The following is a 72,089-nucleotide window of genomic DNA, read 5'->3' as shown; positions in this document are numbered from 1 at the left end:
ATAGAAATTGAATCAAAGTTTGAGTATGAGGATTACCTTGTATTAGAAAGATATCTTACTATAAATAAGAAAGATTTCTTGAGGTTGGATGATCACTCAAAGTGGATTTGCAAGATTGAAAGTAAGCTAGCAGACTTGGAAGTGTTGTTGGTGTGTTCTTGAGTAGTTGTTTTATAACTTGGTTTATGTATGGATTTATGAACTAGATTGAGCAAGATTTTGATGAATATGATGAAGAACACTTAGAACAATGGAAGAACACTTAAGAGAGATGAGTTTGATTCAAGAAAAATTGAAAATGAAAGTGTTTGTGTGTGTACACCTTCACGTGAATATGGGGTGTTCATAAAGGCTCCATTAGTTTATAATTTTGTGTAATCATTCATGCTAGTTGCTAAATGATGGTTCCCACATGGTTAGGTGACTCACATGGGCTGCTAAGAGCTGATCATTGGAGTGTATATATCAATAGTAAATACATTTAGAAACTATGTATTGTACGAGTATAAATACGAGTGCATACGAGTAGAATTGTTGATGAAAATGAATGAGGATGTAATTGTAAGCATTTTTGTTAAGTAGAAGTACTTTGATAAGTGTCTTGAAGTCTTTCAAAAGTGTATGAATACATATTAAAACACTACATGTATATACATTTTAACTGAGTCGTTAAGTCATCGTTAGTCATTACATGTAAGTGTTGTTTTGAAACCTTTAAGTTAACGATCTTGTTAAATGTTGTTAACCCATTGTTTATTATATCTAATGATATGTTAAATTATTATATTATCATAATAATATGATGAATTAATATATCTTAATATGATATATATACATTTAAATGTCGTTACAACGATAATCGTTACATATATGTCTCGTTTCGAAACCCTTAAGTTAGTCTTGTTTTTACATATGTAGTTCGTTGTTAATACACTTAATGATATGTTTACTTATCATTTATCATGTTTAAATATAGTGTAACAATATCTTAATATGATTCATATGTAATTAATAAGATGTTGTTATAACGATAATCTTATATATATCGTTTTCGAGTTTCTTAATTCAATAGTCTCATTTTTATGTATATAACTCATTGTTAAAATACCTAATGAGATACATACATATCATAATATCATGTTAACTATATATATATCCATATATATGTCATCATATAGTTTTTACAGGTTTTAACGTTCGTGAATCACCGGTCAACTTGGGTGGTCAATTGTCTATATGAAACCTATTTCAATTAATCAAGTCTTAACAAGTTTGATTGCTTAACATGTTGGAAACACTTAATCATATAAATATCAATTTCATTTAATATATATAAACATGGAAAAGTTCGGGTCACTACAATATATTCATAATTCTGAGTGGTCTCTTGTTAGCAGGGTTCTTAAGTTCAGTAACTGGCTTGGGATTCGGTTTTCCAGTACCATCTACCTTAGACTCATATACCTTTTTGTTTTCTCCTACTACCGTCTTAGGAGTCTCAGTATCCTCTACCATCTTACCCTTATCTTGTTCGGTCTCAGTAGATGGGGGTTTGAGGTAGTCCTCTCCAAATTGTTTCTCAGGTGGTGAGAAATTATAATCATGTTCAAATGGGGGTGGACACTGCTTATAGTCACCACTAGTTTCTTTACCTCCTACAGTCTGATAATACTCTAACACAAAAGCAGACCTCTTAAATATATATGCCTTATCTCTTTCCATTTCAAAACTAATCCTTAGAGACTCTTTTTCTCTCTTAAGGGCATCTATCTCAGGGATATACTTCACTATGGTTTGAGTATTAAGTATCACATTAGAATTTAGATCGGCCACCTGATCCTCTAGAGTCTTAATGATCTCCCTAAACTCTTTCTCTCTACTCCTATAGAACATGTTATCCTCATACTGTCTCTTAAGAGTCTCATTACATTTCTTAAGTAATTCAATTTCTTGTTCTAAGGCAGAACAATTATTACATTTTAGGCAAATATCAGTCAATTGTTTAACCTGCTCTTTTAGTTCAGGACACTTAACACAAACAAAAGAGGAGTCATTACATACCTGGGCCTTAGATGATGTGTCAGCCATAAATGCGCATAAAGACTTGGGTTCTGACTCGGAATCGAAACCGTCTGATCCAACCTGCAACTTCTCAGCATCATCAACTTCTTTCATTCTCTCATCCTCAGTAACATTACCAACCAGCTCTTCATCCCTTGCTAATTTTTCAATCTCAGTAGTAACATCACTATGTTTTTGTTCATTTTTCCTCAACATTGATATAACTGAACTGAGACAGTAATCTGCAAGAGAGCATTTTGATTCAAGCATCATAATAACAGGGTCCTACATCTTTGGTAGCCCATCTTTAAAACCTCTAACAATGTCCCGATTTGATAATTGAATCCCAACATTCTTCAACTCGGACAACAAATGACGATACCTAGCTATTGTATCCTCCAGACTCTCATTTGGAAAGGCAGCAAAATGTTTCCATTCTTTTCTCAAAGCCTTATCCTTATTTTCGTCCATTCTATTATCCATAACAGTGAATAAAACCTTTTAAATGCTCAAACTCTGACAAAAAGAGCGCGAAATACCGATAAAACCGATCAAAAATTGACTATCGGAGTCAATTGGATGAACGTATCAAGTTTTCCCGTGAAAACTTGACAAAACCTGAATATCTGGAATATTCGCGAAATTTTGGAAAAAGTCAAAGTTTGACTTTTTGGTCAACGAGTTGATTTTTTGGTCAAAAGTTGACTTTTTGGTCAAAGTCAAAGTCAAACAGTCAACTCTGGTCAACCCTGGTTAATATTCAGTCAAACTTTGAAAATTTGGACCACAAAAGTCAAACAGCTCAAACTTGGGTAGAAACTGTCCAAAAGTGAAACAGAGGGTGAAAAGTACAAGTTTGGAACAAGTTTCAAAGGTTGGCAGAAATACCCCCAACTATTTTGTCTTCTAGTGAAATCTGACTTCAGTTAGAGGAATTTACACAAACAGTCCCTGTGAAACAGAAGCTTTTGTACAGTCAGTCCCCAAATGTTTAACAAACAGTCCCTAAAAGTAACAGAATCTTAGCAACCAAGGTCCTTTTTCGTTAAAATTTTGACAGAGTACCTTCTTCTTCGTTAAATAATTCTGATTTTTTTCACTTATGAATCCGTACGGTTACGCAATACGGTTGCTTGTATCCGTACGGTTACGTTCTAAATCCGTACGGTTTGATTGTGCAACCGCACGATTACGTTCTTGAGGGTTTTTGGTGATTCCGGTGGTGGTTCGCGGTGGTTCGTGGTGGTGCTACGGCAGAGGTGACTTAAAAACACGAATTAACACTTGAAAAGATGCATATCTGATCGGTTTTTTATTTCTAACACAACTACGTTTTTACTTTTTCCAAAAAACACTCTAGATTTTGCAAATCGATCGGACCAAAAAGTGGACTTTTTCAAACTTAAAATCACGATTTCTGGCTGATTTCTCAACAAAAATTAGATTCGTAAATTGGAGAAGGTTTGTATGATGATAAGGAACGTTTTGCACAAAACAATTTTAACTTTTAACATACCAAAACAATTTTTGCAAATTTTGGTCAAAAACGTGATGAACACCCAAAAATAAAAAAAATTAAAGACTCAAATACGAATTCGCCGGAAAGATGATCGATCCTATAACTCAAAGCTCTGATACCACTTTGTTGTAGCTATTCAGATCTTCGGATCGAGTTTTCTAGCGAATTCGATGACTTTCGGGTGTCGATTTAGTCGAACCAATCAAGAACGATTGATTAGATCGATGCCTAGAGTCGTTAATTCTACTTGTATGGGTTTTGGATATGTGTTGATTGAGAGAAAACGATATGGAGGTGTGTGGATGATCAACCTCCAAATGAAGCTTTGGCCGTTATTTATACTCGTCTTGGGCTTCATTCGATCACGGGCCCGTCTGTCATTCCTCAGGCCCGTCCAACTTTAATCTTGCTTTAGTTGATATAACTAGGGACTTATATGCACCAACAGATTGTAAATTTAGATGTATTTTTGTTTAGATCCTTTTGTGTATCCGTGTTTAGAACTATATTTTTGTTTAGATTTATGATTTTGTGTTGTTTTAGATCTATGTTATTTGTTTCTTTAGATCTAAAAATGAATGGATGAATATACATTTTAAAGAAAGGGGAAAAGGAAAAGAAAAAAAAATGAAAAGTCAAAAATACCCTTGATACTATTCACCGTTTTTGTCTATTAGATAATATAGTAATATATAATAAGTATTAGATACGATCCGTATGGCGTTCATCAATAGACATTTCTATATTTATAAAAATATTCCTAGAAATAAAATTTTATATACAAAATAATATTAAATTTCATATATATCAATTTTATTATTCACTTTATTGTTTTCATTTGTCATCAAACAATTATTTATCTATACACAATATAACTTTTAAACTCAATTAAGTTTCCAATTTAGCTTTTCATTTATGAATCACACTTATTTTATTGATTTAGTTTAATTTCATTCAAATTTATTGTCATAAGATGAAAACTAACGTATCCAATTTATCTTGAATTTAATAAAGTTTACTAGAAAGGGACAATAAAATAGAATATGCGAACTTGAAAAACGCTCTCCTCCGAAGGCGATAAGCGGTATTCAAATTCCGATAGCAAAAAAAAAAATGCTCCAATCATGAGAGGAAGATCCTTCTATCGAAAGGAAGAAGATGAGTGGTACTACAAAGTGAAGAAATTGTAGCAAGCAAGAGTGTATGGTCGCAAATTAATTTTGACAGTGCTAGGGTTTCGAAACCTGGCACGTCAAAGTTTTCATAACAAATCTATTTGAAAGGGTTGATCAAAGGGGAATTTGGTTTCTTTGTCAACCGTACGGTAAGATTGTCGATTCATATGTGGCTTTTAAACGTTCAAAACAAGGAAAACTTTTTAGATTTGTTTCTTTTGCTGAGGTGAAAGACGACGTTACGTTTGCTAGATTGTTATCAACAATCAGGGTTGACAACATGAAGCTATATGCTTCGGTGGCTAGGTTTCAAAAGAAATTGAATCCCAAATCCAAATCCGATATGTTTAAACCTCGTCCTAGGGTTTCGTCATATCAAAATAGGGTTACCTCAAATAACATTAAACGATGGTGGGGGTAATACATCGTGTAATAAGGGAGAAAATGCTTATACATGTTTGGTGAATGGTTTAAATGTAAGTAAAAAAATGGTTCAACTGATTATTCTTCTGGATCAGGATTTGTTGCCAGTTAATAAATCTATGGAATCAGTTCTTATAAGGTTGAAAGAAGTCGCAACTATGGGTAGTATTCATTCATACTATCATTAAGGATGAGGGATTTGAGGATGTTGATATCCGTCATATTGGTGGATTATGGTTGTGGTGTTCTTTTCCTTCAATCGATGCATGTACGGCTTTGAAAATAAATGACACGATGAAGTCTCTATATACCATTATAAAACTGGTAATGAAGAATTTTGTAGTAGATGAAAGGATGGCTTGGTTTGAGATTTTCGGTATGCACACAGATTTCGTGTTGCTGCAACTGTGGGGAAGCATATGTTTTGATCATGACATTAGTTTTGCTCGAATATGTGTAACCACAAAGAATAGAGGTTTCATTGAAGAAGAAGTATCAATGTTAATAAAAGGGGTGATATTCGCGGTTAATGTAAAAGAAAAGCAAAAAGGATTTGATATATTCGAATGATGAAATGTTAACCATTCCATCTGCGTGGTCACAATTGAAGAAACCCGAACCAAGACAGTAGTAAACAAGCCATAACCGATAAAAATCAAGAAATCATGGCTCATTGGCTCAATACTGGTTTATATCTAAAAATCGGTTGGTTGACTCGGTGCCAGTACGAATGAACCTCATACGATAAACCTTGCATATATCTGGTTCAATTCCACGCCCCGGCTCATCGCCAATTTACCCCGGCTCATTGGCATACCGACTCGAACACCGAATACCTACAATTACTCAGTTCTATTTCTCATTTTAAAACAACTTTTACACCTTTTCCATTTTTATTTTATACATACAGTTTAGTAATCTTACTTTTTTGCTCTATAGAAAGTAAGCTAGATTTAGGAAGTTAGTTTCGGAAGTAGTCCGAGGTTTTGTAAGCAGGTAGAGATCTTCTTGTCAGACATTGCGAGTTTTTAAGACTTTACTGCATCTATTTAATATTTTAGTATATCTTATCTATATGTAGCTAAAACTAATATGCTTGCTATATTTTTCATGTTAGGTTGAACCTTTGTGTGTTTGTTATGATTGAAGTTTGAGCTACTATAATTAAGTAACATTTTAATTGTAAGTATGCAAGATAAATGCTTCAACTAATTAATAAATGGATCTAGAAGTTAGGTCTCAAGGTTTATCTGACTAACTTTAAGTTGTGACTAAGACCTGGCCAGATAAGGAACGTAGTTACTTCATAGGCTCGGTACACTTAGTTATTTGTGTATGAAGATACGTTGTACTCAACATAGTCGGAGTCCCAAGAACCGAGATACATTCTTTGGCACGGAACTTGAGAATAGGGGCAGATTAGATCTTGGTTCTAGAACACATACTTTGGGAGAACTTCCAGAGTATTTGCGACTTAGTCAGACATTTTCACTCTTATCTATACATTTGCATGTTCTTGTTTGATTGTTGTTTTAGGATTACAAATATCATATATCCATGTAACACTAGGTTTTCAGTTATTTTTTTTTTTTTTTTTTGAAAAGCAACACTTTAATTAAAGGAATAACCAATGTACAATTTGGCATTTGAGCACATGCCTTTGAACGAAACATAAACAGAAGCTAAAGCGAGAACATACATCTATTGCTAGAACATAAATTGCAGAAGCATTTCTTCAACCTAACCATAATCGTCTATATCTTTTGGATTTAAGAGCCAACGGTTCCAATCAATGTGAGATTTTCTCGATCGTTTTGAGATCCATTCAAAGGATTTTACTTGAACTTCATTGAGAATCGTTGGTCCATTACCGACTTTACCCCGAAAAATAAGATTGTTTCTATTTTGCCAAATGAGATAACAACCCACCCATTTTACCCCTTGCCAAATCTTTGAAGAGAGTCCCGAGTTATCCCTCTCTTGACAAACGTCTTCAATATTTGAAAGTACAGGACTACTCAAATTCCACCAACGAAAGATACGATCCCAAATCTCCTTTGCAATCGGACAATGCAGAAAAATATGTTCTACCGACTCTAAATCATTGTCACATAGAGAACATCGAAGCGAACCAAGATCAATACCCCGTTTGTCCAATTCAACTTTCACCGGAATGCGATTTTGCCTCATGTATTACTTGCATAATGCTTACGACATCTATAAAACCATTGCATGATGAAATAGTCAACCAATACTAATAGGTTATGTCAACTAGTTCTGCCAGAGTAGAATCTGCTTCATACTATTGTTTATTCAACAGTTAATGTCTTGCTTCGCGCGTCAATAAATAGTCGAGTTAAGGAAACTACACTCATACATGATCATTGGTCATACTTGGCAGATATTGACATTTTAGGATAATCCCCGAGATTGGTTGCATTTAATCATACAAACCCTACTAACATATTTATTGTTGGACAATAGTCCAAATATTTGACAAATCATTTAGTAGCCAAAATGAAATTGGCTTTTGCATAGTTGAAGACTTTTTTAGCTTATTCATGTGCAAGTTGTAATTCAAAGAAAAAAGGTTGAAATTCTCTTCTTTCTTTGCACATGTCAAGTTGGTTGTTGATGTGGTAAAGATTGATTTGTTTTCCTACAAGTCAAAGAAGGTAAGCAACAAGTGGCTAGAATTGTCCAAGTAAAGTGTATGCATGTATGTCTTCATCTATAAATAGGTGATCATGCATAAGGTGAAATCCATCCAAGTGAGGATCACAAGATCACAAATGAGAGAAAAACATAGTTGATAGGGTTTATCAACGGAGTATGTTTACTTGTGAGGTCGAGAGTTTTATTTTTGTAAGGAGTGTAAAAGGGTGTACGGGAAACTTAGATTTTATCCTAAAATCTAAAGGGCTTGGGTTTGGGTTAACTCATAGTGTACTTTTTCTTGTACCTGCATCTTTTATATTATAAGAATAAAGGAAACTCTTGGGGTGGACGTAGGCAGGGTTTTGCCGAATCACGTTAAATCGTCGTGTTATCAGTTATTTTACTTTGTTTTCTATTATTTCTCGCAAGTTTGTCTCAAACAATTATATCCTCGCTTCCGCTAGTGTGGGTGCGTCAGGAAAGTTGTCATAACAAGTGGTATCAGAGCTTCTAGGTGTTTCAGATAGTTTTTGTTTGGAGATGGCGAGAAACGGCGGTATGCAATTTAAGGTGGAGCCATTTGAGATGGCGGATGACGATCGGTATATTATTGAACACATGGATGTGATGGATGTATTTAATGGTCTGGTTAATCAACTTGAATAAGTTGAGGTTTACATGGAGGAAGAAGATAAGACTCTTATTCTTCTTGCCTCTCTTCCTAGTTCGTATGATATTATGGTTACTACTGTTCTTTAAGAAAATGCTAATGTAAAGATGGAGGAGTTAGTACCGGTAATCTTATCACAAGATAGGAGACGAAGATCCAGTGACCATTTTGAGCATGGGGTTTGCTACGGTTTGTCATGGAAGGGGAAGGCTTGCCGAGAAGAGATCTAGTGATAATAATAGGTCTAGATCAGGAGACGGCGTGAAGGGTATCCAGTGCTTCAAATGTCATGAGTGGGATCACTACAGTAACTATTGTCCACTCTGGAAGAATGATAAAGATAAATCTGGGGGTTCGTTGGTCGCAGTTGCAGTTAATGTACCGGTTAATTTGGGAGATGTTCTCACAATCTCCAAAAGTTCTACTTCTGCTCAAGATGAATGGATTTTAGATTCGGGTTGTACGGTGCATGTATGTTCCAAGAAAGATTATTTTGATAAGCTAATATTAAAGAAGGCTGGGGTGCTGACTTTAGGTGGTGGATCGACATGTGATGTTGAGGGTGTTGGCATGGTGAAAATATAATTGTTTCACAGAGCTGCTTACACGCTTGATGGTGTGGCTTACGCACCAAAGATGTGCAAGAATCTAATATCTTTAAGCCAGGTGGATTCTCAAGGATACGCCTATTCGGCTGTAGGTGGAGTTATGAAAATCACACGTGGCGTGAAGGTCCTGATGAAAGGAGAGAAGTATGCGGGTTTATATCGGTGTCTCGAAGGTTTTGAAAGCATGCACGCGGGAAATTGACCGGGAACATGTGGGGACATGTTTGATGAAGGTAGACGATGGTGAGAAGGAAAATCCTATTGTGGTGGAAGAGGTGATTCGAGACTTCTCTTCGGTTCAACTAGGTAAGTTGACAGGGTTAGCTGCACATGATTATTGGCCAATTTATTTGAATCGGGGTTCAGGATCGATGTGATTCAAGGTGTGTGCAGCGGTGATAAGGAGGCCAATGGTGAAAGTACTAGGTGTTAGTATTTTCAGTGACGAAGAAGATAAATATTTGTCAAGGTGGAGATTGTTGGACAATAGTCCAAATATTTGACAAATCATTTAGTAGCCAAAATGAAATTGGCTTTTGCATGGTTGAAGACTTTTTTAGCTTATTCATGTGCAAGTTGTAATTCAAAGAAAGAAGGTTGAAATTCTCTTCTTTCTTTTCACATGTCAAGTTGGTTGTTGATGTGGTAAAGTTTGATTTGTTTTCCTACAAGTCAAAGAAGGTAAGCAACAAGTGGCTAGAATTGTCCAAGTAAAGTGTATGCATGTATGTTCTTCATCTATAAATAGGTGATCATGCATAAGGTGAAATCCATCCAAGTGAGGATCACAAGATCACAAATGAGAGAAAAACATAGTTGATAGGGTTTATCAACGGAGTATGTTTATTTGTGAGGTCGAGAGTTTTATTCTTGTAAGGAGTGTAAAAGGGTGTACGGGAAACTTAGATTTTATCCTAAAATCTAAGGGGCTTGGGTTTGGGTTAACTCATAGTGTACTTTTTCTTGTACCGGGATCTTTTATATTATAAGAATAAAGGGAACTCTTGGGGTGGACGTAGGCAGGGTTTTGCCGAACCACGTTAAATCGTCGTGTTATCAGTTACTTTACTTTGTTTTCTATTATTTCTCACAAGTTTGTCTCAAAAAATTATATCCTCGCTTCCGCTAGTGTGGGTGCGTCAGGAAAGTTGTCATAACATTTATCTATTGATTTTAGATAACTTTAGGTTGATGATGAATATGCTTGTATAATAGCTCATACATATCTTTAACTTGTCATACATAATACCTTAACTTATATAACTACTCATGCTATCTCAAAATGGATATCTTAGTAAACACTTTCTGCCTCTGCATTTCGATTGTCACCTCCAAATCTTTAATTTTATCCACTTAGGCTTAGAATAAAGATTAACTCGACCAAATATCCCTATATTTGTTGAACAGTTAAATAACGATCAACAATTAATACTCTTTCTGACTAAAACGCTACTTCTTTAAGAACGACCATAAGTCAACTTAGTCTTACTAGCCTTCAGGATAGCAAAGTAATAGATTTATTCCCCAAGACTATAAACTCGAAAAGAGCACACCTTTGATCGTGGTTGGATAGTTGTGATAACCGGATATCCAACGACCCGGTTGTATACAAACACAACTAGCTAACCGGTGTATAAAAACACGTTGTAAGTCCAAGCGATCACATGATTTATGAAAATCATACATATCCTCTTGATAAGTTCACAGGGTTTTGCGAGATATTTCAACTCGGCATATGCACATAAATCTCCATTAAAACATTTAGATGAACAACATGATGACGAAGCTCAGTCGCATACCTACTCAAACCAAGATATGTTGATAAGGTAATATAATGAATTAATCTTTCCACCATCTTTATATATAAATCAGTTTCATTGTTTCTGCGATGGTAGTTTAGTGGTTAGGGGACATGCAACATAGAGCAATGGTCATGAGTTCAATCCCTGCCTCACGTCCCTTTAAGCATGGATTACGGGATTTTCCTTTCACATTTTGGTCGTGGGACCAGTCGGCGTGGGGCCACCAGAGGGTCGGTTTTACCCTTTTTTAAATCAGTTTCATTTGTTTTTTATCAGTTCGTTTTGTAATGTGTTTGCATGATATCTGAAGTAATGTGTTTTATTTCATAAAGTGAGCAACAAAGATATATAATGTAGTTGAAACGACCTTGACTCATTTCCGAAAAACGACAAATTTTTTTTTTTTTTTTTAAGATCCCACTATGGGATCTCAACCGTCCCACTATGGGATCCTGTTCTGACCAAAACAAGAATGGCCACATTTTTTTGCACATTGACCCATTTTCCACCCATTTCGACACCAAACCATGTTTCATTCCAAATGTAAGTAAATCACCACTTTTAACGAGCTTATATCATAATTACAATACTTGATATTAAACCGACCCGTTACAACATTAGGTGGCAAATTCAACCCATCTTTACAAAATGTGGTTATTTTGACCCAAATGACAAAACAAGTCTCGGCTACATCACATCAAGCTTAACCGCATCGCAAAGCATTAAAGGCATAATTCGACTAAGCATCTATCTTATCCTTTCTTGCTCAATCGGTAACCTATAAAAAAGGTTAAACAACAACGGAGTAAGCGAAAACGCTTAGTGAATACAATATGTGCATACATGTTAACAACATTCATAAAGATAAACAATTATCCGCATACCACAACCAATCAAGTCATTCAATTCACATATGGTTCCCGATGCTTTCCCAACGTGAACCGAGAACCCTACCATCATATCAATCATCACAATGCGCATGTGTCTACCATGGATCCCGATGCGTTCCCAACGTGAACCGAGATCCTGCCCGATGCGTTCCCAACGTGAACCGAGCCCTCATACCAATCGTAATACAAACAACCGCATACCAATACAAATCTTATTAACATGTAAACACACATTGTACTCACCTCGAATCCGAGCAATTTATGCAACAAACAACTTTCAAGCAACTATTTAACAACCATTTATCACACTTCCGGTCAAGAAGTCAACGTATCCGTCATCAAGCACAAATCCACCTAATAATAAGCATATACATACACAAATATCACAATCTACTCATACATAGTCTTTAAGACCCAAATTCACTAGGGTTTACTCTATTGGCCCATATTCATTTTGACACTATTTAGGCAAGAACACAAGTCTTACAACTTGAGTATTTCGATTTCACATTCAAAACACATATTACACCAATTTGGTCAACCAAGACCAATTAAAACTAGAGTTTATCCTTTAAACTCACAAAACCCATTTTGACATCTTCTAGACATGAACACAAGACTTACAATTAGTAAGTCTTCTTATCTCATTACCAAAACCATACAAGCCTTTAACTTGCACATAAACTTTCTTGACAAAATCAATAATTTCTTATAAAGTAAAAACTTAGATTTTGACCCAAAACAAACTTACAAGTTTACTAGCTTAATTTTTAACTAGTTCATCTTCTTAACAAAAATCCCCAATTTCATAAACCCTAACCCTACATCCGAATTAGGGTTACTAGGTAACCAAAACCTTGATTACTAACCATAATAACACCATCTATCTATAAATAATTCGAATTTAAGGGATTAATTTATCATACCTCAATCATCCCGGAATAATAGAAGAAGTCAACGAGCTTCGCGCTCGAGTAGTGGCTTTGGAAAATATGGTGTAAAACCTACGAGCACCAGCAGCAGCACCAGCAACATAACCAGCACCACCAGTACCATCAACATCACCACCAACAGCATCAGCTTCACCAACAACAACATCTGCATTTCACGCCTCAACATCACACTCAGTACCTCAAACATTAACATCATACGCCCCATAGATACCAAGGAATATTAGTAATAATGAGTTAAGATGTATTGACTCATTCTTCCTGAAGAATTATATATGTATACTTTATATATATATGGTTTGGAACAATAATAAATCTTTTCGTACTAAGCTATTACGTGTGAATCTTAACTAGTAAATACTACTCGGTTAATTCATATCACTAATATGATATGATGTACATCCTTCGTTAATGACTTAACAATCGTTAATCACTGCTTCAGCACAATAAACTCCATTTTTCATAATAAATCAAGTGTATTATTCAAATACATGTTTGATTTTACACTTCCATTTTTAATGTACTCAAAACTTTCTAGAAAACATTATTCGTGCCTTGTGAATTTCACAAGAAATCCACGAGCACCAACATCATATACCGAGATATATCAATAACAATGAACGGTGAAATATTGATTCATAACTTCATTAGCGAAATATTTCGCGACAATTATGAAATCTTTAAGGTTTGGAGATTATTAATTCTCATTTCAACCGTAAATCAAATGAGTTTAATATTATATTAACTCATTAAATCCATTATTACATCTGAAAAAAATATATATGTACGTATATTTTCATAAAGATTGTAATTAAATATTCTGTTGTACAAAATGTTGACGGTGAAAATATTTTAACGGGTAGGTAATACCCGAGAAATATTTATATCTCACATTAATATGTTACACCGTACATTCTTCAATTCTGATTCAACAGTCATTAACTATACTACTTACATCCACATATGTATCCGTTCACTAAAGAACAACCATTTTTATACAAATTCAATTATATATTCTGATTTTGACATATCGGAATTTAAGTAAAGCTTTAGCAAGTGTTATCTTCTTAAAGATCACTACATTCATGAATTATATTCATTCATATTCTATGATGAATTATCACATCAAACCACCGAACTTACCATTCCTTACTTTTGAAAATCACAACATTTCTTCGTCAACCGTTAGATCCATTGATGGATGCATCTTACACTTAAACACTTTAAATTCAAAATTCTTGAAAACACCTCGGACTGATAATCAATGATTCAGATTCGTTAACCTTGAGAATGCTGACGAAGCAGCAAAAGCTATAGATGGCCTTAATGGCCAAAAGTTTGATGATAAAGAATGACGTGTTGAAAAAGTTCAGATTTGGAACTGAAAAACAGATTGAGCAAACCATGAAGGAGACCGTGGACAAATCACAAGGACTAAACCTGTAATCAAAGAATCTAGATGATTCGATTTCTGATAAAAACCACAAAAGATCTCCTTACGCATTCTAAATCCTTATAGAAGAGTTTTCCTCGTTATCATTTGATCTTAGAAAATTCTAAGATATCATCGTATCTTTCGTTATAAATATCCCCCATATTTCTAAAGATACCTTCATAACTATTCTTGTCCGAAATTATTTATCACTTCGCACTATCTGTGTTACATAATAAAGGAAACTGTTTTAGTTTCTATATTTCTGTAACATACAAGTTTAAATTTTGAATGATTTGAAGTAGTGTTGGGAATTGAAGCATGAGTTAGTATAATATAATGACGTCAGGCCAACGTAATTATATTACAGTAAGTCATGCTAAATTTTTAATGGAAGATTATGATTCATAGATTTTATAATCATCATTTGCCATGTTACATGACTTTTACATTCTACTTAACCTCTGAACATATCAAGAACATATATTCTTGATAGTTCTATCCTTAGTAATTCTGGTAATTTGACAAATCAAATCGTACTATTACCTTTCCTTCTGCTTTGTATTTTATGATCATTCGAAACTTCGTACCTACGAATTCTGGACCATTATTCGCTTGACTTGAAGTCGGAAAGGAAAAACAAGAGCATAGAGCTCCGACATATAAGGGAAAATATAAAGCCCGATAACAACACGGAAATTACAAACCTTGTATATCAATGCGTATAGCAACATAAAGACACGGGAGAATTAAAAACACTATAACCCCAAGGTAATTGTAGAAGTAAACAGATTTCTCTGGGGGTAAATGAAAAAGAAGAATGACAGAAACGATAGTCAGAAAAATATCCAGGATAAGAACTGGATGGAGCATTTTCACAATCTTTGAAAGTATGAATCGAGAAAGAAAGTACAGAAGTGGTGAAGATAATGAAAAAGAGGAAGCTAATTTATAGCAAAATTCCAGACACAGCAATCAAGGCAATTTTAATTTTCTTAATTACCGGAGAATCAAATCTTATATAGATTATAAAGATTTTTTTTAAATCCCTTGAATTCCGAAAATCAACTTTAATTACGTCAAGAGTTAAAACAAATCTTTATTTTCCTCATTTCATTTTTTTTTACGATAGCTTCACTCATACTCTTCACGTAATCAAATTGTTTTATTACACAATAGTGATAAAACTCTATTTTACAACTCATATCCGTCATGAAAACATACTTATTATCAACCATGACGATCTCTGTCAAATTTTGGGACGAAATTTCTTTAACGGGTAGGTACTATAACAACCCTCATATTTTCATACTTGAATTGACTAATTTGCCCCTAGGGTTGTTATCCATACTTAATATATGATTAAATTCGACGTTGATTAAATATTTTTTTTCGTCGACACATTTTGTTAACTAAAGTTTATACTAATTATATAAAATAACTTTAGTTAATATTAATATTAATGTGTATTATATATAAAACTATATGTAACATAATTATTAATTAAATGATAAGTTATTTTAATCATTATTTATATTTTTAGCTTATATAAAAAAAAGAAATAAGATTTTTTTTAAAAATTAAATAATGAGCCCATGAATTTTGACTAAATATTTTCAAAAACAAAAACTTATTAAAAACATTTTTAACATGTTTTTATTATTTTGTCAAAATTGGCACCTTTATTTTATTATTTTTTTTTCTTTTCACCAACCATTTTTTACCTATAAATACATGACTCCTCATTCATTTTTTCTTGCCAAACACAAAAACTTAAGTTATTCTCTCAAAACCTTGAAGAAAATTTGAGATACTTTCTATTTTTATTAATTTTTTTCAATATTGTCATTTATATTTATATTTATTGTATATTCTTTGTAAAATTCGAAATTAATTATGTTTATATGTTATAATTAGTATTATAAGTGTTATGATGTATAAAAATAATTTTGATAATTTATGGAATATTATTTATAATTAAATACGAATTATGTAGTGTTTAATTGTAAAAACAATGTAAAATTCGTAATAAATACTTTTAACCAAAAATAAAATATATATAATTTTTTTCTGAGTTTTTAAAACTTATATAGATCTGAAAAAAATTATAAAAATAATTACTTGGGTCAAATTGGTATTTATTATATAATTAAACTCTATTATTATGTAATTCGAAGGTAAATTAAGAATAAATATAAAATAATAAAAAAAAAAAATTTTAATATTTTTCTACAGGTTATTAGACTGATAGAAACTTATAAAAATTATAAAAATAATTATTTGGGTTTATTTAGTAATTATGTAGAATTAAAATTGTTTTGTGAATACATTAAGGGTAAAAACAAAAATAAATACAAAAATATAATAAAAACGTTTTCTTAAATTTTTCTACTAATCTATATGATTAACTAAGACTATAAAAATTATGTATGTAATTTTTAGATATTTAATTTATTATTTAGACATTTTTGAATAATGTTCGATTAATAAAACACTATTATTTTTGAAGTAATTTAGGTATTTATTTAAAGGTAATTATATTTAATATATATAAGACATACTAAGGTATAATAACTAAATATTAAATAAAACTTGGGTTATATTATCACATATATAATTATTAAGTACATTAATAATTCGTTGTGTGTATACACCTAAAGTGAAGATTAATCAAAGATAATGTATAATTCATGTGAACTTCATCGCTACTCACGGTCGTAAGTGAATGATGTCTAGGTTGCCATTTATGGGTAAGCTTGTGGATCTCGAATGCCATGACTTAGATTCTGGTCAAGAATCCTGGGCCCCCGGTTACATCTGGTCATTCCTGACTTATTTGATAGCAACGAAGTTTGAGTAGAGTTGTACAACATCTTGCTAAAGATTAACCCGAACTTTCTAAAATTGGAAAATTACTATAAGTGGAAATTTTCCATAAATAGTAACCTTCTGAAAATGGAAATTCTTTAGTGAACCATTACTATCAATATAGTACTATATACTATTGTCTGTTAGGCAATGTCTGATCATACGTTCTATCTCTAGGTTGAGATCTCGGTCACGTCCTTCCGTTCAATTTTTTCGTGTGCTAATAATGTGAACTTCATAGCCCCACTTTTTACTGTTTCATAACTGTTTTATAACTTTTGGGGTGAGATACATGCTTGCTTTATAACTGTTTTACGCTTAGACACAAGTACTAAATTGTTAACTATGCTGTCATGCTTTGATTCATGCTAAATCCATACCGTAATATCGTCAATTGCTACGTTTAAATGCAAACTTAATTATTGTGATTCGGCCTATTGAGAGTAACGTCTCTAACCATTCGACCGTTGGTCTTTGGTTACATAATAATGATTCCACGACACTGACAGTACAAGGTGTCATAGGGTAAATTGTTTAGTAGCGATATTACAAACTACAGCAACACTTTTAGATTGATATATCTATATTGATCAACTTTAAACTAAATCTTGCGGTCTAAAACTTTGGATATTATTTATAAACCTATGAATTTCACTCAACCTTTTTGGTTGACACTTTAAGCGTATTTTGTCTCAGGTGATGATTGAGCTAGCTGCTACTTGCTACTAGATGATTGATGTATGCTTTGCTGCTTGCATGGAGTCCATCATTCATATTTATCATTTTGTTTAAAACATTTTCCATTTACTGTACTCTTATGATGTAAAACTTTGAATAATGCTTCCGTTGTTTATTTAATAAATAAAACGTCTCATTTAGAGTCGTTCTCGCTTATACAACTGTGTTATGATATGATTGGTCACAATTACCCCTGGTCCATATTTGGGGGTGTGACAGATTGGTATCAGAGCAGAATTGTTGTAGAGAACCAGGATTGCATTTTATGTGTGCCTTATACAATTAGGTACCTTAGCAATGTAGGACTACAACTTTCCTTGACTATAGTGCCTTTAATTGTTGCCTTTAACTGTTAAATGCTACACTATACTTTAGAAACTTTACTTATCTTAGAATGCCGAGCCAATCTAAGAACTCTGCTCATTCTCCTAAGTACTATTCAATTCCCCACCACATTTAAATGTGACACCGTTCTCGACATTCCTATGTCATCTAATATGGTTTTGTGTATTACATATGTATTACATGAAATATTATTCATGATTTTTGAAACTCCTATATTTGTTACTATTCATACTCAAACGTATATAACCTCCTTGTTATATCACGTACCTATATGCTTTATACCTTTATGCATCGGTTTACGAACCGGAAAATGTCATTGAGTTATCGAGAATCTCAAAGACATTATAATGTCATCACTACTCATATTCATTACTTTTAAATCTTTGATTTCTCGTTATTTTTTATCATTGAATTTTCTTGACGGATGGCGTCTACGAAACTCTAGAATGGAAGGGTTTGGATTACCGGTTTAAAGGATCCTATAGCTCAAGCCCCTAGACCTGAATAGGCCATTAAGAATTAAAAGTCTTTAATCGAAAGATTATTAGATTACATACTTATCATTTTATGATCTATACACGTCATACTGCTATTATTGGAGTATAGACATATCATATCTTATTATATCTTATCATATCTATCTTAATAGACTTTGTCTAACACTTTTCCTAAATTTCCTCCGTAAATTACGGAAATATTTTTGCTATATATACGTATATCAAGAAGACAAATATATCATTCAATATTCAACACTCATCTTATAACAAAAACCCTTATTCCGATCAGATAATATGGATTTCTCACTTGATTCCTCGAACTCCTCAAGCTCTAATGGCAGCGTAACCGGAATGAACCAACCAATTAGTCATCACCTTTTCTGGATGAATTGGGGGTGGGTTCGTAGTCTACTTAATCAATGGAGAAGTGAAGAAGGTGATCCTTTTCACCCACCACATTGCCCTATTGGCGAAGAACCTGAAGCACTTACCTGCGAACCCGTTCGGAACACTATTTTCACCCTCATTTCCAGGATATCCCGTCACGAATATATAATATCTAGAATTTCAGATCTTATTCATCCCCTTGTCCGAACCGCCAATCATCCCGGAATAATAGAAGAAGTCAACGAGCTTCGCGCTCGAGTAGTGGCTTTGGAAAATATGGTGTAAAACCTACGAGCACCAGCAGCAGCACCAGCAACATAACCAGTGTAGTGACCCGAACTTTTCCATGTTTATATAAATTAATTAAGATTGATATTTACATGATTAAATGTTTCCAACATGTTAAGCAATCAAACTTGTTAAGACTTGATTAATTGAAATATGTTTCATATAGACAATTGACCACCCAAGTTGACCGGTGATTCACGAACGTTAAAACTTATAAAAACTATACGATGACATATATATGGTTATATATATAGTTAACATGTTTTTATTATAAGTATGTATCTCATTAGGTATTTTAACAATGAGTTATATACATAAAAATGAGACTATTAATTTAAGAAACTCGAAAACGATATATATAACGATTATCGTTATAACAACGTCTTACTAGGTACATATGAATCATATTAAGATATTGATACACTTGGTTAATTATGTTAAATGATAAGTAAATATATTATTAAGTGTATTAACAATGAAATACATATGTAAAAATAAGGCTACTAACTTAATGATTTCGAAACGAGACATATATGTAACGATTATCGTTGTAACGACATTTAACTGTATATACATCATACTAAGATATATTATATATCATAATATCATGATAATATAATAATTTAACATCTCATTTGTTATAATAAACAATGGGTTAACAACATTCAACAAGATCGTTAACCTAAAGGTTTCAAAACAACATTTACATGTAACGACTAACGATGACTTAACGACTCAGTTAAAATGTATATACATGTAGTGTTTTAATATGTATTTATACACTTTTGAAAGACTTCAATACACTTATCAAAATACTTCTACTTAACAAAAATGCTTACAATTACATCCTCGTTCAGTTTCATCAACAATTCTACTCGTATGCACCCGTATTCGTACTCGTACAATACACAGCTTTTAGATGTATGTACTATTGGTATATACACTCCAATGATCAGCTCTTAGCAGCCCATGTGAGTCACCTAACACATGTGGGAACCATCATTTGGCAACTAGCATGAAATATCTCATAAAATTACAAAAATATGAGTAATCATTCATGACTTATTTACATGAAAACAAAATTACATATCCTTTATATCTAATCCATACACCAACGACCAAAAACACCTACAAACACTTTCATTCTTCAATTTTATTCATCTAATTGATCTCTCTCAAGTTCTATCTTCAAGTTCTAAGTGTTCTTCATAAATTCCAAAAGTTCTAGTTTCATAAAATCAAGAATACTTTCAAGTTTGCTAGCTCACTTCCAATCTTGTAAGGTGATCATCCAACCTCAAGAAATCTTTGTTTCTTACAGTAGGTTATCATTCTAATACAAGGTAATAATCATATTCAAACTTTGGTTCAATTTCTATAACTATAACAATCTTATTTTAAGTGATGATCTTACTTGAACTTGTTTTCGTGTCATGATTCTGCTTCAAGAACTTCGAGCCATCCAAGGATCCATTGAAGCTAGATCCATTTTTCTCTTTTCCAGTAGGTTTATCCAAGGAACTTAAGGTAGTAATGATGTTCATAATATCATTCGATTCATACATATAAAGCTATCTTATTCGAAGGTTTAAACTTGTAATCACTAGAACATAGTTTAGTTAATTCTAAACTTGTTCGCAAACAAAAGTTAATCCTTCTAACTTGACTTTTAAAATAAACTAAACACATGTTCTATATCTATATGATATGCTAACTTAATGATTTAAAACCTGGAAACACGAAAAACACCGTAAAACCGGATTTACGCCGTCGTAGTAACACCGCGGGCTGTTTTGGGTTAGTTAATTAAAAACTATGATAAACTTTGATTTAAAAGTTGTTATTCTGAGAAAATGATTTTTATTATGAACATGAAACTATATCCAAAAATTATGGTTAAACTCAAAGTGGAAGTATGTTTTCTAAAATGGTCATCTAGACGTCGTTCTTTCGACTGAAATGACTACCTTTACAAAAACGACTTGTAAATTATTTTTCCAACTATAAACCTATACTTTTTCTGTTTATATTCATAAAATAGAGTTCAATATGAAACCATAGCAATTTGATTCACTCAAAACGGATTTAAAATGAAGAAGTTATGGGTAAAACAAGATTGGATAATTTTTCTCATTTTAGCTACGTGAAAATTGGTAACAAATATATTCCAACCATAACTTAATCAACTTGTATTGTATATTATGTAATCTTGAGATACCATAGACACGTATACAATGTTTCGACCTATCATGTCGACACATCTATATATATTTCGGAACAACCATAGACACTCTATATGTGAATGTTGGAGTTAGCTATACAGGGTTGAGGTTGATTCCAAAATATGTATAGTTTGAGTTGTGATCAATACTGAGATACGTATACACTGGGTCGTGGATTGATTCAAGATAATATTTATCGATTTATTTCTGTATATCTAACTGTGGACAACTAGTTATAGGTTACTAACGAGGACAGCTGACTTAATAAACTTAAAACATCAAAATATATTAAAAGTGTTGTAAATATATTTTGAACATACTTTGATATATATGTATATATTGTTATAGGTTCGTGAATCAACCAGTGGCCAAGTCTTACTTCCCGACGAAGTAAAAATCTGTGAAAGTGAGTTATAGTCCCACTTTTAAAATCTAATATTTTTGGGATGAGAATACATGCAGGTTTTATAAATGATTTACAAAATAGACACAAGTACGTGAAACTACATTCTATGGTTGAATTATCGAAATCGAATATGCCCCTTTTTATTAAGTCTGGTAATCTAAGAATTAGGGAACAGACACCCTAATTGACGCGAACTCTAAAGATAGATCTATTGGGCCTAACAAACCCCATCCAAAGTACCGGATGCTTTAGTACTTCGAAATTTATATCATATCCGAAGGGTGTCCCGGAATGATGGGGATATTCTTATATATATGCATCTTGTTAATGTCGGTTACCAGGTGTTCACCATATGAATGATTTTTATCTCTATGTATGGGATGTGTATTGAAATATGAAATCTTGTGGTCTATTGTTACGATTTGATATATATAGGTTAAACCTATAACTCACCAACATTTTTGTTGACGTTTTAAGCATGTTTATTCTCAGGTGATTATTAAGAGCTTCCGCTGTCGCATACTTAAATAAGGACAAGATTTGGAGTCCATGCTTGTATGATATTGTGTAAAAACTGCATTCAAGAAACTTATTTTGTTGTAACATATTTGTATTGTAAACCATTATGTAATGGTCGTGTGTAAACAGGATATTTTAGATTATCATTATTTGATAATCTACGTAAAGCTTTTTAAACCTTTATTGATGAAATAAAGGTTATGGTTTGTTTAAAAATGAATGCAGTCTTTGAAAAACGTCTCATATAGAGGTCAAAACCTCGCAACGAAATCAATTAATATGGAACGTTTTTAATCAATAAGAACGGGACATTTAAGTTGGTATCCGAGCGTTGGTCTTAGAGAACCAGAATTTTGCATTAGTGTGTCTTATCGAGTTTGTTAGGATGCATTAGTGAGTCTGGACTTCGACCGTGTTTACTTGAAAAATGATTGCTTAACAAATTTTGTTGGAAACTATATATTTTTAACATGTGAATATTATGTGATATATTAATCTCTTAACGCGTTTGATATTATGTGATAGATGTCTACCTCTAGAACAAGTCCCATTGACTCACCTAATAATAATGAAGAGTCAAATGTAAATTGGAATGATTCGTGGACTGATTCACAAGTTCCCGAAGAGGAACCGGAAGAAGAGTCGGAACCGGAAGAAGAATCGGAACCGGAAGAAGAATCGGAACCGGATGAAGAAATAGAACCGGTGGGGGAAATAATAAAACGGTTAAGTAAAAGAAAATCCTCAACCAACCGACCAAGGTTAATTATGGTCAATGGTGTTTCCGCCAAGGAAGCAAAATATTGGGAGGATTACCAATTCTCCGATGAATCGGATTCCGACGAGAATTCCGATGATGTTATAGAAATTACCCCAACTGAATTTAAAAAGGCAAAAGAAAATAATAAGGGAAAGGGCATAAAAATAGAGAAATCTAATTCCAACCCCGATGAACTTTATATGTATCGTCAACCCCCGAAGTCCTTAAGTTGTAACAATGACCCGGGAACCTCTAAACCACCAGGTTTTTCTAAACCAATGTGGACAACGACGGCTCGTATTAGGGGAACATCATATATCCCTAGAAACTTGGCAAAATGAACCAAAACCGAAGAAGAAGAAACGAGCGAGTCGGAATAAGATAGTTGTATTCGTGTGGTGTAATATATGTAATATAGTGTTCTTATGCTTTATGATATATGTAAAAATTGCTTGTATTAATAAGTATTTTTTTATGAATCTAACTCTTGTCTATTTTACAGTTTAAAAACACAAAATGGATAGACAACCCAATATTTTAAGAGACCTACCCGGAGACATGATTGATGAAATCTTGTCTAGAGTCGGCCAGAATTCCTCGGCACAACTATTTAAGGCGAGATCAGTTTGTAAGACATTCGAAGAACGTTCCAAGAATGTCTTGGTTTATAAGAGACTTTCGTTTGAAATATGGGGGATATCACATTGGGAAACCCATAAGTTACGATGTGTTTACTTTGACGCATATATTGCGGGGAACCCAAATGCTATTTTACGCAACGGGTTAAGAAATTATTTTGACTCAATATATCCGAATATTGGACTTCGTGATTTAGAAAAAGCGGCTAACATGCAACATAAAGAAGCATGTTATGCTTACGGATTAGTAATGTTCGCTTCTCACCAAAGTGAGAACAAGAACATCGGGCTACAACTATTAAACAAAACGTTTCCACAAGTGACGGAGTCGGTAATTGGGGTAAGAAATGAGGTTTTTAGATTATTACGGGACTGTTGGACATTACGTAACCCTCGTCCCTTTGACGACGTTACAACACGCTGTCTTATCAACGGCCATAACGGTTATGTTGCACAAGACCAAGGATGGGAAGTAGTCCTAGTAAAACCAGAATGCATGACTTGTTTCTGGACGTATGAATTACGTGTCTTTATTGCCTTTGCTGAACGACTTGTGTACTAGCTAGAATTATCTTCACAACTATCTTGTATCAAAGTTATTGTGTGCTATATTTCATGCTTTATGTAAAATAAGCGGTATTGTAAGTTTGTAAAATATTGTATAAAAGTTTGAACGCGAAATATTATTATAATCAGTTTTTCATATAGAATTGTAGTAGTTGAATTGTATATTAGCTACTAAGTATGAACTTAACGGGTAGGTACTACCCGAATTTAAACTTATAAAACGCTAATATGAAGAAAAAGCTTTTATAAATGAGTTCATATTATGCTACGAAATACTATTAACTACTCTTAATATTCTGTATGATTAACTTGTTCCATTTAACTATTTTGAAGGAAATGGCACCGACTACTCGACACACCGTGAATATGAATGAAGAGGAATTCCGTACTTTTCTAGCTTCAAACATAGCCGCAGTACAGGCTGCGCTACATACCAACAATAACCTTGGATCTGGCAGTACAGGAAATCGTGTAGGATGCACCTACAAAGAATTCACTGCCTGCAAACCTTTGGAATTTGATGGAACCGAAGGACCGATCGGATTGAAACGGTGGACCGAGAAGGTCAAATAGGTGTTTGCCATAAGTAAGTGTACTGAAGAGGACAAAGTAAAGTACGCTACGCATACCTTCACAGGTTCTGCGTTAACATGGTGGAATACCTATCTAGAGCAAGTGGGACAAGACGATGCGTACGCACTACCGTGGTCAGCATTCAAGCACTTGATGAACGAGAAGTACCGTCCTAGAACCGAGGTCAATAAGCTCAAGACAGAACTTAGAGGGTTACGAACCCAAGGATTTGATATTACCACGTACGAAAGACGATTCACAGAATTGTGCCTATTGTGTCCGGGAGCATTCGAAGATGAGGAAGAGAAGATCGACGCGTTTGTGAAAGGATTACCGGAAAGAATCCAAGAAGATATAAGTTCACACGAGCCCGCCTCCATACAACAGGCATGTAGAATGGCTCACAAACTCGTGAACCAAATTGAAGAAAGAATTAAAGAACAGACTGCTGAAGAGGCCAATGTGAAGCAAGTCAAAAGAAAGTGGGAGGAAAACGGTGATAAGAATCACCAATACAACAACAACAGCAATTACAACAATAATCGCAACAATTATCCCAACAATCGCAACATCAATCGCAACTACAACAAACGGCCCAACAACAACAACAACAACAACAACAACAGCAACTACAACAATCATCCCAACAACAATAATAACCGCAACAACAACAACAATCAGAAGCAGCTATGCCAAAGGTGTGAAAAGAATCACTCGGGGTTCTGCACCAAATTTTGCAACAAGTGTAAAAGAAATGGTCATAGCGCGGCGAAGTGTGAGGTCTACGGACCAGGGGTTAATAGAACGAAAGGAACAAATGGTGTCGGAACGAGTAATGGCGGAGCAAGTAGTGTCGGAGCAAGTTATGCCAATGTAGTTTGTTATAAATGTGGAAAACCGGGCCACATTATTAGAAATTGCCCGAACCAGGAGAACACGAATGGACAAGGCCGTGGAAGAGTTTTCAATATTAATGCGGCAGAGGCACAGGAAGACCCGGAGCTTGTTACGGGTACGTTTCTTATTGACAATAAATCTGCTTACGTTTTATTTGATTCGGGTGCGGATAGAAGCTATATGAGTAGAGATTTTTGTGCTAAATTAAGTTGTCCATTGACGCCTTTGGATAGTAAATTTTTACTCGAATTAGCAAATGGTAAATTAATTTCAGCAGATAATATATGTCGGAATCGAGAAATTAAACTGGTTAGCGAAACATTTAAGATTGATTTGATACCAGTAGAGTTAGGGAGTTTTGATGTGATAATCGGTATGGACTGGTTGAAAGAAGTGAAAGCGGAGATCGTTTGTTACAAAAATGCAATTCGCATTATACGAGAAAAAGGAAAACCCTTAATGGTGTACGGAGAAAAGGGCAACACGAAGCTACATCTTATTAGTAATTTGAAGGCACAAAAACTAATAAGAAAAGGTTGCTATGCTGTTCTAGCACACGTCGAGAAAGTACAAACTGAAGAAAAGAGCATCAATGATGTTCCCGTCGCAAAAGAATTTCCCGATGTATTTCCGAAAGAATTACCGGGATTACCCCCACATCGATCCGTTGAATTTCAAATAGATCTTGTACCAGGAGCTGCACCAATAGCTCGTGCTCCTTACAGACTCGCACCCAGCGATATGAAAGAACTGCAAAGCCAATTACAAGAACTTTTAGAGCGTGGTTTCATTCGACCAAGCACATCACCGTGGGGAGCTCCTGTTTTGTTTGTCAAGAAGAAAGATGGTACATTCAGGTTGTGTATCGACTACCGAGAGTTGAACAAACTTACCATCAAGAACCGCTACCCACTACCGAGAATCGACGACTTATTTGATCAACTACAAGGCTCATCTGTTTAATCAAAGATTGACTTACGTTCCGGGTATCATCAAATGCGGGTGAAAGAAAATGATATTCCAAAGACTGCTTTCAGAACACGTTATGGTCATTACGAGTTTATGGTCATGCCGTTTGGTTTAACAAATGCACCAGCTGTGTTCATGGACCTTATGAACCGAGTGTGTGGACCATACCTTGACAAGTTTGTCATTGTTTTCATTGATGACATACTTATTTACTCAAAGAATGACCAAGAACACGGTGAACATTTGAGAAAGGTGTTAGAAGTATTGAGAAAGGAAGAATTGTACGCTAAGTTTTCAAAGTGTGCATTTTGGTTGGAAGAAGTTCAATTCCTCGGTCACATAGTGAACAAAGAAGGTATTAAGGTGGATCCGGCAAAGATAGAAACTGTTGAAAAGTGGGAAACCCCGAAAACTCCGAAACACATACGCCAGTTTTTAGGACTAGCTGGTTACTATAGAAGGTTCATCCAAGACTTTTCCAGAATAGCAAAACCCTTGACTGCATTAACGCATAAAGGGAAGAAATTTGAATGGAATGATGAACAAGAGAAAGCGTTTCAGTTATTGAAGAAAAAGCTAACTACAGCACCTATATTGTCATTGCCTGAAGGGAATGATGATTTTGTGATTTATTGTGATGCATCAAAGCAAGGTCTCGGTTGTGTATTAATGCAACGAACGAAGGTGATTGCTTATGCGTCTAGACAATTGAAGATTCACGAACAAAATTATACGACGCATGATTTGGAATTAGGCGCGGTTGTTTTTGCATTAAAGACTTGGAGGCACTACTTATATGGGGTCAAAAGTATTATATATACCGACCACAAAAGTCTTCAACACATATTTAATCAGAAACAACTGAATATGAGGCAGCGTAGGTGGATTGAATTGTTGAATGATTACGACTTTGAGATTCGTTACCACCCGGGGAAGGCAAATGTGGTAGCCGATGCCTTGAGCAGGAAGGACAGAGAACCCATTCGAGTAAAATCTATGAATATAATGATTCATAATAACCTTACTACTCAAATAAAGGAGGCGCAACAAGGAGTTTTAAAAGAGGGAAATTTAAAGGATGAAATACCCAAAGGATCGGAGAAGCATCTTAATATTCGGGAAGACGGAACCCGGTATAGGGCTGAAAGGATTTGGGTACCAAAATTTGGAGATATGAGAGAAATGGTACTTAGAGAAGCTCATAAAACCAGATACTCAATACATCCTGGAACGGGGAAGATGTACAAGGATCTCAAGAAACATTTTTGGTGGCCGGGTATGAAAGCCGATGTTGCTAAATACGTAGGAGAATGTTTGACGTGTTCTAAGGTCAAAGCTGAGCATCAGAAACCATCAGGTCTACTTCAACAACCCGAAATCCCGGAATGGAAATGGGAAAACATTACCATGGATTTCATCACTAAATTGCCAAGGACTGCAAGTGGTTTTGATACTATTTGGGTAATAGTTGATCGTCTCACCAAATCAGCACACTTCTTGCCAATAAGAGAAGATGACAAGATGGAGAAGTTAGCACGACTGTATTTGAAGGAAGTCATCTCCAGACATGGAATACCAATATCTATTATCTCTGATAGGGATGGCAGATTTATTTCAAGATTCTGGCAGACATTACAGCAAGCATTAGGAACTCGTCTAGACATGAGTACTGCCTATCATCCACAAACTGATGGGCAGAGCGAAAGGACGATACAAACGCTTGAAGACATGCTACGAGCATGTGTTATTGATTTCGGAAACAGTTGGGATCGACATCTACCGTTAGCAGAATTTTCCTACAACAACAGCTACCATTCAAGTATTGAGATGGCGCCGTTTGAAGCACTTTATGGTAGAAAGTGCAGGTCTCCGATTTGTTGGAGTGAAGTGGGGGATAGACAGATTACGGGTCCGGAGATTATACAAGAAACTACCGAGAAGATCATCCAAATTCAACAACGGTTGAAAACCGCCCAAAGTCGACAAAAGAGCTACGCTGACATTAAAAGAAAAGATATAGAATTTGAAATTGGAGAGATGGTCATGCTTAAAGTTGCACCTTGGAAAGGCGTTGTTCGATTTGGTAAACGAGGGAAATTAAATCCAAGGTATATTGGACCATTCAAGATTATTGATCGTGTCGGACCAGTAGCTTACCGACTTGAGTTACCTCAACAACTCGCGGCTGTACATAACACTTTCCACGTCTCGAATTTGAAGAAATGTTTTGCTAAAGAAGATCTCACTATTCCGTTAGATGAAATCCAAATCAACGAAAAACTTCAATTCATCGAAGAACCCGTCGAAATAATGGATCGTGAGGTTAAAAGACTTAAGCAAAACAAGATACCAATTGTTAAGGTTCGATGGAATGCTCGTAGAGGACCCGAGTTCACCTGGGAGCGTGAAGATCAGATGAAGAAGAAATACCCGCATCTATTTCCAGAAGATTCGTCAACACCTTCAACAGCTTAAAATTTCGGGACGAAATTTATTTAACGGGTAGGTACTGTAGTGACCCGAACTTTTCCATGTTTATATAAATTAATTAAGATTGATATTTACATGATTAAATGTTTCCAACATGTTAAGCAATCAAACTTGTTAAGACTTGATTAATTGAAATATGTTTCATATAGACAATTGACCACCCAAGTTGACCGGTGATTCACGAACGTTAAAACTTATAAAAACTATACGATGACATATATATGGTTATATATATAGTTAACATGTTTTTATTATAAGTATGTATCTCATTAGGTATTTTAACAATGAGTTATATACATAAAAATGAGACTATTAATTTAAGAAACTCGAAAACGATATATATAACGATTATCGTTATAACAACGTCTTACTAGGTACATATGAATCATATTAAGATATTGATACACTTGGTTAATTATGTTAAATGATAACTAAATATATTATTAAGTGTATTAACAATGAAATACATATGTAAAAATAAGGCTACTAACTTAATGATTTCGAAACGAGACATATATGTAACGATTATCGTTGTAACGACATTTAACTGTATATACATCATACTAAGATATATTATATATCATAATATCATGATAATATAATAATTTAACATCTCATTTGTTATAATAAACAATGGGTTAACAACATTCAACAAGATCGTTAACCTAAAGGTTTCAAAACAACATTTACATGTAACGACTAACGATGACTTAACGACTCAGTTAAAATGTATATACATGTAGTGTTTTAATATGTATTTATACACTTTTGAAAGACTTTAATACACTTATCAAAATACTTCTACTTAACAAAAATGCTTACAATTACATCCTCGTTCAGTTTCATCAACAATTCTACTCGTATGCACCCGTATTCATACTCGTACAATACACAGCTTTTAGATGTATGTACTATTGGTATATACACTCCAATGATCAGCTCTTAGCAGCCCATGTGAGTCACCTAACACATGTGGGAACCATCATTTGGCAACTAGCATGAAATATCTCATAAAATTACAAAAATATGAGTAATCATTCATGACTTATTTACATGAAAACAAAATTACATATCCTTTATATCTAATCCATACACCAACGACCAAAAACACCTACAAACACTTTCATTCTTCAATTTTATTCATCTAATTGATCTCTCTCAAGTTCTATCTTCAAGTTCTAAGTGTTCTTCATAAATTCCAAAAGTTCTAGTTTCATAAAATCAAGAATACTTTCAAGTTTGCTAGCTCACTTCCAATCTTGTAAGGTGATCATCCAACCTCAAGAAATCTTTGTTTCTTACAGTAGGTTATCATTCTAATACAAGGTAATAATCATATTCAAACTTTGGTTCAATTTCTATAACTATAACAATCTTATTTTAAGTGATGATCTTACTTGAACTTGTTTTCGTGTCATGATTCTGCTTCAAGAACTTCGAGCCATCCAAGGATCCATTGAAGCTAGATCCATTTTTCTCTTTTCCAGTAGGTTTATCCAAGGAACTTAAGGTAGTAATGATGTTCATAACATCATTCGATTCATACATATAAAGCTATCTTATTCGAAGGTTTAAACTTGTAATCACTAGAACATAGTTTAGTTAATTCTAAACTTGTTCGCAAACAAAAGTTAATCCTTCTAACTTGACTTTTAAAATAAACTAAACACATGTTCTATATCTATAGGATATGCTAACTTAATGATTTAAAACCTGGAAACACGAAAAATACCGTAAAACCGGATTTACGCCGTCGTAGTAACACCGCGGGCTGTTTTGGGTTAGTTAATTAAAAACTATGATAAACTTTGATTTAAAAGTTGTTATTCTGAGAAAATGATTTTTATTATGAACATGAAACTATATCCAAAAATTATGGTTAAACTCAAAGTGGAAGTATGTTTTCTAAAATGGTCATCTAGACGTCGTTCTTTCGACTGAAATGACTACCTTTACAAAAACGACTTGTAACTTATTTTTCCGACTATAAACCTATACTTTTTCTGTTTATATTCATAAAATAGAGTTCAATATGAAACCATAGCAATTTGATTCACTCAAAACGGATTTAAAATGAAGAAGTTATGGGTAAAACAAGATTGGATAATTTTTCTCATTTTAGCTACGTGAAAATTGGTAACAAATATATTCCAACCATAACTTAATCAACTTGTATTGTATATTATGTAATCTTGAGATACCATAGACACGTATACAATGTTTCGACCTATCATGTCGACACATCTATATATATTTCGGAACAACCATAGACACTCTATATGTGAATGTTGGAGTTAGCTATACAGGGTTGAGGTTGATTCCAAAATATGTATAGTTTGAGTTGTGATCAATACTGAGATACGTATACACTGGGTCGTGGATTGATTCAAGATAATATTTATCGATTTATTTCTGTATATCTAACTGTGGACAACTAGTTATAGGTTACTAACGAGGACAGCTGACTTAATAAACTTAAAACATCAAAATATATTAAAAGTGTTGTAAATATATTTTGAACATACTTTGATATATATGTATATATTGTTATAGGTTCGTGAATCAACCAGTGGCCAAGTCTTACTTCCCGACGAAGTAAAAATCTGTGAAAGTGAGTTATAGTCCCACTTTTAAAATCTAATATTTTTGGGATGAGAATACATGCAGGTTTTATAAATGATTTACAAAATAGACACAAGTACGTGAAACTACATTCTATGGTTGAATTATCGAAATCGAATATGCCCCTTTTTATTAAGTCTGGTAATCTAAGAATTAGGGAACAGACACCCTAATTGACGCGAACTCTAAAGATAGATCTATTGGGCCTAACAAACCCCATCCAAAGTACCGGATGCTTTAGTACTTCGAAATTTATATCATATCCGAAGGGTGTCCCGGAATGATGGGGATATTCTTATATATATGCATCTTGTTAATGTCGGTTACCAGGTGTTCACCATATGAATGATTTTTATCTCTATGTATGGGATGTGTATTGAAATATGAAATCTTGTGGTCTATTGTTACGATTTGATATATATAGGTTAAACCTATAACTCACCAACATTTTTGTTGACGTTTTAAGCATGTTTATTCTCAGGTGATTATTAAGAGCTTCCGCTGTCGCATACTTAAATAAGGACAAGATTTGGAGTCCATGCTTGTATGATATTGTGTAAAAACTGCATTCAAGAAACTTATTTTGTTGTAACATATTTGTATTGTAAACCATTATGTAATGGTCGTGTGTAAACAGGATATTTTAGATTATCATTATTTGATAATCTACGTAAAGCTTTTTAAACCTTTATTGATGAAATAAAGGTTATGGTTTGTTTAAAAATGAATGCAGTCTTTGAAAAACGTCTCATATAGAGGTCAAAACCTCGCAACGAAATCAATTAATATGGAACGTTTTTAATCAATAAGAACGGGACATTTCAACCAGCACCACCAGTACCATCAACATCACCACCAACAGCATCAGCTTCACCAACAACAACATCTGCATTCCACGCCTCAACATCACACTCAGTACCTCAAACATTAACATCATACGCCCCATAGATACCAAGGAATATTAGTAACAATGAGTTAAGATGTATTGACTCATTCTTCCTGAAGAATTATATATGTATACTTTATATATATATGGTTTGGAACAATAATAAATCTTTTCGTACTAAGCTATTACGTGTGAATCTTAACTAGTAAATACTACTCGGTTAATTCATATCACTAATATGATATGATGTACATTCTTCGTTAATGACTTAACAATCGTTAATCACTGCTTCAGCACAATAAACTCCATTTTTCATAATAAATCAAGTGTATTATTCAAATACATGTTTGATTTTACACTTCCATTTTTAATGTACTCAAAACTTTCTAGAAAACATTATTCGTGCCTTGTGAATTTCACAAGAAATCCACGAGCACCAACATCATATACCGAGATATATCAATAACAATGAACGATGAAATATTGATTCATAACTTCATTAGCGAAATATTTCGCGACAATTATGAAATCTTTAAGGTTTGGAGATTATTAATTCTCATTTCAACCGTAAATCAAATGAGTTTAATATTATATTAACTCATTAAATCCATTATTACATCTGAAAAAAATATATATGTACGTATATTTTCATAAAGATTGTAATTAAATATTCTGTTGTACAAACTGTTGACGGTGAAAATATTTTAACGGGTAGGTAATACCCGAGAAATATTTATATCTCACATTAATATGTTACACCGTACATTCTTCAATTCTGATTCAACAGTCATTAACTATACTACTTACATCCACATATGTATCCGTTCACTAAAGAACAACCATTTTTATACAAATTCAATTATATATTCTGATTTTGACATATCGGAATTTAAGTAAAGCTTTAGCAAGTGTTATCTTCTTAAAGATCACTATATTCATGAATTATATTCATTCATATTCTATGATGAATTATCACATCAAACCACCGAACTTACCATTCCTTACTTTTGAAAATCACAACATTTCTTCGTCAACCGTTAGATCCATTGATGGATGCATCTTACGCTTAAACACTTTAAATTCAAAATTCTTGAAAACACCTCGGACTGATAATCAATGATTCAGATTCGTTAACCTTGAGAATGCTGACGAAGCAGCAAAAGCTATAGATGGCCTTAATGGCCAAAAGTTTGATGATAAAGAATGACGTATTGAAAAAGCTCAGATTTGGAACTGAAAAACAGATTGAGCAAACCATGAAGGAGACCGTGGACAAATCACAAGGACTAAACCTGTAATCAAAGAATCTAGATTATTCGATTTCTGATAAAAACCACAAAAGATCTCCTTACGCATTCTAAATCCTTATAGAAGAGTTTTCCTCGTTATCATTTGATCTTAGAAAATTCTAAGATATCATCGTATCTTTCGTTATAAATATCCTCCATATTTCTAAAGATACCTTCATAACTATTCTTGTTCGAAATTATTTATCACTTCGCACTATCTGTGTTACATAATAAAGGAAACTGTTTTAGTTTCTATATTTCTGTAACATACAAGTTTAAATTTTGAATGATTTGAAGTAGTGTTGGGAATTGAAGCATGAGTTAGTATAATATAATGACGTCAGGCCAACGTAATTATATTACAGTAAGTCATGCTAAATTTTTAATGGAAGATTATGATTCATAGATTTTATAATCATCATTTGCCATGTTACATGACTTTTACATTCTACTTAACCTCTGAACATATCAAGAACATATATTCTTGATAGTTCTATCCTTAGTAATTCTGGTAATTTGACAAATCAAATCGTACTATTACCTTTCCTTCTGCTTTGTATTTTATGATCATTCGAAACTTCGTACCTACGAATTCTGGACCATTATTCGCTTGACTTGAAGTCGGAAAGGAAAAACAAGAGCATAGAGCTCCGACATATAAGGGAAAATATAAAGCCCGATAACAACACGGAAATTACAAACCGTGTATATCAATGCGTATAGCAACATAAAGACACGGGAGAATTAAAAACACTGTAACCCCAAGGTAATTGTAGAAGTAAACAGATTTCTCTGGGGGTAAATGAAAAAGAAGAATGACAGAAACGATAGTCAGACAAATATCCAGGATAAGAACTGGATGGAGCATTTTCACAATCTTTGAAAGTATGAATCGAGAAAGAAAGTACAGAAGTGGTGAAGATAATGAAAAAGAGGAAGCTAATTTATAGCAAAATTCCAGACACAGCAATCAAGGCAATTTTAATTTTCTTAATTACCGGAGAATCAAATCTTATATAGATTATAAAGATTTTCTTTAAATCCCTTGAATTCCGAAAATCAACTTTAATTACGTCAAGAGTTAAAACAAATCTTTATTTTCCTCATTTCATTTTTTTTTACGATAGCTTCACTCATACTCTTCACGTAATCAAATTGTTTTATTACACAATAGTGATAAAACTCTATTTTACAACTCATATCCGTCATGAAAACATACTTATTATCAACCATGACGATCTCTGTCAAATTTCGGGACGAAATTTCTTTAACGGGTAGGTACTATAACAACCCTCATATTTTCATACTTGAATTGACTAATTTGCCCCTAGGGTTGTTATCCATACTTAATATATGATTAAATTCGACGTTGATTAAATATTTTTTTTCGTCGACACGTTTTGTTAACTAAAGTTTATACTAATTATATAAAATAACTTTAGTTAATATTAATATTAATGTGTATTATATATAAAACTATATGTAACATAATTATTAATTAAATGATAAGTTATTTTAATCATTATTTATATTTTTAGCTTATATAAAAAAAAGAAATAAGATTTTTTTTAAAAATTAAATAATGAGCCCATGAATTTTGACTAAATATTTTCAAAAACAAAAACTTATTAAAAATATTTTTAACATGTTTTTATTATTTTGTCAAAATTGACACCTTTATTTTATTATTTTTTTTTTCTTTTCATCAACCATTTTTTACCTATAAATACATGGCTCCTCATTCATTTTTTCTTGCCAAACACAAAAACTTAAGTTATTCTCTCAAAACCTTGAAGAAAATTTGAGGTACTTTCTATTTTTATTAATTTTTTTCAATATTGTCATTTATATTTATATTTATTGTATATTCTTTGTAAAATTTGAAATTAATTATGTTTATATGTTATAATTAGTATTATAAGTGTTATGATGTATAAAAATAATTTTGATAATTTATGGAATATTATTTATAATTAAATACGAATTATGTAGTGTTTAAATGTAAAAACAATGTAAAATTCGTAATAAATACTTTTAACTAAAAATAAAATATATATAATTTTTTTCTGAATTTTTAAAACTTATATAGATCTGAAAAAAATTATAAAAATAATTACTTGGGTCGAATTGGTATTTATTATATAATTAAACTCTATTATTATGTAATTCGAAGGTAAATTAAGAATAAATATAAAAAAATAAAAAAAATATTTTTTTTTAATATTTTTCTACAGGTTATTAGACTGATAGAAACTTATAAAAATTATAAAAATAATTATTTGGGTTTATTTAGTAATTATGTAGAATTAAAATTGTTTTGTGAATACATTAAGGGTAAAAACAAAAATAAATACAAAAATATAATAAAAACGTTTTCTTAAATTTTTCTACTAATCTATATGATTAACTAAGACTATAAAAATTATGTATGTAATTTTTAGATATTTAATTTATTATTTAGACATTTTTGAATAATGTTCGATTAATAAAACACTATTATTTTTGAAGTAATTTAGGTATTTATTTAAAGGTAATTATATTTAATATATATAAGACATACTAAGGTATAATAACTAAATATTAAATAAAACTTGGGTTATATTATCACATATATAATTATTAAGTACATTAATAATTCGTTGTGTGTATACACCTAAAGTGAAGATTAATCAAAGATAATGTATAATTCATGTGAACTTCATCGCTACTCACGGTCGTAAGTGAATGATGTCTAGGTTGCCATTTATGGGTAAGCTTGTGGATCTCGAATGCCATGACTTAGATTCTGGTCAAGAATCCTGGGCCCCCGGTTACATCTGGTCATTCCTTACTTATTTGATAGCAACGAAGTTTGAGTAGAGTTGTACAACATCTTGCTAAAGATTAACCCGAACTTTCTAAAATTGGAAAATTACTATAAGTGGAAATTTTCCATAAATAGTAACCTTCCGAAAATGGAAATTCTTTAGTGAACCATTACTATCAATATAGTACTATATACTATTGTCTGTTAGGCAATGTCTGATCATACGTTCTATCTCTAGGTTGAGATCTCGGTCACGTCCTTCCGTTCAATTCTTTCGTGTGCTACTAAGGTGAACTTCATAGCCCCACTTTTTACTGTTTCATAACTGTTTTATAACTTTTGGGGTGAGATATATGCTTGCTTTATAACTGTTTTACGCTTAGACACAAGTACTAAATTGTTAACTATGCTGTCATGCTTTGATTCATGCTAAATCCCTACCGTAATATCGTCAATTGCTACGTTTAAATGCAAACTTAATTATTGTAAGTAGGCCTATTGAGAGTAACGTCTCTAACCATTCGACCGTTGGTCTTTGGTTACATAATAATGATTCCACGACACTGACAGTACAAGGTGTCATAGGGTAAATTGTTTAGTAGCGATATTACAAACTGCAGCAACACTTTTAGATTGATATATCTATATTGATCAACTTTAAACTAAATCTTGCGGTCTAAAACTTTGGATATTATTTATAAACCTATGAATTTCACTCAATCTTTTTGGTTGACACTTTAAGCGTATTTTGTCTCAGGTGATGATTGAGCTAGCTGCTACTTGCTACTAGATGATTGATGTATGCTTTGCTGCTTGCATGGAGTCCATCATTCATATTTATCATTTTGTTTAAAACATTTTCCATTTACTGTACTCTTATGATGTAAAACTTTGAATAATGCTTCCGTTGTTTATTTAATAAATAAAACGTCTCATTTAGAGTCGTTCTCGCTTATACAACTGTGTTATGATATGATTGGTCACAATTACCCCTGGTCCATATTTGAGGGTGTGACACCTACCTCATACTCTAGTGTATGCAGCTCATCAAAAATACTCCCTGACTGTTTCCAACCCTTCTCTGGCCACCCCAAGAATTGAACCTGAGACCTCTTGCAAGGATTTCAGGGCCCAACCACTTGGGCTACCTTGGAATGGTTTAATGCCAACAAGTTGACTTTCAAAAAAAAAAAAAAAATACTACTAACCAATAACTAAGAATACATGGTATCCATTTTCAATTAACTTCTTAAATAATAACAGACTACTAATGTTGCATGTGAACCCCACTACCACTACATTTACTTTGCTCCAATCATAAGCCTTTAAATTCGGTAAATTACATACTTATTCCAACAAGGCCACTGCGAAATCACGTTATAACATTAGTTCTTTCAAAGATTCAACACTCCTCGAACAATTTGAATGAGTCAAATATTCGATTTCTTAGTGTTAATAGATAATACTATGATATCTGCCAGTGTAAACATCAAGTTGAACATATCAAAATTAGTAGATTTACTGTCATAATACCATTTTACATACTTTTTGGAAATACAAAACAAAATTTGTATCCGCACATAAATTTTGGTAAATCCAATTGCAACAAAAAAAGAACAATGATAATAATGGTATAATGAAAGTAAAATAAAATATGGCTAAAATGACATGCTCAAATTGCTGCTCGTACTGCACTTCTAGCAGCTTCACGTTTCATCTCAGCAGCATGCCCACTTCCTCGAAAATACATGTATACTTGCTGCATAAATGCAAACATAACATTACAAAACGCATGTTGACTCAATTGCTATAAATAATTGGTCATTTTGGTTGTAATTTATTTCTAAAGGGTTAAAACATGTAATTTATATAGAGCGTCAAGGAGATGAAAACAGGACAAACATACATGTTTAATTGATGCATAACTGTTAAGTATAACATTACAAAATGCATGATGTTTGAATTGGTCGTATGGGTTGTATTTTCATGGGTTTTAAATCCTGGTTGGAATTTAATTTAGGCTCTAAGAGTAAGTCAAGTCGCCAATAAATCGACGAGTCGACAACAATCGTCGATTTATTGGCGACTTGACTTACTCTTAGAGCCTAAATTAAATTCCAAGCAGGATTTAAAACCCATGAAAATTTGATTCTACCATTTTCATAGCGTCTATTACTATTTTTATTTTAATATTTTTTTTTTTTTTAACTTTTCTCTACTTAAAGGCCGGAGGTCCTCTCGGAAGCAATCTCTTTATCCGTCGAATAAAGAGAGGGATGACTTTCTCTACTCTTGAGAGTGTGTCACTCTGGGTGGAGAAAAGACTTGTCTTTATTCTCGGATAGGGAAAGGATTGTCTACATCTCACCTCCCCCATACACCACTCATGTGGTATTGGGTATTGTTGTTGTTGTTGTATATGGGTTGTATTTCTAAAGGGTCAAAACATGTAATTTTTTTAGAACTTCAAGAAGATGAAAACAGGACAAACGTGTTGAAAGACGCCCAATAGTGTTTTCAAATAAATATAACGTCTTAAAATTCTTTATTATATATTTATAGTACTATTTTTTATGTTTTAAAGCTCCAACTTTTTTAGAAAAGGAAAAATAATATTAACATGACAATCCTACCCAACCCAACCCAAATGCAACCGTACTAAAGAACTACTTATTTGAAATATAAATCCGGATTTAATTTGACCCATTACCCAACTCGCCCAATTTGTGACATCTACATAATAAAGTTCTAAACTTTTTAAGTTTTCGAATCCAGTTGTTACATTCCCAGTGCATTTAAAGGGTAGTTAAAAAAAGTAACAAAAAATACTAACCTGAATAACCCAGATGCTAAGCAGAGATTCAAGACAGAACAGCCCGAATCCAACAAAGTAAAAGATCTAAATCAGTTGAATACAATTAGTACAAAAACAATGATGAAAAACTTTATGCTAAAGAATAGTGTCTTGACCCGTTTATGTTGTATCGATCTCATTAAGAGTAAATGTGTGTAAAAATGTGTTGCTTTTTGTAAAGCAAAAGACACGTATGACATGGTTTTAATTTTTAGCATAATTACCCGAAATCCTTTACCTCGACTGATATAGTTTTACATAACAACACAGGCCAAACATATACTCTTCACATCAAGAAACAGCAAAAATAAAAAATAAAAAAAAAAGGAACTTACCCCAACCAAAGCATGATTCCCTACAAGATCAACGGCTGGTAAAATACCTCTGTTGTAAACGGGAACCAAAAACGAATCGTTAAAAAACAGATGAAATAGATGTGAAACGAATCGAACAAAGGTGTCAAAATAGGTAGGCTGGGCATGAGATAAAAACCGACATAATATTTAACAGCATAGGTAAGGTTGACAATTAGTGTGCGAAATATGATTAGAGAACTTTCTTTTTTCGCTACTAATCTACTTTTTTAACCCAAGATTTTTGGATGTTTAATGCATCAAATGTACACTTTCAATTGTTTGTCCCATTCTGTTTCAGCTAATAAACTTTAAACACATTTCACCCATTTATAAATATAGTAATAAACTAGTAGGAACTTCATCTTTATTGCTACTGAATCTGAAATAAGATTGAATAAAGAGTAGGAAAGTTACATGTATAATAAGAAACTTACGTGAGAGATTTTCCTTTGAAGACAACAGGTGGAGCAACTGCAGCAAATATCACAAAGCCTATGTGAACCTGAATGTATGAAAAGAACATGACACTGTCCATAAGAAAATATTAAACACAATTTATGCAATAATGCTCGTTACAAAACTTACCAAGTAAAATAGGAAAAACCAACTAAACTTGAATGCACTTTCATTCCTGCAAATGTCAAAAAGCATACTTGATCAATGCTTATTTTTGTTGTTTGGATAAAAAGGTTTTCTTTTTAGTTAGATCAAGGTTGCAAATCTTGCTACTCGGGGAGTACTACCAAGTCGTGACCAAGTTTGACCGAGTTTTGACCGAGTTGACCGAGTACTCCCCAAATTGCAAAAAACGAGTACATAGTAACACAGTTATTATTAGGGGTTAAATTATTAGGTTCATAGTAGCTGCAAAAAAAAAAACTTGTTATCAAAAGCAGGGAAATAGCATTTACCTAACTCCCTGCTTTTTATTTAGCCTAATTTGAGAAACTTATACTCCTATCTCACAAGATATATCTCTTTTGTTTTCTTCAAACGAATCTATGTTTTGTTTCTTTTCGGGTCTTTCATCGATCCAATGAATCGGCCGTGTTATTATAATCCTTGTTTTTACGGACAAATAAAGCACACAAAAGCAATTGATTGTCTGATTATTACAATTTCAAATAGCAAAAGAACATCCGCACACAATCTCCTACAACTCATATTATAACAGCTAATTATCTAATCCTCATTCTTCACATCTTGTAAGCATTTTGAAAAGGCCAAGATTTACCTAAAAGCACGATAAAGTGGCCGGTACCACAACAAATAGGCAAGTGGGACCCCTGATATAAAGTAGATAAGAGCAAGAAACCAAATCTTCGGGTCTGTAACAGAAACAAAAAAAAATAGCATTTGAATTTAAATTAGAATAATTCTCATAACAAAATGGTAAAAAAAATTGTGAATCTTGATATACACATACCTTCTCCTTTAATCCATGCGGTTGTTGTTGCTACAATGTTCCAAAGAAGGCAAAGAACTAATCCTGCTCAACACAATAGACATAACATTTTAAAGAACATAATTGTACAAGAAGAATCTTGACAGTTTCTCAAAGAACGAAGTAAACAAATAAAGTTCAATAATTAAGTAATTCTTTTACTTGAGAGACATAAATTCATACCTAGGGAAACAAATGTAAAAGATCGAGGAATAAGAATAACAAGTACATACAATAAGAAAAAACAGCATACCCAAGTATGTCGTAAATGCAACATATTGCATTCTTTGTAGATGAATTGGTATCTCGTTTGCAATATCGTGATGTATAATCGGGAAAAACGGTGGCCAGTTCTTCTCCTCAAGCACAATACCAGCTGAAACACAAAGCAAAAATGCCAGTTCCTCAATTCATAAAGCAACTTCAGATGTATTATAATACAAACTTATCAATTCCAAAATATTTAAATAGTACATTTAACTTGATGGTTGTACAAAAGTTAAATCTAGCCAAAATGTAATGCTCTTTAAAACTAATCCCGATTTCATTTTAAGATGTTTACAAATGAATGCTCCAGTAATAAATACATCAAGTTTTTTTTACAAAAATGACTATTCTACCCTTCATCAAAGACTGCTTGTTAAAAAGGTAGCATCTTTACTTCTTAATCGGTGACAACACTGGAAATGAGAACCATAGTTTTAGTGTTTTTTTTTTTTTTTTTTTTTTGGTCAAAGGATTAAAATAAGGTTACCTCGAGCGGCGGCTTCTTCTTTGCGTTTTACTATCTGCAAATCATCGATCAAATATCACACATTTAGTTGGTGGTGTACTTATTAAGTGAAACATATTTTATGAAAAAATAAATGTAAAGATGATATAATTACATCTTCTCTCTTCTTCAAATCAGCTTCCCTAGCTTGTAATTCTCTTTCTTTCTTCTTCAGATCCTTAAGCACATTTAAAACAAGGGTACACATTAGCATCATTAATCGCATACAGATACTCATATTAATCTAAAACATCATCGGTAATCGATAGTAGAAAGTAGGCTTGTAAGCGTTCAACAAACATTACGTTAACCGTTCGCCGGGAAGTTCGATTATGTTTGTTTTTCAAGTTGAATGAACAAACACAGACAAGATTTTTCGTTCGTTTAGTTAAACGAACACATAAACATATCTTTTACTCGTTCATGAATGTTCATTAACGTCCATTCATTTTATTTTTATATATTTTATTTCTATAGTATAGTATGTAAACTATATAACTTGATGTAAATGTAAAATCATTGTATAATACATTTAAAGTTTGCTTATCTAAACGGTCTTATATAAATAATTTAATTTCATATTTTCATCGATATTGTCATTCATATTAGGGAAGTCATTTATAAGTTTGACTTTGCACACTAATCTTAAAATCGTGCACTAATTTATATATCATTAATTTTCGTTTATTTATGTTCATGAACAAAGATAGTCTCCTAAAAAACGAACATGAATAAAAAAACCCGCTCACTTATCCATTCAAGTTCGTTCGTTTGTCAATTAAAACCTTTGTAAACAAACACGAACAAGCTCCGTTTGTGTTCGTTCGGTTCGTTTACATGTCTACTTGAAAGGGATACAGCATTGTTCTCATTATAGAGAAAAAAAATATTAATATACAGAAATTTTCCTTGCCATGTAACCGTTTATTCACAAACAAACTTATAATATCTAATGCTATAACGTTAAACGTACCGAAGCTGAATCAAGAGGAATGTCAACAGGGGCACTTCGGTCATAAAAGTCTGCAGGTTCATGTGGAAGAGGTGAAAGACTAGAGTTTGCAGCTGAAGGGACACTCTGCACAATCAAAATCAATCACACAAATAACCGATAACACGGGTCACTTGGATAGGGTGGCTATACTCGCCCAAATATTTATTCAAACACTTGTATCCAAAAAAATAAAAATATTTAGACTTACTGTCGTGTAAAATGGGCCTCCACCAAAGTTGGACTTTCCAGCTCCTTTATTTTGATCCTGATTATGTGGAAACAGTTAAATGAATGAACTTGATGAGACACTGACTAATAATCACATACCTTAAATGCCCTTAAAATTTGATATACCAGAAAACTTGCGGACCATAATAATAATAGTGATATATTTTGTATGATCGTTAAAAGTACATTTTTGGAGGAATCTTTCAACTAAACAACATGTTGTATGTCTTTTAGATAGCCTATTATGCAAACTGTTTGCGTATATTACTAAACCGTTACCAAAATGATCAATTTAGAGAAGCATATGGTCAATAATCAGACAATACTCATAGCCTATGCTTAATTTTGCTACGTGAAGTTAATATTTGGACAAAATTTATTTAATTCATATTCTGTTATTTAGTCCTAAGGTAAACATGTGAGATATATCCATGGTTGCAGATATCGGTACTCGGGAAGTACTCAGTCGGGACTATTTTGGAAGTACTCGACAACTCGAGGACTACTCGGATGTTGACCAAGTTTGACTTTGACTGAGTTTTGACCAATTTTCTCCAATTTTCTGAAATTTCACTTATCCCGAGTTTGACTGAGTACTCTTCGAGTAATTCCGAGTTGTTCAACCTTGGTTATATCTATGCATAACGTATATGGGCGAAATACAATGCATAGCAGAAAGCCTTTACTTCATTTCTATTTCGGTAATAGGGATTTAACAAACATAACTATAACCATCCAAGTCCTAAATTAGGATTAAGGCATAGTAATCATATTACAATAAATACCTTCCCATATTCAACAAGTAAGTTTATTTAATATTCAACATTAAGAAAATTCCGTGATTAAATAAGGTAAATTTACACAAAAAGTTACTACAATATTTCTCCAATATACAATATTCGCCTGTAAGATGGTGTATTTGCGACATAGCATGAGTATAGCTAGTTGTTATACAAAATGAATCAACTTTCAAAACTGCATAAGCGTTAGAGAAACCGTCCAAAATGCCAAAATTGCATCAAGGACATTCAACTTGTAATCATGATACAAATTTTTATTGTTTAAGTACCACATAAAGTGGTTTAAGTAACGAATTATAGAGTTAGATGAAAAAATTAGAAGCAAAAATGGAAATTTATTAGTACTATAAGTTGCAGTTCAGTTCAAGCAAATGAAAACAAACCACATCCACCTATTGAACCCAACAAGACAATTAAAAAAAAAAACCAAATTCATTTAATTTAATCGCAACTACAAATTGAAATTAATAATTAATAACTACTAATTAAACAACACAACATAACAAAACAAACCCTAGACTGAAGCATACATAAAATGAATATTAAGACATTCAAACTTATAAAAAGAAATTACATTAATTTAAATCGAGCACAAAATGAAAGACGAAAAGTTAATTTAAAGCTAAAGTTATTAACTTACAGCAAAGGGATTAACTTCATCCCCTTCATCAAATGGGTTAGGATCAAAGCGACCAGCCATTCACACTAATTTGTTGATAATTAGAAGAACAAATTTACTGGGTATCTTTAAATTGTGTTTTTAATTAGTGGGTTGTGAAAAAGATTGAAGCTTGATTTACAGGTTTGAAGAATTTTTAGCAGAACTGTGTTTCTTGTGAGGCTTCTTTGTTAAGGAAAAAAAAATGCAAATGGGAACGACAAGAAAAAACTTTGAAATTGATGGCTTTTTGTTGGTTTGAGAGTTTTCCTTTGTTTTCTTCGTACTACTTTATCTTAAGAATAATTTACCTTTATTTAAAAAAAGATACTATCTTCAAAGACTTTATATTCTATTATTATTATTATTATTATTATTATTATTATTATTATTAGGGGATGATTCTCACACACTGTTTTTTGATCCTCACATACTCTTTTACCCTATTATTAGGGAGGAATTCAAGTAAATTGGTGTGTGAGGATCAAAAAACAGTGTGTGAGAATCAGCCCCCTTATTATTATTATTATTATTATTATTATTAATTATATTATATTATTATTATTATGACATATGACATACTAGTATATATTTATATTTACCACCATATATTTGTATAAATGAACTTCTAAGATAACCTAATTATATATATATATATATATATATATATATATATATATATATATATATATATATATATATATATATATATATATATATATAGGGGTAGGATCAAGAGGGAATAACCATTCGGGGGGAAGCGGGGGAAGCAAAAACTTTTTTTTTCGTTTTTTGAAAAAACTTTGTTCACGAACATTATAGATGAGATGAAAATATGAACATTTAGTAGAGACACTTTGTGATAAATGTTTTTATTTTAGCGGAAAAACGCTCGAAGAAGTAATATATAACAATTATCGTGTTTTTCGAGCATATGTTGAGGTTTTAGCTATTGGGGTTTAGATATTAGGGTTTATAGGGTTTAGATATTAGGGTTTAGAAATTTAGGGTTTAGGGTTTAGATTTAGGATTTAGATTTAGGATTTAGATTGAGTTTTTAACACGAACGGTTTAGAGTTTAGGGTTTAGGGTTTAGGGTTTGGTATTTTGGGTTTATGGAATAAACCCAAAACACCAAACCCTAAACCCTAAACTCTAAATCGGGCTAAATTTTACTTCACAAAACATGAAAAAAAAAACGTTCATATTCTTCACGAACAATATTATCTTGAATGTTATTTTTGTCGATCGTTTTCCCGCCTAAATAATGACATTCATCACGAAGTGTCTCTTTTAAATATTCATATTTTCGTGTGATCTTAATGCCGGAAAAAAAAAATTCCAAAAAAAACGAAATTTTTTTTTTTTTTTTGCTTCCCCCCGATTGGTTACTTAGTAACCAATCGGGGGGAAACGGAGGAAGCAAATTTTTTATTTTTTTCATTTTTTTTGAAATTTTTTTTTCTGCATCAAGATCACACGGAAATATGAACATTTAGAAGAGACACTTCGTGATGAATGTTATTATTTATGCGGGAAAACGATCGACAAAAATAACATTCAAGATAATATTGTTCGTGAAGAATATGAACGTTTTTTTTTCATGTTTTGTGAAGTAAAATTTAGCCCGATTTAGAGTTTAGGGTTTAGGGTTTGGTGTTTTGGGTTTATTCCATAAACCCAAAACACCAAACCCTAAACCCTAAACCCTAAACTCTAAACCGTTCGTGTTAAAAACTCAATCTAAATCCTAAATCTAAACCCTAAATCTAAACCCTAAACCCTAAATTTCTAAACTCTAATATCTAAACCCTATAAACCCTAATATCTAAACCCTAATATTTAAACCCCAATAGCTAAAACCATAAAATACGCTCGAAAAACACGATAATTGTTATATATTACTTCTTCGAGCGTTTTTCTGCCAAAATAAAAACATTCATCACAAAGTGTCTCTACTAAATGTTCATATTTTCATCTCATCTATAATGTTCGTGAACAAAGTTTTTTCAAAAAACGGAAAAAAAAAGTTTTTGCTTCCCCCCGCTTCCCCCCGATTGGTTACTTCTCTCTTGATCCTGCCACTATATATATATATATATATATATATATATATATATATATATATATATATATATAGTGGTAGGATCAAGGGAGAAGTAACCAATCAGGGGAAAACAAATTTTTTTTTTTCATTTTTCGAAAAAACTTTGTTCACAAACATTATAGATTGTATGAAATTATGAACATTTAATAAAGACAATTTGTGATAAATGTTTTTATTTTGGCGGGAAAACGCTCGAAGAATTAATATATAACAATTATCGTGTTTTTCAAGTAATGGTGTATCCTAGGGGATACACGCATAAAAACACTATTTTTATACAGAAAAATGGATCAAAGAGCACAATAGATAACAAAATTTGGCGATTTTCAGTATTTGCCGCCCAGCGTCATGCGTAAGCCCTGCAGGCAGCTTTTATGCTTAAGCCCTTTTACTAAGCGCGTGAGTGGCACAAAGCCACGTCAGCACACGCCACTGACCTTCCGGATACTTCGCGTCACAGAACTATTCAGCGATTGACAAGTATATCCCGAGAATTTTCGGACATTCTGCGCCTATAAATAGACCCCGTGGGTCACCACATTTCACATCTGAACTTCAGCCAGGGAGAAGTACATTTTCTCTCTCACACAGTTCTTTCTCACTCTAAACGCACATTAGCCGCTTAGCAGCAATACGCTAGACGGATCAATTACAAATTGATCCCAATATTGATTGAGGCCACCCCACGGATCTCTCATCCGTGTTCCGGGTCTGCAGAGATTATTTCTCGAGGGCAAACATCAGTCGGCATCATACGCTCCACGCTAAATAGTTATTGTCTTGTACTGGTACCTTACACTCGCTACACGGAAAATCGTACCAACAAATGGCGCCATCCGTCTCAAAGACCAGCAAAAACACCAAGAGCATGAAGGCAACTGAAACAACCTCAGCAAAAGCAGCACTCGAACCAATTGATGAAAACATCATTGAGAATATACCAGTGGATCAGCTAACTCTTGAAGAAACTTCAATTGAGGAAGAAGATCAATTGCACACTGGTGCAGCAGAAGACCAGGTGCATGAAACCATACCACGATTGAGGAAACCATTGATGGGAAGTTCTAGTGGAGGAATGTGAAAACCAAGCGAGGAACACACAATGTCTCTTTCAAGAAAACATCCGATGTGAATTTTAAGCACAACAACAAAGGAAAGTCAATTTCAAAATCACAATTGTTCAAGTTATTCAATCAGTTGAATACTTTGGTTGATGATACCGAGCGTGAACACAATGATGAAGGTTTTGTAGAAGATGATTGGGATTTTGGGGAAGAAGAAGAGCATTTCTTTATGACTGAGGAGATGGCAGGAAAGTTGTTGGATGAGATTTTGACCATGACGGCACCATCAAGGTATAAGCAGAAATTAGCACAACCCATCATCCGTGCAACGACTGTGGACAATTTGATTGCTTTGATTACTGGAGATGAAGCTATCAAACCGCCAGCAATAGTAGAGTCAACCCAGTGTTTTATCCCTCGAGTTGTAGAATATCCATTACCAAGAAACTTGGGGATTCCATCTATCGGTGTTTATGATGGAACTACTGATCCTGAAGATTTTCTTACCATGTTTGAAGGTGTTATGAGATTACAACATTGGGAAGATGAAACTGCATGTCATATGTTTTCAATGGTGCTGCAGAAAATGGCAAGGGAATGGTTTGCCAGTTTGCCACCAAGGAGTATTACCAGTTTCCTTGATTTAACGGCAAAGTTTGTGATGCAATACCAAAGTTTGAGAAGCTGTACGTTGTCGCATCTTGATGCACATGAAATAACAATGCACCAAAAAGAATCACTAAGCAATTTTATGAAACGTTACACCATCGAATGCCAAAAAATACCTGACATACCAGAATCTCAGCTTGTTTTAGGGTTTATTTTTTGCCTTGATCAGCGACGTTTTGCAAGTTTGATTCACGCGTTACGGTATGATGTCCCAAAGACGTTACACCAAGCATTGGTTGTTGCACATAAGCATTTACGGGCAGGTGAGATGGGATACCCCAAAGTTGATAATTATCGCAGAAATTTTAGACAGCAAGGCGGAAAACAGAACAGGAATGACAATTATCAGAGACAGCGTGGGTATGATTACAATTACCAGAAATAACAACATGTTTGGAGGGGCAATAATCATCCGCATGATAATTACCATCAACGAAAACCATTAGATAGACATCCACTCATCATGGATTTAACAAAAACTCGAAAGGAAATTTTGTTCACTAAACCTGTTAAGGAAACCTTTCATCCTCCACCACCAATGGAAGAGCGTCAAGGACCATAGAGTGATAAGTGGTGTGATTTCCATGAGGCATATGGGCATGATACTGACAAATTGTAAGTCATTGATGAGAGAAATCATTACAAAGATTAAAGCCAGAGAGTTAAACCATCTGTTACCAGGAAAACAGTACATGAGGAATTATCCAAACAAGCGTTTTGCTTGGCAAGGAAAAGTGCGTCACGGTGGACGGCATGATTGGAATAGAAGAGAAGAGAGAAAAGATGCAAGGGACCCAACCCCTGAAAGGCACATCAAGGTTATATGGAATTAGGTGTAAGATTTTGAAACAGACGGAGAGCGCAGAGCGGAGCAATGGATGTATGCTCCCATTATATTTCATACCATCCCAAATTGGCGCTTATCAGAAGAGCTTGTGATCATTTCAGCTATAATTGCGAACAAAAGCATTACCAGGATCTACACTGATACAAGTAGTGAATCAGATATTTTATATTTGCATTGTTTCAAAGATTATCTGTTCAGCGTGAAGGACAGGCTTCGTTATACAAACTTGAAAATTGTTGGCATCACGGGTGAATCGATGAGGGCATTCGGTAAGATAAAAATGGATGTAACATTGGGAGCACACCCTCTAGTTCGAACAGAAATTGTAGATTTCACGGTTCTTGATGGCAGATCAAGATTCAATGCTTTGTTTGGTAGGCGAATTCTTCGCAAATTTGGAGCAATTACTTCCACACCTCATGCAGAATTGCGATTCCCAACGCCAAATGGTGTGGCTGTGATACACTCTGAATACGTTAGACCGGCAAGGAAGAGATCAGTTGTTTATGAAGCTCAGAGAAATTTTGTCAGAGGAGGACCATCAAGGCAGTTGTTTAACAGAAATGATGTAAATGGGTATTTCAAACCGCCCAAAATGAATGAGCCTTAGAGGCAGGACGCAACACGCTGCGCGGAGCACATTATGATAGCATGAATCACGCAGAACAGTTCATTTAGCATGATTTTTAAATTTTCATCAGTTCAGACAAAGCACAATACAATTTTTATAATTTTCTGGATGGGATTGATCACCCCATACGAAGATGTTGCACAAAATATTGTATGTGCGGCAAAGGAATATCAATAAAGTTTTATCTTTTCTCACGCAAAATGTTATATGTTACGAATGTAGAACATAGCATTCATACCTACCCACATAAGGCAAGGCATTTTTATGCCCCCGATGGTAGAGGCTCTTGTGTCAACATTATAGACCCAAGGGATCGGCTAGCGTAAGTGTTTACTTCGATAGAGAGCACCGAGGCAAAAATAAAGATATCTCTTAAATGTCATGACATGCAGAATGGTTTATCACAAATGCATTAATTCATTTATATACGGAAAACAGAAAAAATTAACATAAAATACAAGCGTATTTTGTAAGCCGCAAAAAGCCTAAGCGCAACACGCTGAACGGAACACCACTCATTCTTTAAACAGAATACCTTAAACAGATTTATCATTCTTTATGATACATTATTAACATAAAAGCATTATGATTGATTCATAATTTGCTTCAAAAATTGATTACAAATTTTCAACTTTTCTTTATAAAATAAAACACCCTCATGCATCGCGGAAGGCGAATAACGGTTTGATATATTCTATAACAAAGGCACACATCTTTTAACTGATAAGTTGATGAGAAACGCACATATAATTTTGATAAATTATATACATCATATCATATAAATAGTAACAAGTTTCAGCTTCATACATACAACATGCAATGACTTTTGGCGGATAGCAGATAACGGATGAAAGTGAAAGGACCCGTTCATATACATTATAAACGATTCACAATAGTTGATTTCATCGCGAGGTATTTGACCTCTATATGATACATTTTACAAACATTGCATTCATTTTTAAAAGATAAACTTTCTTTACATCGAAAATTGACAGACATGCATACCCTTTCATAATATCCACTATCCAAACTATAATTGACTTAATAATAATCTTGATGAACTCAATGACTTAAATGCAACGTCTTTCGAAATGTATGCCATGAAAGACTCCAAGTAATGTCTTTGAAATGAGCTAATGCACATCGGAAGATTTCTTTAACACCTGAGAATAAACATGCTTTAAAGTGTCAACCAAAAGGTTGGTGAGTTCATTAGTTTATCATAATCATTCATTTTCATCATTTTAATAGACCACAAGATTTTCATTTCTCATAAATATACGTCCCATGCATAGAGACAAAAATCATTCATATGGATTGAACACCTGGTAACCGACATTAACAAGATGCATATAAGAATATCCCCATCATTTCGGGACATCCATCGGACATGATATAAAACTCGAAGTACTAAAGCATCCGCTACAACGGATGGGGTTTGTTGGGCCCAATAGATCTATCTTTAGGATTCGCGTCAATTAGTAGACTGGTTTACTAATTCTTAGGTTACCAAGTAAAAGGGGCATATTCGGCTTCGATCATTCAACCATATAATGCAGTTTCGATTACTTGTGTCTATTTCGTAAAACATTTATAAAAATTGCGCATGTATTCTCAGCCCAAAAATATAAAGGGTAAAAAAGGCAAATGAAACTCACCATACTGTATTTCGTAGTAAAAATACATTTAACATCATTGAATAAATGCAAGGTTGGCCTCTGATTCACGAACCTAAATTAAGTATATATATATTTATATGTTGGTCAATATTTGTATAGCAATTTAGGTCAGGTCATAGTGTATCACAATCCTAATGCTCGAGACTAATATGCAAAAGTCAACAAAAGTCAATTTGACTCAAAATGATTTCCAAAATCTATACATGATTAATATATAGTTTAAATATCACCGTTTTATATTTTTAAATAAAAATTTTTTTATTAGAGTAAATTATATAATTCATTTATTAATAAATAAAATTTTATATTAAAATTTATATAATAAAATATAATTTTATATATATTAAGTAATAAAATTTATAGAGTTCATTTAATATCATAAAGATAATATGATAGGTATTATTAAAGAAATTTTTATTACAAGTAGTAAAATATATTTGTATCACATATTTATTTGATAAAATAATATCTATAATAATAGTAAGTAAAAGTTGTATTATTTTGTAATAATAATTATTATTATTTTATTAATAAAAATATCAATATTTATAATTACTAAGATGACATTATGATAAAATGATAATTCTAATTATAATAACTTAAATATTTACGACACTTTTTAATATTATCTTTAAAATAATAATTATATTTAAAATGATAATAATAGTGATATTTTATAATAACAATGACATTTCTATTAAAATGATAATTTTTGTTAAGATGATAGTTTTAATACTAACGATACTTTTAATAATAATAGAAGTGATAAAAATAATGAAAAACGATAATTTTTCTAAATCAATATCTTACAATATTTTTAATTTCATCATGATACCCATACTCATTATTTCCTAATCGATTCTCTTAATAGTTTTTAAATCGTCTTTTATATCGTGTTCATTTTAATGATAATATTAGTAATCATAATAGTTAAGTGTTACTAATATTAGTTTTAATTATAATAATACTAATAATAATAAATGTTATGATAATATTAATACTAATAACTATTTTTAATGATAAAAATAATAATAATACTAATTATAACTTTAACGATAATAACAATAGTAAAGATAACAATTTTTAATGATAATACTTTTTATTGATAATAATAATAATAATAATAATAATAATAATAATAATAATAATAATAATAATAATAATAATAACTTGAACGACGATAATAACAACGATAATAATAATCATTTTTACAAAAATTCAATTGGCGATAACTTCTAATCCGTTCATCGAAACCATTCGATATCTAAATAAAAGGTTCTTAATTTTTCGCTAGCTTTCCAACGACATGCATATCTGATGTTGGAGCAGAGTAGTATATAAAATAGTTATATATTTACTACGAAATACTATTACATACGATACAATTTTACACAAGTTTTAATTATTTATTTACAAATGGGATATACCTAAACCTTGCTACAACACTATAGGCAGTGTACCTAATCGTAGAGTAGTATAGTTTTTAGGAAGTCCGGTTCGTTCCACAGGGAGCGGGCTTATTGCACACTATATTTTTAAACAGCTATATTTGTACAAAATATATATAATTATATATAATAATATATAAAAGGGGTTTACCGTTTAATGACCGGTTTGTCGATTTATATTTTAAGCGAAGCGTATAGTAAATGATGATATTTAAATAACAATAAAATAAATAACAATAATTAAAATGACAATAAATAAAAGTACGAGGAAATATGAAATAAAATATATTATGCTTATTTAAACTTCCGTAACCATGATGGTTGACGTGTTAATTTTAGTTTTATGCCCATGGGTTAATTGTCCTTTGTCCTGGATTATTTAATCTGTCCGTCTGGTTTTTGTCCATAACAGTCCATCAGTCATAAATATAAAGTGCGAGTGTCCTCGTCAAATTATTATTATACCCGAAGTTAAATATTCCAACTAATTGGGGATTCGAATTGTAACAAGGTTTTAATACTTTGTTTAATGAATACACCAGGTTATCGACTGCGTGTAAACCAAGGTTTTACTACTTTGCTAACAATTACACCAATTACCCTTGAATGTAATTTCACCCCTGTTTTAATTATTCTAGTGGCTATTAATCCATTCCCGTGTCCGGTTAAATGAACGATTATTCGTACATATAAATACCCCGCCCATCGTGTCCGATCGAGTGTATATGGTAATTTATAGGGACGCCCAATTGTAAATCTTTATATTAACATTAACAAACTTTCATTTAGTTAAACAAATATAAAGCCCATTAATAGCCCATAGTCTAATTTCCACAAGTGTCGTTCTTTTGTCCAAACCCCAATTATGGTACAAAGCCCAATTACCCAATTTTAGTAATTAGCCCAACATCATGATTACTTCGTTTTAAATAAGCATAATAATAACTTAGCTACGAGACATTAATATAAAAAGGTTGAACATAACTTACAATGATTAAAAATAGCGTAGCGTTACACGGACAGAATTTCGACTTACACCCTTACAACATTCGCTAACATACCCTTATTATTAGAATTATAATTAAAATTAAAATATAAATTATAAATATAAATATAAATTTTACGTATGAATGAGGAAGAAAAAGATGATGGTTTTTGATCAGAATTCGGTTGGCTTTATAGGCAGTTTTCAAATTTAGGGCTCTGCGACTCGCGGCAAAAGCCTCTTCAAACTCCGCGAGTCGCGGAGAATGAAATTACAGCTCAGTCCTTGGAGTCTTTCTCTGCCGACGGTTTTTTTTTATTTATAAATATAATATATATATAATTAATATAATTAATTATATATTATATTATATTTATATACATAGTTAACTTGTAATTTTTAGTCCGTTACGTCGAGCGTTAAGAGTTGACTCTGGTCCCGGTTCCGGATTTTCGAACGTCCTTGCTTACAATTTTATATTTTGTACTTTGCGTTTTGAATCTTGTACTCTTGTGATTTCGAGACGTTTCTTATCAATAATTGGAACCTCTTTGATTGTCTTTTGTACTTTTGAGCTTTTTGGTCATTTGCGTCTTCAATTCGTCGAATCTGTCTTTTGTCTTCACCTTTTATTTTTTAAACGTATATCACTTGTAAATAGAACAGTTGCAATTAAAAGCTTGTCTTTCTTGAGGAATAATGCTATGAAATATATGTTCGTTTTTAGCATTATCAAATATTCCCACACTTGAGCGTTGCTTGTCCTCAAGCAATATCGTTTTGAAATACTAGAATCACTTCTTTATTCTTCACACTTTGTACATCAGTGATTTCTATACGGCGGTATAAACAATGGTAGTAACGATATGGTTTACAGTCCCACATGACTATAAAAATTTAGATCCATTAAGGAAATTGGATCTTTATGAAAATATTTGATCTTTTGAAAATTAAATCTAGTTTTTACCCTAGATAAGTTTTCCGGGATAACCCTTTATCGGTGTTTGCAAAATATTTTTGTGGGTTTGGTGGGGTTCAGAATTGAAAATTTTAGCTCAAAACTTGCTGTTTTGTGTCACCCACTTGCTAACCTTGTATTAGGAAAGCAACACGTCCAGTTTACTTGTTCCGTATATTACCTTTCGGCAAACTACCGTCCGGTTGTAAAGGAAAGCGTTGAACAAGCAACTGTTAAGGCAATGTCCCGTGACATGCTTTTGATTATGGTCTATAATGTGTCGGACGCAATTACTATCCTTGGTAGGAGCAATAGTAAAGCTCACCCTTATAATTTTTCGGTCTGGCACAAGGTCCTGTCTTTGACCATGCTATGCAACCACCGTTCTTACGGTTGACACCCGATTTGGTTCAGGTGACCTAATGAATTCCAGGTGAATTCCTAGGATTTTACGTTCAATGGTAATGAACGTATTGAAAATAGGGCTTTCAGAAAACAAATCGGTTTGTAATTTTGATCAAAATATTTTCTCGTTTAAGCTCGAGTTTAGATATCATCGAATTCCATGAGTTTTTAATTCTCAATCTTTAAGGTCAATCTCTAGGATTGAGTAATATCAGTCTTAAAAGCTGATTTTTAATCTTTAAGGAGATTATCCTTTCTGGGGATCTGATTCATTAGTCTTATCAAGCTAATTTACACGGTGCCTCCCCATTGTACGAGATAAATCCTTCTCATGGTTAGGATAAATCTGACCACTTGGCGACCCTGTTTAATGCTGAGGTCCATGGATTTCCTGCTGATTTTAGTGATGACTTTTCTAGATTTTTTTGTCAACCTACAGCTGGTCTGGACGACAACTTCATGACCTAAATCAAGAAGCGCGTGTCTTTTTCGGAAGACTTTACTTCCTTTTAATGATGGAATTGATTCATCATGTAGATCCATCTCTTCTTTTCTTTCATCGGGTAAAAACAGTTTAGTTTAGTCCAAAGCAAAAGTATTTTCAGTTATTTGTTACAGATATATGTGACATATATTTAAAATAACTTGGTAAATTTTCCCACACTTGGCTTTTTATTTTTCTTTTTATCGTCCTCTATTCCATTTTAAATGAATTTTGACATTTTAGTTTGTTTCTTAATTTATGTCCTTTCCGAGGTAACAATAATTTCGGTGTTAAAACCTAGTTTTATCGTTCATAAATATGTATAAACATAATTTTGAATTCATTTAATTGAAAATTTTGAAAATTTTTACTAGAATTGGGTAGTCAGTATATAAGACTAGGGCTGTTCTTTTTTATCAGAGAGCACTAGATTCTAATACAACTACTGCTTTACTAGTATTTTTAATGGTAACCAAGTGTTTAAGATAAAAATTTTAAAAATCCGAAAGAATTTAACCCCTTCCCACACTTAAGATCTTGCAATGCCCTCATTTGCAAGAAATCAGTAACAATTTAAATTATTGAAGGTGATTAGTGTGAAAATGATTAAATTTTTACCAAAGTTTCCAATTATATTGGCGTTTGTTTGCTGAATGATAAATGGTGCACATCATTTGTTCATTCCGTCTTGTTGTTATTTCACATATATTTTGCATCTTGTCGTCAAAATTAGTTGCTTTTGCTGAACTTAATGCCAGTCTTTGAAAATGCGTTGTTTTACCCTGTTGTGTACATAAGATAAACTTGCAAACATATATACATATTTTTGAAGTTTGGTATATTACCCCGCATTCAAAAATTATTAAAATCTAAGAATAAAAGTTAGATAATTATAAAAATGATTACAATATTAACAAAAATATTAAATGTATCAATAATTACAAATTACAAAATAAAAAAAATAATAATAAGTAAACTAAGGATGATATTGGTACCAATAGGGGTTCCAGGCATAACCATAAGTGCTATAGAATGCTTCGGCAGGGTCATACGTAGGATACGGTGGCTGCATCTCTATAGACCAAGGAGGGAAGATGGGTTTCGGTGTAGGAATATAGTTTCTACCTATATGTTGGCAATGAGCTATGATCTGGTTCTGATGAACTTGCCAATCTTCAAATGCTCTCTGTCTAGCATTTTCGTATTCCTGAGAAGCTATAAACCTATGCATTTCTTGCATCTCATTCCCCCCTCCTACATTACCTTGCTGCTGGTTTCTCTCCACCTGTGGATGTCTACCATGGTATCGTACTGCGGCGTTATTTCGCCTCTTCAAAACTTTCGCACCATGGTATACATTTAAACCTATAGTATCGCGGGGTTCCGGTTCTTCTACTAATAATCCCCCCCGACTTATATCCACACCGAGATATTCACCAATCAAAGTAATAAAAATACCACCTCCTATTATGCTATGTGGTCGCATCCCCCGAACCATAGCTGATAAATAATAACCCACACAATATGGTATACTTACAGCGCTTTGTGGGTCTCGAATACACATATGGTAAAACAAATCCTGTTCATTTACTTTTTCTTTGTTCTTACCCCTTTGTGTAATCGAATTAGCTAAAAACCTATGTATCACTCTTAATTCGGCTCTATCTATATCCAAATAAGAGTAATTTCCCCCTTTGAAACGGTGATGGCTTGTCATTTGACTCCACACACCGTGTGTATCAAAATTCTCATCTATCTTTCTACCGTTTAGTATCAATCCTCTACAATCGGCAGACGCTAACTCCTCAGGCGTATATATACGTAAAGCCTGAGCCATGTCCAGTAAAGACATGTGGCGCATCGAACCGCCTAACAAAAATCTAATAAAAGAACGATCGGTTAAACTAGCTACCCGATCATTCAACTCTATACTACATAACAATTCTTCACACCATACTTTATATACAGGTCTACGTATGGTGAATAAACATATCCAGTCATTAAAAGAAGAATTACCATATCTCTGTACAAGTAATTCCCTAATTGGCCCGGCCAATTCTACAGCTTCTAAGGGTCCCCATTCTATGACCCTTGGTACCTCAACAACCTTGGAATGAAGAGTATGCAAACCCCTTTGATATTTTGGATAATCTATCCAAAGTCTGTCAAATCTCAGGTTCGGGTGCAACTCTTCCAAGTGCATATCAGAAAAGGTCATGACTGGATGAGGTATATCCTGCTTGTAGTAGTTATCCACCTCCTGTTGTTCCAAATTCTCAGCAGGAGCATTGCGGGCTTGGGATGAAGATTCACCCCTTTCATTCTGCAAAACACATCAAACACAATTTTTGTGCATCCAAATATGCATTAGTGTCAGCAAAATCATCAATCAAAATAATTACAATGACATTATCAATTTATATCAAACTTAAGTTCATTTTCACATTTTTATCAAATCTACACTTTTTCAAATAAGCATATACGAAAATGTTCGCCAAGTTCATAAGCATTCAACTCAAATAACATGTCAAAATAATCATTACTAGCAATTAAACAAGTCTCAAATGGCATTATCTTTCAAAAATCAAGTTCATGAATTTTAGACTTGAAAAAGTCCACTTTAATTCTCAAAATCATGTTTAGGCTCAAAGTTTGGATCATTTAACTACCTAGACATGTTACACTACTCAATTTAGCAACAATTCATGAAAAAAATCGGCCATAACCTGTTTATATCAAAAAGCCCCAAATTTGCTCAAGAACACAAACCCTAGATTACTCAAAATTTGAAGTTTAAGGCTTCTAATCATGTTAAACAGCATCAATCTAGGTTATACAAGCATAATACATAAACAATTTAAGCCTAATTACACTAAAAAGCATCAAAATCAAATTGGGGAAAAAATTGCTCAAGAACATCAAATTTCGAATTAAATGGTGTTTAGGTGTAGAAATTTACCGTTTTTCTTGAGTAATTCTTAGATAGCATCCTTCTCAACATGATTTTAGCAAAAGATTTGGTGATTAACGGTTAAAAATTGTGATTTTTGGGGTGTTTTTGGGTGGTTTTTCGTGGGTTTTCGCAGCTATTTTTCTGTTTTGGGGTTGAAACTGAGCTGTTGCAGCTCTTTATTTTTTTTCTGTAATTCGACTCCTCCGCGAGTCGCGGGGATTTACCCTCCAAACTCCGCGACTCGCGGAGTTTGGTTTATTTTTTTTTTATTTTTTATTTTTATAATCATTAACTTATTAAAACAATTAAGTAATTAATTTTAAAATTTTGTTTCCCTTGTTATTTAGGACGAGGTCGTTTCGGATCGATGTCCTAGTCCGTCCTTCGACAAAATTTTAAAATTTGTCTTTTTGTAGCGATTGTTTTAAAAGCTAAGATTTTTTTGGGTTTTTTCAATGTTTTTGGCATACTTTAATTCAATAAGATTAAAAATAATGATAATAAAAGTTCTCGTCCCTCCCTCGGGTAAAGCAATTTCGGTTTAAAGACCTAGTCTTCAACTTACGACGAATTTTAAAAATCATATTATTAACTTAATGAGATAAAGTAAATTTTTGTTTTTAAATTCACACAACTTAAATATAAAATTCAAAATTAATATTAAAAATTCACACCAAACTTAAAATTTGAAATGCATAAAATTAAAAATTTATATTTTAAAAATTAAAAATTCACACCAAACTTAATTTAAAAATTTATAAATTCATACTAAACTTATATTAATTTTTCAAATATTTACAATTTTAAATATTTTGTTTTTATAAAGTTTACAATATTAATTTAAGATTTAAATATTAATTTTAAAAACATGGTAAAAATAAAATTAAAAATCTTTTTGTCTTTTTATCCCACTTTAATCAATCAAATATTATCAAAAATATGCGCCCCTCTTTTCGGTAAAGTTATTTCGGTTCCAAGACCTAATTTAACTCATGACGAATTTTTGAAATATTTTGGTTTGATTGATTAAAGATATTTATACCTTAAGAATAAACGTTAAATTTCGCAGTGATGTAATAAATTTTTGAATGATATCAATAATTTCGGTCGCCAAACCTAATTTTATTCAATACCAATTTAATACTTTTTAGCGAACAAATTAGCGTTTATTATCAAAAGGTTAAAAATAAAAAAAATAAAATAAAAACTGTACAGACATACCTGTGGAATAGATTTCTTAGTTATATGATCTATCCCATTCATAAGATAGTCGGTTTAATTGATTTTCCATGGCTACATAGGCGTAACCTCGAGCATTCAGTGTCTTTTCTTCTAAACATATGAACGGTCCGTCTCTGCATAAAGTAACAAATTCGGTATTTGAATAGGTTTGATTATTTGAACATTTACCTCCATGTGACCATTTTCCGCATTTATGACATCTTTCTAGGTGTCGTGCTCTTCTTTTCGCTGCGGATTTTGATTTTCCTTTACCAAATTGTAACTTATTATCTTCGCATCTGGATTCTTTTCTAACTCCGTCCATTCTTTCTCTGATTACTGATACTATTTCACTCGGTAGTATGTCATTATTACGTTTAGTGATCAAAGCGTGTAGCATTAGACCATGGTTTAGTTCACAGGCAGTCTTCATTTTGTAAAAACCTAAAAAAAATAAAAATTCAGAATGGGGGGAGAAGACTAGTTCTTTAGGGTCTGCTAGGGAAAGACCATTCGGGTTCCATTTTCGAGAACTACACGAAAACAGACAATCTAACTCTAACAGAAATACATATTATCCTTTAAAGACTTGATTCTCCCCACACTTAGTTAGCTGTGGTGTCGAAATTGTGATTAACTTCGTTGTCGACTTCCATTGGACCATGTATGTAATGTTTAACTCTGTGACCATTAACTTTAAATTCAATCCCATTTGAATTTATTAATTCTATCGTTCCGTATGGGAAAACTCTTTTGACTATGAATGGTCCAGACCATCTTGATTTCAATTTTCCAGGAAATAGCTTGAATCGTGAATTGAAAAGAAGAACTCTGTCTCCTTCTTTAAATTCTTTTGAACTTCTGATTCTTTTATCATGCCATTTCTTCGTTCTTTCTTTATAGATTAACGAATTTTCGTATGCTTCATGTCTTAATTCTTCTAATTCGTTTAGTTGACTTAATCGTAGACGTCCAGCTTCATGTAAATCAAGATTACATGTTTTCAAAGCCCAAAATGCTTTGTGTTCAATTTCTACTGGAAGATGACATGCTTTTCCATAAACAAGTCTAAAAGGTGTGGTTCCAAGTGGAGTTTTGTAGGCTGTTCTAAAAGCCCAGAGTGCATCCTCCAATTTAATGGACCATTCCTTCGGATTTGATCCTACGGTTTTCTCTAGAATACGTTTTAAAGCTCGGTTGGTATTTTCAACTTGTCCACTTGTTTGTGGATGATATGCGGTGGAGATTTTATGAGTTACTCCATATCTTTTAAGAACTTTCTCAAGTTGATTATTACAGAAATGAGTACCCCGATCACTTATTAAAGCTTTCGGTGTTCCAAACCTTGCAAAAAGACGTTTTAAAAAGTTGACTACAACTCGTGCATCGTTAGTTGGGAGAGCTTGTGCTTCCGCCCATTTAGATACATAATCAATGGCTACGAGTATATATAGATTATTATGAGATTTTGGAAATGGACCCATAAAGTCAATACCCCAAATGTCAAATACTTCACATACTTGGATGACATTTTGTGGCATTTCATCATGTTGACTTATTTTTCCGGCCCTTTGACATGCATCACAGGATTTGCAAAGAAGGTGTGCGTCTTTGTAAATTGTAGGCCAATAGAATCCAGCTTCATAAACTTTTCTTGCTGTTAGTTGAGGCCCATAATGCCCTCCTGTTGGTCCTGTGTGACAATGGTTTAAAATTTTACTAGCTTCATCTCCAAATACACATCGGCGTATTATTCCATCGGGACAACTTTTAAACAGATGTGGATCTTCCCAGAAATAGTGTTTTATATCACTGAAGAATTTCTTTCGTCTTTGGTACGATAATCCTTTTTTAAGGAATCCACAAACTAAGTAGTTTGCATAGTCTGCAAACCATGGAATTTCTTTATAATCTATCTTCAATAGATATTCATCAGGAAAGTTGTCTTGTATGGCTGATTCATTCAGAACTTCTAATTCGGGATTTTCAAGACGAGAAAGATGATCAGCGGCGAGATTTTCTGCTCCTCTTTTATCTCGGATTTCAATATCAAACTCTTGTAAGAGTAAGATCCAACGGATTAATCTTGGTTTAGCATCTTGTTTTGAAAATAGGTATCTAAGAGCAGAATGGTCGGTATAGACCACCGTTTTTGCTAAAACGAGATATGATCGAAATTTGTCAAAAGCAAAGACAATAGCAAGGAGTTCTTTTTCAGTAGTTGTATAGTTTGTTTGTGCTCCTTGTAACGTCTTACTAGCATAATATATAGGTTGAAATCGTTTTTCAATCCTTTGTCCTAAAACGGCTCCCATTGCAAAATCACTTGCATCGCACATTAGTTCAAATGGTAGATTCCAATTTGGTGTTATCATGATCGGTGCATTAGTGAGTTTCTCTTTAAGAATATTAAAAGATTTGATACACTCATCTGAAAAGATGAATGGCGCATCCTTTTCTAGGAGTTTATTCATAGGAGTGGCAATTTTAGAAAAATCTTTTATGAAACGTCGGTAAAAACCGGCATGCCCTAGGAAACTCCTAACTCCTCTAACATTGGTGGGATGTGGAAGTTTAGCAATTACATCTACTTTAGCTCTATCCACTTCAATTCCTTCTTTTGAAATTTTATGTCCAAGAACGATGCCTTCTTTAACCATGAAATGGCATTTCTCCCAATTAAGTACTAGATTTGATTGTTCGCATCTAATTAGCATTCGTTCCAGATTAACTAGACATGATTTAAATGTATCACCGAAGACTGAAAAGTCATCCATGAATACTTCCATGCATTCTTCTATCATGTCGTGAAAAATCGCCATCATACACCTTTGAAAGGTTGCAGGGGCGTTGCAAAGTCCAAATGGCATGCGTTTGTAAGCAAAAGTACCATAAAGGCACGTGAATGTGGTTTTCTCTTGGTCCTCGGGTGCTATTGGAATTTGAAAATATCCGGAAAATCCATCTAGAAAACAATAGTAACTATTTCCGGCTAATCTTTCCAACATTTGATCTATGAAAGGTAAGGGAAAGTGATCTTTTCTGGTGGCGTCATTTAATTTTCTATAATCAATACATACACGCCATCCTGTTACAGTCCTAGTAGGAATAAGCTCATTTTTCTCATTTGTAATGACAGTCATGCCACCCTTCTTAGGCACGCATTGAACTGGGCTTACCCATGGACTATCAGAAATTGGATATATCAAACCTGCATCTAGCAGTTTAATAATCTCTTACTTAACTACATCTTGCATATTAGGATTTAGTCTTCGTTGGCGTTGCACATACGTTTTATGACCTTCTTCCATAAGGATTTTATGTGTGCAATACGAAGGACTTATTCCTTTAATATCATGAATCTTCCATGCAATGGCTGGTTTATGAGCTTTCAACACAGAAATGAGTTGTGATTTCTCATTTTCAGTAAGAGAAGACGATATTATTACAGGTAATTCAGATTCACCATGTAAATAAGCGTATTCCAAATGGTTTGGAAGTGGCTTTAACTCTAATTTCGGAGGTTCTTCTATCGATGATTTATATCGATATCTGTCTTCTTCTTTTAGCATTTGAATTTCTTCTGTTGTTGGTTCATATCCATTAGCTATAAGTGTAGCTAACATTTCAGCTTCATCAATTGGTTCATTACTTTCTCCTAAAGAACATTCTCCTGTTCCTTGTAATTCTGGAAATTCTTCTAATAATTCTGCATGTGCATCTATAGTTTGAATATAATAACATGTATCATCTGCAGATTGTGGTTGTTGCATTGCTCTATCAACTGAAAAGGTAACACTCTCATCCTCTATACTTAGGGTCAGTTTCTTACCGAACACGTCTATCATTGCTTTAGCCGTGTTTAAGAATGGTCTTCCTAATATGAGAGGAACTTGAGAATCTTCTTCCATGTCCAAAACAACAAAATCTACTGGAAATACTAAAGTACCAACTTTAACTAGCATGTTCTCCATTATCCCTCTAGGATATTTTATTGATCTATCGGCTAGTTGTATGCTTATTCTGGTTGGTTTCAATTCTCCAAGGTCTAGTTTAGCGTATAGTGAATACGGCATTAGATTTATACTAGCACCTAAGTCTGCCAATGCTTCTATTGAACTAAGACTACCCAGAAAACATGGAATTGTGAAACTTCCTGGATCAGATAGTTTTTCTGGTATCTTATTCAACAGCACTGCTGAACAATTAGCATTCATAGTAACAGCCGAAAGTTCTTCCATTTTCTTTCTATTTAAGATTAGATCTTTCAAGAATTTAGCATATCTTGGCATTCCTGAAATCACATCAATGAAAGGAAGATTTACATTTATCTGTTTAAACATATCCAAGAATTTGGATTGCTCGGCTTCAAGTTTTTCTTTCTTCATTTTACTCGGGTAAGGAAGTGGTGGTTGGTATGGTTTAACATAAGGTTTATCCTTAACTGTGTTATCTTCATTAATCTTTTCAACTACCGGTTCTTTTTCCTTATCTTGATCAGGTTGTGGTTCTTGTGGAGTAGGAATAGTTTCATCAGAAGTTACAGGTATTTCAGGTGGTTTAAGTGTTGTACCACTTCTTGTGGTAATAGCTTTAGCTGTTTCATTCCTGGGGTTAGCATTTGTATCACTAGGTAGACTTCCCGGTTTTCTTTCACCTATTAACCTTGCTAGGTTACTCACTTCTTGTTCCAGATTTTGAATAGAAGCTTGTTGATTTCTAAATGCTTGAGCATTTTGTTCATTGGTTTGTTTTTGAGATGTGAAAAACTGTGTTTGAGTTTTAACTAGCTTCGTCATCATATCTTCTAAATTTGGTTTTTTATCATCGGTTTGTTGTGGTGGTTTGTTTTGAAAATTCGGTCTTTGCTGATTGTAAGTATTATTGGATACTTGTTGATTGCTAGGACCTTGTTGGTTGTTGTATGGAATATTTCGGTTATAATTCTGGTTTTGATTGTAAATCGGTCTTGGCGGTTGATAATTATTCTGATAATTATTTCCAGGCCTTTGGTTTATGTATGAAATATTCTCTCTTTTTTCCATTGTTAATTCAATACTGAGACAATCTTTTGTCAAATGTGGTCCTCCACACTGCTCACAACTAATTCGTATTGAGTGAATATCTTTAGTCATCTTTTCCATTCGTCTCTCCACAGCATCTATCTTTGCGGAAATGGAATCTAAGTCATGGCTAGAATCGGCTCTAGCTGCTTTAGATGATCTAATGATATCTTTTTCTTGGTGCCACTCATGTGAGTGGGAAGCAGTGTTATCAATAATTTTGTGAGCATCAGTTTCGGTTTTCTTAATAATAGAACCACCAGCTGCTATATCTATGTCTTTCCTTGTAGTGATGTCGCATCCTCGGTAGAATATTTGTACTATTTGACAGGTGTCTAAACCATGTTGCGGACATCCTCTTAACAACTTTCCATATCTAGTCCACGCCTCATATAGAGTTTCATTTGGCTTCTGTGTAAACGTAACAATTTCTGCTTGAAGTCTTACGGCTTTAGATGCAGGAAAGAATTGTTTAAGAAATTTGTCAACTAAAACATCCCATGTATCGATCGCCCCTTCAGGTAACGATTCCAACCAATCTTTGGCTTCTCCCTTTAAAGTCCAGGGAAATAACATGAGATATATCTGTTCATCCTCCACTTCTCGGATTTTAAATAGTGTGCAGATCCTATTAAAGGTACGTAGATGTTCATTTGGATCTTCCTTCGGCGCACCACTAAATTGGCATTGATTAGTCACCATGTGTAGAATTTGTCCTTTGATTTCATAATCTGGCGCATTAATGTCTGGATGAATAATTGCGTGACCTTGGCCAGTGCGTTTAGCTCTCATTCGGTCTTCCATACTTAAAGGTTCCAGATTCTCCATAATTGAATTTGTTGAATCGGTATCACTAGATGATTCTGTTTTAATGGTTCGTTCCTCAACAATCTCTGTTTGAATGATTGGTGGATCCGGAGGAAAGTTTAATGGTTCAGGATCTACGAACCGTTCCTGAATATTCTCTGGATTCTCAATTGTGATGTTGGGTTCAAAAAATGGATTATCGGAAATTTGAACTGAAGTACTTGGTCGACTGGATGACGATTCTAAAGAAAAATCAACGGCGGTTATATTTGCTAAATGTCTTGATCTAGTTACAGGTGATGAACGTCTTGCTCGGTGCATTCACTGAATATCCTATTAGTTTTTAAAAGAAGAAAGAAAAATTATAATAAGTTATCCAATCAATAGACTTTTCTGATTTTGCCCACGTTTCGAATAGCCAAAAGATGCAGCAGAGGGGCAGGATTCGTTTGGTCTCAATATAATTGAGGACTGTTTGGCTCCAATAACCCGGTCCACGTACAAATCCAACTATTACTACGAACCAGAAAATTTTGATGTCTATCAATTTAACCACTTAAAATAAATTTCGTAATTTTAAGAAATTTAGATAAGAAGTAGAATAAAAATCTATGTCCTAAAACTAGAATAGCGAGAAATAAGAAAGAAAAAGAGTTCGTCGAATAAGGTCGAAAAAGAAAAAAATGGTTGAAAAATAAAAGGTGACGGAAAAATAAAAGAAACTTATAAAAACTTAAAAATACTTGACTAACCTAACCTTATTACTACAACTAACTTAAAATTATAATCGCAAATTGAAATTACTAATTGGAATGATAATTGATACATAGTAAAAGGTCTAAAAATATTAAAACTTACAAGAAAAACTAAATCCCAAATGGAAATAACTTAAAAAGAAACTAAAACTTAAAAAGGCGTCGCAAAATTCTAAAGCACCTAAATCTTAGTCTAAAGAAAAAGTACTTAAGGAATTCTACGGCAAAGCCTAAAAATCTAGGAGTAAAAATAACTATAGCAAAAACTAAATTTAAAATTAAATATGAGCTAAAAATACAAATATTATGCTACAACGATTAAAAAGGGACAAAATATAAAAATATATAAAAAGTTGTAAAAAGTACAATTTTTATAAAAATATTATTTTTATATTATTTATTTAATAAAACTACTAATTTTACAATTTAATTAAACTTATTAATACTAAATACATAAATTAAATAAAAAGTAAAAGTAAAAATAAAACTAATAATAATAATAATAATAATTAGGGTTAAATAATAATTATAATTAATAATAAACCGTAATTAATGCTGAATTAGGGTTTTTTGTCCGTGTGTCAGGTTCCCTCCGCGAGTCGCGGTAATTATTGCATCAAACCCCGCGAGTCGCGGGGTTTCAAATTTCAGCTGACAGCTTTAAATTCGACGCGTTTTTTTCTTTATTTATTTTTTTTTATTTTCTGTTTTTAATTTTTTTTCTATAAATAAAAGATAGTTAATAAAACTTATATTTTTATAAACTAAAATGGAAATAAAGAAACTTATAAAATTTAAATATTTAACAAAATCTTAAAAATACTTATATTTTTGTTTTTCTTTTTATATTTTTGAATAATTAAAACGTATTTTTACAAAAACGAATTTTTAATAGAAGTAAGCTAAAAATCTTTTTTTTTTATATTAGCGTTGCGCTTCCGGCTTTTAAGATAGTTCCCCGGCAGCGGCGCCAAAAACTTGATGTTGGAGCAGAGTAGTATATAAAATAGTTATATATTTACTACGAAATACTATTACATACGATACAATTTTACACAAGTTTTAATTATTTATTTACAAATGGGATATACCTAAACCTTGCTACAACACTATAGGCAGTGTACCTAATCGTAGAGTAGTATAGTTTTTAGGAAGTCCGGTTCGTTCCACAGGGAGCGAGCTTATTGCACACTATATTTTTAAACAGCTATATTTGTACAAAATATATATAATTATATATAATAATATATAAAAGGGGTTTACCGTTTAATGACCGGTTTGTCGATTTATATTTTAAGCGAAGCGTATAGTAAATGATGATATTTAAATAACAATAAAATAAATAACAATAATTAAAATGACAATAAATAAAAGTACGAGGAAATATGAAATAAAATATATTATGCTTATTTAAACTTCCGTAACCATGATGGTTGACGTGTTAATTTTAGTTTTATGCCCATGGGTTAATTGTCCTTTGTCCTGGATTATTTAATCTGTCCTTCTGGTTTTTGTCCATAACAGTCCATCAGTCATAAATATAAAGTGCGAGTGTCCTCGTCAAATTATTATTATACCCGAAGTTAAATATTCCAACTAATTGGGGATTCGAATTGTAACAAGGTTTTAATACTTTGTTTAATGAATACACCAGGTTATCGACTGCGTGTAAACCAAGGTTTTACTACTTTGCTAACAATTACACCAATTACCCTTGAATGTAATTTCACCCCTGTTTTAATTATTCTAGTGGCTATTAATCCATTCCCGTGTCCGGTTAAATGAACGATTATTCGTACATATAAATACCCCGCCCATCGTGTCCGATCGAGTGTATATGGTAATTTATAGGGACGCCCAATTGTAAATCTTTATATTAACATTAACAAACTTTCATTTAGTTAAACAAATATAAAGCCCATTAATAGCCCATAGTCTAATTTCCACAAGTGTCGTTCTTTTGTCCAAACCCCAATTATGGTACAAAGCCCAATTACCCAATTTTAGTAATTAGCCCAACATCATGATTACTTCGTTTTAAATAAGCATAATAATAACTTAGCTACGAGACATTAATATAAAAAGGTTGAACATAACTTACAATGATTAAAAATAGCGTAGCGTTACACGGACAGAATTTCGACTTACACCCTTACAACATTCGCTAACATACCCTTATTATTAGAATTATAATTAAAATTAAAATATAAATTATAAATATAAATATAAATTTTACGTATGAATGAGGAAGAAAAAGATGATGGTTTTTGATCAGAATTCGGTTGGCTTTATAGGCAGTTTTCAAATTTAGGGCTCCGCGACTCGCGGCAAAAGCCTCTTCAAACTCCGCGAGTCGCGGAGAATGAAATTACAGCTCAGTCCTTGGAGTCTTTCTCTGCCGACGTTTTTTTTTATTTATAAATATAATATATATATAATTAATATAATTAATTATATATTATATTGTATTTATATACATAGTTAACTTGTAATTTTTAGTCCGTTACGTCGAGCGTTAAGAGTTGACTCTGGTCCCGGTTCCGGATTTTCGAACGTCCTTGCGTACAATTTTATATTTTGTACTTTGCGTTTTGAATCTTGTACTCTTGTGATTTCGAGACGTTTCTTATCAATAATTGGAACCTCTTTGATTGTCTTTTGTACTTTTGAGCTTTTTGGTCGTTTGCGTCTTCAATTCATCGAATCTGTCTTTTGTCTTCACCTTTTATTTTTTAAACGTATATCACTTGTAAATAGAACAGTTGCAATTAAAAGCTTGTCTTTCTTGAGGAATAATGCTATGAAATATATGTTCGTTTTTAGCATTATCAAATATTCCCACACTTGAGCGTTGCTTGTCCTCAAGCAATATCGTTTTAAAATACTAGAATCACTTCTTTATTCTTCACACTTTGTACATCAGTGATTTCTATACGGCGGTATAAACAATGGTAGTAACGATATGGTTTACAGTCCCACATGACTATAAAAATTTAGATCCATTAAGGAAATTGGATCTTTATGAAAACATTTGATCTTTTGAAAATTAAATCTAGTTTTTACCCTAGATAAGTTTTCCGGGATAACCCTTTATCGGTGTTTGCAAAATATTTTTGTGGGTTTGGTGGGGTTCAGAATTGAAAATTTTAGCTCAAAACTTGCTGTTTTGTGTCACCCACTTGCTAACCTTGTATTAGGAAAGCAACACGTCCAGTTTACTTGTTCCGTATATTACCTTTCGGCAAACTACCGTCCGGTTGTAAAGGGAAGCGTTGAACAAGCAACTGTTAAGGCAATGTCCCGTGACATGCTTTTGATTATGGTCTATAACGTGTCGAACGCAATTACTATCCTTGGTAGGAGCAATAGTAAAGCTCACCCTTATAATTTTTCGGTCTGGCACAAGGTCCTGTCTTTGACCATGCTATGCAACCACCGTTCTTACGGTTGACACCCGATTTGGTTCAGGTGACCTAATGAATTCCAGGTGAATTCCTAGGATTTTACGTTCAATGGTAATGAACGTATTGAAAATAGGGCTTTCAGAAAACAAATCGGTTTGTAATTTTGATCAAAATATTTTCTCGTTTAAGCTCGAGTTTAGATATCATCGAATTCCATGAGTTTTTAATTCTCAATCTTTAAGGTCAATCTCTAGGATTGAGTAATATCAGTCTTAAAAGCTGATTTTTAATCTTTAAGGAGATTATCCTTTCTGGGGATCTGATTCATTAGTCTTATCAAGCTAATTTACACGGTGCCTCCCCATTGTACGAGATAAATCCTTCTCATGGTTAGGATAAATCTGACCACTTGGCGACCCTGTTTAATGCTGAGGTCCGTGGATTTCCTGCTGATTTTAGTGATGACTTTTCTAGATTTTTTTGTCAACCTACAGCTGGTCTGGACGACAACTTCATGACCTAAATCAAGAAGCGCGTGTCTTTTTCGGAAGACTTTACTTCCTTTTAATGATGGAATTGATTCATCATGTAGATCCATCTCTTCTTTTCTTTCATCGGGTAAAAACAGTTTAGTTTAGTCCAAAGCAAAAGTATTTTCAGTTATTTGTTACAGATATATGTGACATATATTTAAAATAACTTGGTAAATTTTCCCACACTTGGCTTTTTATTTTTCTTTTTATCGTCCTCTATTCCATTTTAAATGAATTTTGACATTTTAGTTTGTTTCTTAATTTATGTCCTTTCCGAGGTAACAATAATTTCGGTGTTAAAACCTAGTTTTATCGTTCATAAATATGTATAAACATAATTTTGAATTCATTTAATTGAAAATTTTGAAAAATTTTACTAGAATTGGGTAGTCAGTATATAAGACTAGGGCTGTTCTTTTTTATCAGAGAGCACTAGATTCTAATACAACTACTGCTTTACTAGTATTTTTAATGGTAACCAAGTGTTTAAGATAAAAATTTTAAAAATCCGAAAGAATTTAACCCCTTCCCACACTTAAGATCTTGCAATGCCCTCATTTGCAAGAAATCAGTAACAATTTAAATTATTGAAGGTGATTAGTGTGAAAATGATTAAATTTTTACCAAAGTTTCCAATTATATTGGCGTTTGTTTGCTGAATGATAAATGGTGCACATCATTTGTTCATTCCGTCTTGTTGTTATTTCACATATATTTTGCATCTTGTCGTCAAAATTAGTTGCTTTTGCTGAACTTAATGCCAGTCTTTGAAAATGCGTTGTTTTACCCTGTTGTGTACATAAGATAAACTTGCAAACATATATACATATTTTTGAAGTTTGGTATATTACCCCACATTCAAAAATTATTAAAATCTAAGAATAAAAGTTAGATAATTATAAAAATGATTACAATATTAACAAAAATATTAAATGTATCAATAATTACAAATTACAAAATAAAAAAAATAATAATAAGTAAACTAAGGATGATATTGGTACCAATAGGGGTTCCA

General features: G+C 32.9%; 2 protein-coding genes across 2 annotated transcripts; both read right to left on the bottom strand.

The window, feature by feature from the left end:
- Positions 1 to 6,918: 6,918 nt before the first annotated feature.
- On the bottom strand, positions 6,919 to 7,368 carry LOC139874856 (uncharacterized). The gene has a single exon (XM_071862251.1). The coding sequence runs from the start codon at positions 7,366 to 7,368 to the stop codon at positions 6,919 to 6,921; it is 450 nt and encodes a 149-aa protein (XP_071718352.1).
- A 31,076-nt stretch (positions 7,369 to 38,444) lies between these two features.
- On the bottom strand, positions 38,445 to 45,326 carry LOC139877066 (secretory carrier-associated membrane protein 1-like). The gene is made up of 13 exons (XM_071864473.1): positions 45,044 to 45,326; positions 43,584 to 43,640; positions 43,355 to 43,459; positions 42,497 to 42,559; positions 42,364 to 42,397; positions 41,863 to 41,985; positions 41,592 to 41,654; positions 41,400 to 41,493; positions 40,751 to 40,796; positions 40,600 to 40,667; positions 40,145 to 40,193; positions 39,789 to 39,854; positions 38,445 to 38,714 (listed from the first exon to the last, which is right to left on the bottom strand). Exons 1-13 carry the CDS (start codon positions 45,101 to 45,103, stop codon positions 38,628 to 38,630), a joined length of 915 nt encoding a protein of 304 aa, XP_071720574.1. The 5' UTR covers positions 45,104 to 45,326; the 3' UTR covers positions 38,445 to 38,627.
- Positions 45,327 to 72,089: the final 26,763 nt, after the last annotated feature.

Source organism: Rutidosis leptorrhynchoides, chromosome 11, assembly GCF_046630445.1.
Source record: "Rutidosis leptorrhynchoides isolate AG116_Rl617_1_P2 chromosome 11, CSIRO_AGI_Rlap_v1, whole genome shotgun sequence".
Taxonomy (NCBI): domain Eukaryota; kingdom Viridiplantae; phylum Streptophyta; class Magnoliopsida; order Asterales; family Asteraceae; genus Rutidosis; species Rutidosis leptorrhynchoides.
This window is presented reverse-complemented; position numbering and strand designations above follow the sequence as displayed.

Bases quoted from the DNA above. Each gene is read 5' to 3' on its own strand.
- LOC139877066 (XM_071864473.1), bottom strand. From the start codon at position 45,103: ATGGCTGGTCGCTTTGATCCTAACCCATTTGATGAAGGGGATGAAGTT. The intron at 41,655-41,862 runs GTATGCTGTTTT...TGTGTTGAGCAG, and splicing joins TGCATTTACGACATACTTGG to GATTAGTTCTTTGCCTTCTT. The intron at 41,494-41,591 runs GTATGTGTATAT...TTTCTGTTACAG, and splicing joins CGCATGGATTAAAGGAGAAG to ACCCGAAGATTTGGTTTCTT.
- LOC139874856 (XM_071862251.1), bottom strand. From the start codon at position 7,368: ATGAGGCAAAATCGCATTCCGGTGAAAGTTGAATTGGACAAACGGGGT.